Source organism: Salvelinus alpinus, chromosome 6 (assembly GCF_045679555.1).
Source record: "Salvelinus alpinus chromosome 6, SLU_Salpinus.1, whole genome shotgun sequence".
NCBI classification, from domain to species: Eukaryota; Metazoa; Chordata; class Actinopteri; order Salmoniformes; family Salmonidae; genus Salvelinus; species Salvelinus alpinus.
The window spans coordinates 7,834,917-7,906,526 of record NC_092091.1 but is presented as its reverse complement, the minus strand read 5'-3'; the positions used below and the strand labels follow the sequence as shown (position 1 = coordinate 7,906,526).

The following is a 71,610-nucleotide window of genomic DNA, read 5'->3' as shown; positions in this document are numbered from 1 at the left end:
ATGTCCTGCTCACTGCATATGTTCTCGATTGCCAACATTACTGATAATGTTTCGATCCACAATCATTTTCATCAAATCCACAGTACAGTACACACACTATACCAGTTTTCATTTGACAGAAAACTTACTTCACTTATCCTAATATGACATTTATTATGTAAAGAAAGTGTTGTAACTTTTTTCTCCACAGGGTTCAATTCAGACCGCTGCAAACGGCTGCTGTAGAATTTGTAAGTATGAAAGTGAAATATTCAAAACGGTTAACAATTTCATATCAGGATTGGAATATGATCAGATTCATGCATCATAAAACCACTGATATTCCTAATTGATAATGATTGAGAAGGAGAGCCACCTTGTAGTCAGTGGACTCAAACAGGTGCAGCTCTTTTTCATGGTCTTTCCAGACGGAACATGTATAACGGTGTGTCTCCCTCCAATACCAGGTGTGGAGAAGGACAAGGCCTGTAAAATAGGATCCATGAAGAGTTTCATCAACCACAAGAACTGCCAGTCTATTGAGGAGGTGGAGATGCCGTACTGTGAGGGATCCTGCAACACCTTCACCAAGTGAGTGTGGAAACAATGCAAATATCACAACCAAGTGGAGCCTCATAACAGCCACAACACCATGGGGAGGTTTCCACTATCCACTTTAAGCAGAGTGATGGACTGACAATCATTTGAAATGAATCTCTATTGAACATGCTTCTTAATCCAGGACTAGGTTTAATCTGTGTCTGGAACACACCCCCCATATGTGTTTGTGTTTTGTGAAACATGTCATTTGTTGAGGTGTCTTTGTCTCTTGGGGATTAGATGATCTCTTAATCTCTGTGAACACCTCTCTTTCACTCCCGTCCTCCAGGTACTCTGCGATGGCTGCGTCTCTGGACCACTCGTGCGCCTGTTGCCAGGAGTCCCGGTCCAGTAACCGCACGGTGGACCTACAGTGTCTGAATGGAGATGTGGTGCCCTACACCTACCTACACGTGGAGGAGTGTAACTGCAGACACAGCGACTGCCACAGAGCCATTAGGGTGCCTGTCCGTAAGACACGCAGCAACACGCTGGTGTAAATGGGATCCGTACTAATCCAGATGGGACGAGTCCAGCACCAATCCACTCGCTGCTTACTAAAGAAGACCCTGCTTCACATGGCTGTTATTTATCTAATCGCTTTGATTTATATGTAAAATGTAGGTTAAATGATATTTAAAATGTAGAAACTTATGCTTACTTATCTTATTAAAATGCAACCTTTCAAATACTTATGCCCGTTGTTTGTTTTCTTGTAGAAGTCCATGCACCTTGTTTAGGAAAGCTTTGTTTTATTAAGCTGTGAAACCTCTTTAGCCTTCTTCACACTGGCAGTTTTGAAGAGATTCCCCCCCAAGAAATGTTGCATACCCGATTAGAATCTGTTTATTTTCCAACAGTTTGAACAGCCAAAAAGAACATGGAAGCAGATATTTCCAGCCACATTTCAAACCACCTTCGTAGGTCATGCGACTTGTGTCTGAGCGGTCCAATCTCGCTCAATTTGACCTCAGGTTGTTTTAAGACTGTTATTTGGCATATTGCTTGCCAGCTACTTTGTTCACAGTTTGACAAGAATGTTTGGTAGCTAACTAGCTTGTGAATCGTTTACAAACAAATGACTGAATGTGCTAGAAAGCTAAACAGCTACCTAGCTAGCTAGTGGACTGCTGTGGCTAGCTAAACAGCTACCTAGCTAGCTAGTTGACTGCTGTGGCTAGCTAAACAGCTACCTAGCTAGCTAGTGGACTACTGTGGCTAGCTAAACAGCTACCTAGCTAGCTAGTTGACTGCTGTGGCTAGCTAAACAGCTACCTAGCTAGCTAGTGGACTGCTGTGGCTAGCTAAACAGCTACCTAGCTAGCTAGTTGACTGCTGTGGCTAGCTAAACAGCTACCTAGCTAGCTAGTGGACTGCTGTGGCTAGCTAAACAGCTACCTAGCTAGCTAGTTGACTGCTGTGGCTAGCTAAACAGCTACCTAGCTAGCTAGTGGACTGCTGTGGCTAGCTAAACAGCTACCTAGCTAGCTAGTTGACTGCTGTGGCTAGCTAAACAGCTACCTAGCTAGCTAGTGGACTGCTGTGGCTAGCTAAACAGCTACCTAGCTAGCTAGTGGACTACTGTGGCTAGCTAAACAGCTACCTAGCTAGCTAGTGGACTGCTGTGGCTAGCTAAACAGCTACCTAGCTAGCTAGTGGACTGCTGTGGCTAGCTAAACAGCTACCTAGCTAGCTAGTTGACTGCTGTGGCTAGCTAAACAGCTACCTAGCTAGCTAGTTGACTGTTGTGGCTAGCAAAAACCAACTTGTTTTGAAAGTTGGATAATCTTGTCCTTTGAGGCTTTAAAAGTGTTCTTACACTATGATTCTGAACATTCAAAACAACTAGGAAATGTCCATGGCAGGCAATATTGTCACCTTAGCTTGCTACATAACTTCTGAGTGATAGGAAGCATGAGCGCCACCACCAATCAGCCTACACCACTGCTCACACATTACTAAGACAACTAGCATAGCCATGTCAGCAAATGACTGCTGTCTGAATACACACATGAAGGTGATTTGGTCACTTGTAACTGTTTAGACAGTCAGTATTCCCCCAAAAATGTGAAAAACAAAACTGATCGGCGCATTAAATCCTGCAGTGTAAACAAGGCTTTAGCTCTTAGGTGGATGGCAGTTAGAGAGTCATCCCTGACATTATAATACAGAAATATATATTTGTCATACAGTACTAAAGTAGTACTATATTTACAAGAGGTTAGGATTAACCCTGCAAACAAAAATTAACATCACGATATGGTCACCTAAAGGACGGTGTCATGGTCCAAGGACAATTTTAGCACTTTCTATCATGGTCCCCTGGATGGTTTTGTCTAGTTCCCGGTTTGTTTCCCGGGCCGTCACCTGATGGTTGTTACTATTTTCTACTATTAAATAACATATGGAATCATGTAGTAACCAAAAAAGTGTTAAACAAATCAAAATATATTTTATATTTGAGATTCTTCGAAGTAGCCACCGTTTGTATTGATGACATCTTGGCATTCTCTTGGCATTCTCTCAACCCGCTTCATGAGGTAGTCACCTGGAATGCATTTCAATTAACAGGTGTGGCATGTTAAAAGTACATTTTGGGAATTTCTTTCCTTCTTAATGCGTTTGAGCCAATCAGTTGTGTTTTGACAAGGTAGGGGTGGTATACAGAAGATTGCCCTATTTGGTAAAAGACTAAGTCCATATTATGTCAAGAACAGCTCAAATAAGCAAAGAGAAATGACAGTCCATCATTTCTTTAAGACAAAACCATCAAGCGCTATGATGAAACTGGCTCTCATGAGGACCGGCACAGGAAAGGAAGACCCAGAGTTCCCTCTGCTACAGAGGATACGTTTATTAGAGTTACCAGCCTCAGAAATTGCAGCCCAAATAAATGCTTCACAGAGTTCAAGTAACAGACACATCTCCACATCAACTGTTCAGAGGAGACTGCGTGAATCAGGCCTTCGTCGTCAAATTGCTGCAAAGAAATCACTACTAAAGGACACCAATAAAAAAAGAGACTTGCTTGGGCCAAGAAACACGATCAATGGGTATTAGACTGATGGAAATCTGTCCTTTGGTCTGATGAGTCCAAATTTGAGATTTTTGGTTCCAACCTCCATGTCTTTGTGAGACGCAGAGTAGGTGGACGGATGATCTCCGCAAGTGTGGTTCCCACCGTGACGCATGGAGGAGGAGTTATGATGGCGTGGGGATGCTTTGCTGGTGACACTGTCAGTGATTTATTTAGAATTCAAGACACACTTACGCAGCATGGCTTCCACAGCATTCTGCAGCGATTCGCCATCCCATCTGGTGTGTGCTTAGCGGGACAATCATTTGTTTTTCAACAGGACAATGACCCAACACATCTCCAGGCTGTGTAAGGGCTATTTGACGAAGAAGGAGAGTGATGGAGTGCTGCATCAGATGACCTGGCCCCCACAATCACCCGACCTCAACCCAATTGAGATGGTTTGGGATGAGTTGGACCGCAGCGTGAAGGAAAAGCAGCCAACAAGTGTTGGAAAAGCATTCCAGGTGAAGCTGGTTAAGAGAATGCCAAGAGTGTGCAAAGCTCTCATCAAGGCAAAGGGTGGCTACTGTCATAACTCTCCTGTGATGATCTGAAGGATAAGGTTACAGTGGGTCTGCTCTATAGCGTGCTCTCTCTCGTAGAGGGGGAGAGCGGGAAGTCGGCTGTTTTATGGCGGTCATAAAATACGCTGCCTCGATGCTCTGTAGTGTTCGGGATTGGAATGTAAACTGTGGAACACAGAGAGACACTTGGACATCAAAAGTTGAAATAATTAAACAATATTTATATTTTTGAGAATGTGGGAGTGGTCCGTGGACACTTAAGGGAGTCATGTTGAGTGTGTTTCATTTCGTGATCTCATGATGGACAGGAAGCACACATTACTGTGTCTCTGGTTGTGTACACTTTATCAATTATGGGGTTTACATCTAAATGCTGTGAAAAGTACAGTGGGGCAAAAAAGTATTTAGTCAGCCACCAATTGTGCAAGTTCTCCCACTTAAAAAGATGAGAGGCCTGTAATTTTCATCATAGATACACTTCAACTATGACAGACAAAATTAGGAAAAAAAATCCAGAAAATCACATTGTAGGATTTTTTATGAATTTATTTGCAAATTATGGTGGAAAATAAGTATTTGGTCAATAACAAAAGTTTATCTCAATACTTTGTTATATACCCTTTGTTGGCAATGACAGAGGTCAAACGTTTTCTGTAAGTCTTCACAAGGTTTTCACACACTATTGCTGATATTTTGGCCCATTCCTCCATGCAGATCTCCTCTAGAGCAGTGATGTTTTGGGGCTGTTGCTGGGCAACACGGACTTTCAACTCCCTCCAAAGAATTTCTATGGGGTTGAGACCTGGAGACTGGCTAGGCCACTCCAGGACCTTGAAATGCTTCTTACGAAGCCACTCCTTCGTTGCCCGGGCGGTGTGTTTGGGATCATTGTCATGCTGAAAGACCCAGCCACGTTTCATCTTCAATGCCCTTGCTGATGGTAGGCTTTGTTACTTTGGTCCCAGCTCTCTGCAGGTCATTCGCTAGGTCCCCCCGTGTGATTCTGGGATTTTTGCTCACCGTTCTTGTGATCATTTTGACCCCACGGGGTGAGATCTTGCGTGGAGCCCCAGATCGAGGGAGATTATCAGTGGTCTTGTAAGTCTTCCATTTCCTAATAATTGCTCCCACAGTTGATTTCTTCAAACCAAGCTGCTTACCTATTGCAGATTCAGTCTTCCCAGCCTGGTGCAGGTCTACAATTTTGTTTCTGGTGTCCTTTAACAGCTCTTTGGTCTTGGCCATAGTGGAGTTTGGAGTGTGACTGTTTGAGGTTGTGGACAGGTGTCTTTTATACTGATAACAAGTTCAAACAGGTGCCATTAATACAGGTAACGAGTGGAGGACAGAGGAGCCTCTTAAAGAAGAAGTTACAGGTCTGTGAGAGCCAGAAACCTTGCTTGTTTGTAGGTGACCAAATACTTATTTCCCACCATAATTTGCAAATAAATTCATTAAAGATCCTACAATGTGATTTTCTGGAGAAAAAAATTCTCATTTTGTCTGTCATAGTTGAAGTGTACCAATGATGAAAATTACAGGCCTCTCTCATCTTTTTAAGTGGGAGAACTTGCACAATTGGTGGCTGACTAAATACGTTTTTGCCCCACTGTATATGATTAAATATGAAACTAGTTGTGAAAAGATTAAATGTGGTGTTAACCTTCTAAATGAGAGTATGGATTTTCATATGAAGTTTAACTGGTCAGTGGCCACGCCCCCGCGAGCCCAGCCATTACAGCAGGCATCATGGAACACCCCCTTCTTCTACTAAGTATAAAACCTCTTCTGACAAAATGTACATTAGATCAGAAAACATGAAGCGTAGCTACACGTTGCAATGGTTGGCAACTCTACAAGAGTCAAAAACGCAGGGACAAGGTACCCACGTTGAAATGGTGAAGAAATCTACAAACTAAAGAACAATTATTCAGACTGCAGACTGCAAATACTTTAGTCTGGTAAATACATCCGATACTAAGAACATTCCCAAATGGTACTCTGAAGTATGAATTCTAACAACCTACGACTTTGATCTCTGGTGGACAAACCAGAGGCTCCCTGTCGACTGACTATCCAGCAGACGGACCGGCGATTGCAGAGAGGGACAGCCAAAACATACACTCGGAAATATGTAAACTGCAATTTATTTTCGAATGAGCGGTTGTTCATGTTCAAAGTATTAGCAATTTCCATGAGTTATCAGCTATGAGTTTCCTGATCTTGAGCGCTCCCCACCCCTTTCCTTTGTCTACCAAGCCGTCATATCGGTTTCGTATGCTAGGGACTTTTTCTTTGTTTCATGTAGTAACCAATGTGTGACTATTTGTGTGTGTGTTTATGCAATTCTGTGATTAAGTTAGTTAGTAAATAAATAATTAAACCAATTTGTATATCGCTGATTCATGATTCTATGCTAGGGTTCGTGCAGATATCCAAGGGTTTGCGACGTTCAGTAATGAGACTGATGAGATCAAATTCATTAATAAGTGACTGTTTTTATAAGATATGAAAATATAGTTATATTCAGGAAATTGAAACTCTATAAACAACATGTTCCCGTGGTGCCCTGACTTCCTAGTTAATTAAAGTTCCATGATTAGTTTAATAGCGTAATTAAATTACACAGAATTGATTTGATAATATACAGTTTTCAAATAGTCAACGACACTACTTTGAAGAATCTCAAATCTCAAATATATTTTGTTTTGTTTAACACTTTTTTGGTTACTACATGATTCCATATATGTGTTATTTCATAGTTCTGATGTCTTCACTATTATTGTACTATGTAGAAAATAGTAAAAAATAAAGAGAAACCCTTGAATGAGTAGGTGTGTCCAAACTTTTGACTGGTACTGTACATGATTACATTGTGAATGTCCTCAACCGCAAGGCTCTCCAGAGGGTGGTGTTGTCTGCACAACGCATAACCGGGGGGAAAACTACCTGCCCTCCATGACACCACCCAATGTCACAGCACCCGATGTCACAGGAAGGCCAAAAAGATCATCAAGGACATCAACCACCCAAGCCACTGCCTGTTCACCCCGCTATCATCCAGAAGGCGAGGTCAGTACAAGTGCATCAAAGCAGGGACCAAGAGACTGAAAAACAGCTTCTATCTCAAGGCCATCGGACTGCTAAAGAGCCATCACTAGCTCAGAGAGGCTGCTGCCTACACTGAGACCCAATCACTGGCCACTTTAATAAATGGATCACTAGTCACTTTAAACAATGCCACTCTAAATAATAGGTTTACATATCTTACATTACTCATATCACATGAATATACTGTATCTTATACCATCTATTGAACTTTGCCTATGCCGCTCGGCCATCGCTCATCTATATACTTATATGTACATATTCTCATTCACCCCTTTAGATTTGTGTGTATTAGGTAGTTGTTGGGGAATTGTTAGATTACTAGATTACTGCACTGTCGGAACTAGAAGCACAAGCATTTCGATAACACCCTCATTGACATCTGCTAACCATGTGTATGTGACCAATAACATTTTATTTTATTTGATACACACATAAACACACCCACACACCCCAACACATACACACACACAAACAAACACACACACAGACCACTCACACACACCACATTTACCTAACTGAATAGGCCTATAAGTAAGCCTTGACGTAGCCAGAATGAGACATAGAACACTAGTCTTTCTCCTGTTTCTGTAGTGTGTCTCAGCTTGATGTACAGTACACCCCCTAGACAGGACACTAGTCTATCTCCTGTTTCTGTAGTGTGAGTCAGCTTGATGTACCAGTACACCCCCTAGACAGGACACTAGTCTATCTCCTGTTTCTGTAGTGTGAGTCAGCTTGATGTACAGTACACCCCCTAGACAGGACACTAGTCTATCTCCTGTTTCTGTAGTGTGTCTCAGCTTGATGTACAGTACACCCCCTAGACAGGACACTAGTCTATCTCCTGTTTCTGTAGTGTGTCTCAGCTGGATGTACAGTACACCCCCTAGACAGGACACTAGTCTATCTCCTGTTTCTGTAGTGTGTCTCAGCTTGATGTACAGTACACCCCCTAGACAGGACACTAGTCTATCTCCTGTTTCTGTAGTGTGTCTCAGCTTGATGTACAGTACACCCCCTAGACAGGACACTAGTCTATCTCCTGTTTCTGTAGTGTGTCTCAGCTTGATGTACAGTACACCCCCTAGACAGGACACTAGTCTATCTCCTGTTTCTGTAGTGTGTCTCAGCTTGATGTACAGTACACCCCCTAGACAGGACACTAGTCTATCTCCTGTTTCTGTAGTGTGTCTCAGCTTGATGTACCAGTACACCCCCTAGACAGGACACTAGTCTATCTCCTGTTTCTGTAGTGTGAATCAGCTTGATGTACCAGTACACCCCCTAGACAGGACACTAGTCTATCTCCTGTTTCTGTAGTGTGTCTCAGCTTGATGTACAGTACACCCCCTAGACAGGACACTAGTCTATCTCCTGTTTCTGTAGTGTGAGTCAGCTTGATGTACTAGTACACCCCCTAGACAGGACACTAGTCTATCTCCTGTTTCTGTAGTGTGAGTCAGCTTGATGTACAGTACACCCCCTAGACAGGACACTAGTCTATCTCCTGTTTCTGTAGTGTGTCTCAGCTTGATGTACAGTACACCCCCTAGACAGGACATTGGTCTATCTCCTGTTTCTTTATTGTGGGTCAGCTTGGTGTACAGTACACCCCCTAGACAGGACACTAGTCTATCTCCTGTTTCTGTAGTGTGTCTCAGCTTGATGTACAGTACACCCCCTAGACAGGACACTAGTCTATCTCCTGTTTCTGTAGTGTGTCTCAGCTTGATGTACAGTACACCCCCTAGACAGGACACTAGTCTATCTCCTGTTTCTGTAGTGTGTCTCAGCTTGATGTACAGTACACCCCCTAGACAGGACACTAGTCTATCTCCTGTTTCTGTAGTGTGTCTCAGCTTGATGTACAGTACACCCCCTAGACAGGACACTAGTCTATCTCCTGTTTCTGTAGTGTGTCTCAGCTTGATGTACCAGTACACCCCCTAGACAGGACACTAGTCTATCTCCTGTTTCTGTAGTGTGAATCAGCTTGATGTACCAGTACACCCCCTAGACAGGACACTAGTCTATCTCCTGTTTCTGTAGTGTGAGTCAGCTTGATGTACAGTACACCCCCTAGACAGGACACTAGTCTATCTCCTGTTTCTGTAGTGTGTCTCAGCTTGATGTACAGTACACCCCCTAGACAGGACACTAGTCTATCTCCTGTTTCTGTAGTGTGTCTCAGCTTGATGTACAGTACACCCCCTAGACAGGACACTAGTCTATCTCCTGTTTCTGTAGTGTGAGTCAGCTTGATGTACTAGTACACCCCCTAGACAGGACACTAGTCTATCTCCTGTTTCTGTAGTGTGTCTCAGCTTGATGTACAGTACACCCCCTAGACAGGACACTAGTCTATCTCCTGTTTCTGTAGTGTGTCTCAGCTTGATGTACAGTACACCCCCTAGACAGGACACTAGTCTATCTCCTGTTTCTGTAGTGTGAGTCAGCTTGATGTACTAGTACACCCCCTAGACAGGACACTAGTCTTTCTCCTGTTTCTGTAGTGTGTCTCAGCTTGATGTACTAGTACACCCCCTAGACAGGACACTAGTCTATCTCCTGTTTCTGTAGTGTGTCTCAGCTTGATGTACAGTACACCCCCTAGACAGGACACTAGTCTATCTCCTGTTTCTGTAGTGTGAGTCAGCTTGATGTACTAGTACACCCCCTAGACAGGACACTAGTCTTTCTCCTGTTTCTGTAGTGTGTCTCAGCTTGATGTACAGTACACCCCCTAGACAGGACACTAGTCTATCTCCTGTTTCTGTAGTGTGAGTCAGCTTGATGTACTAGTACACCCCCTAGACAGGACACTAGTCTTTCTCCTGTTTCTGTAGTGTTTCTGTAATGTTCCACTTTAGGGCTTACAGAATGTGGTTGTTTTAAATTAATTAATTTGACTGGAATTGGATTGAAGGGTGAGAACTCAATGGCAGTTACATTTTTGAAATTGACCAAAAACCTTGTTCCCACCTGGAAAGAGCTGTCTGGTAGACAAGATTAAATTGACCCCAACTCTGTTTGTGTGTCTCCCGGATGCTAGGTACTCTGCATAGAAAAACACCTTGATGTCAGGAGATGTCTACCAGTAACAGGAAGGTGGAGATGGTCAGTACCAGATTTACGTTGACAAGTTTGGCTGCCATCACACTGAGTGTGACAAGCAGAACCCTTTAGGCTAGGCCTAGAAGAATGTTGTTGAATTAACAATCTTTTGAAATGGCTGTATCAACTATCTTATTTACATTAAAGGGGATTCAAACAATAACAAATAGTTTTTTTGTTTCATTTGTTTTTGTTTATTAAAAAAAGAATGCCGCTTTAACTGCATGAAATATTTAACTAGGCAAGTCAGTTAAGAACAAATTCTTATTTACAATGATGTCATACCGGGGAACAGTGGGTTAACTGCCTTGTTCAGGGGAAGAACAACAGATTTTTACCTTGTCAGCTCAGGGATTCAACCCTGCAACCTTTCGGTTACTGGCCCAAAACTCCAACCACTAGGCTACCCATTTATCTTAATTAAGGGTAACCAAGGGTCTCTCTAATTATCTTATAGGCTACTTATAGACTACCTTCATCTCTACATTATTATAGACATGCATTCGTCTAGCTTTTCTATGCAAACATATTAAACTTAATTAAAAAGCATGAAGGCATTTTCTTTCGAGTTTTATTATTTGTTGTTTGTTGCAGGGATGTGTGACTTGTGTTGGAAATCATGGATTAAAGAACTAATTAAATTATAGCCTTATACCGAGTGGCTGCTAAAGGTCCTGATGCTTCTGTGCACGAGCATGTACTTTACAAACCGTCTCTGCTCTCTACTCCTTCAACTGTTCAGAGAACATGTTACTCTAACGAATGGTGCTTTTTTAAACAAAGTTAGATCAAAGCTGAATCAATGTCTGCAAGATCACATAGTGATAATATTGTACATTACAGAACCCAATGTAATAGCATAGTTTAACGTTACTGTAAGAAGAAAATAAACACATAAAAGATGTTAGGGTGATTGTGCAAATGGTTGCATTTTTCTCTCTTGTGGGGAAAACTAAACAGCGCGCACCACTAGGTAAAATATATTCAGATGACGTTTCAACAGATTTTTTTTTTTGAATTATCATTCATGATTGAGAGTGAGAAATGTGAGTTACAGACATAACGTAGATGTAAAGAAAGTCACACGTGCGCAGAACATGATTAGGATCTTCAGTTCTGCAGAAATGGGATCCAGGGGGGCGGGACGCGGCCGGCAAAATTATTTAACTGCGTCTATTAAAGGGGCAATCCCGCAGTTCAAACAATAACAAATGGATCCACTTTTTGGAGAAAAAAATGGAGGGATGGGGCTGGAGAAATTAAACCACTCTCAAATGCATATACAAAGTTATAGATGCAAGGACTGACCATCCATGACATCAAAAGTATAGTTGTAACTATGTTTTGAAGCTATACAGTGTTAGTTTACAAACAATAGAATAAGTTATATTTTTCAAGAATCAATGGGTATATCATCCATTTAAAAATCCGAAAATGTATGTAGCAATCGCAGATTACTCACTGATATCTGCAACATTGATTACCTATTCCAATACATTGATGTCAAAATTGCACAAGACCAAATTAGGCTACACAATATTTATGCACTCACCAACTATTTTTGATGAGCTGTTTCTATGCGGATGTTATTGAATGTAACCAACTGGCTACCTACCGGTCATTTCCAGAGATCCTCTCACTGACAGTAATCAAATAAATCTATATTTTGTTTTTGCCAATTATATTTTCATGAATGTGTCTCTGATTTCAATATGTAGCTAATATTCACCTAAATATATTGAAACTATAGATGCCATTTTTAGCCGAACATATTTTTAGACTTCGCTTGTTGTTCCATCGGAGGAATTTGAATGTTGCACAACTTGGCAGCCGTATCGATGGAGGAGCACGAAGTACAAGTGGGCACAGTTTTATCATAAATATCGCGTTTAAATAACAATTGCACTTAAATAAATTGTATGCTTCACATCGGCACAACACGGAACCAATATATCAACTGCAACAGCGTTGGAGTTTGAGGTAATTATGATTGTTTTAGCTAACGTTACATGGACTTTTCTTGACAAGTCTGTCTCCGCGGCTGAGTTAGCCAGCTCGCTACCTAGCTCGTTAGCAAGCTCAACAATCGATACTCTGTCCTGTTTTGGTGTGCTGAAATGTACATATGCTAAGCATTTTTAACTAACAGCTGGTTGTTAGTTGGGTGTATTTGCAACATAGTGTAGGGTGTCCAATTTAAAAACGCATATTTTGACCAATGGGTCAAATATGTTTATTGTGTAGATGACACTCTAAGAAAACCAACGATGCAAACATGTCTCTATCATAATCTGTTCAACAGTTTGAGTTTTTACCTTTTTGTAAAATGACTAGAATTAGGGTGACTACATCAATGGAGGCCAGAGGAAAAAGTGGTAAAAAAATCTGGAAAATTGCGTCGCGTGGTTTGGCTGGAATCTGTGCAATAATTACAGTAAGGCTACTGGCTTCCTGGCAGGCTCACTTTCCCGTTGAACTAGTCATCTTTCTAATCGAATCCGCAGGACATAAGACTATATAGAGGTCAAATAAACAGGTAGTATTTATATATTTTAGTATACGGTTTTCATAGTAAGTCGAAATTCCTGTTATTTTTCCGTAGATTACTCACAAAAACAATCCAGTCTCTGAAATGTAAACGGAGCACTGAACGTATAACTTTACCAAGCATTTTATATTTAATTCAGCTCGTGTCATGCTAATTTAGGTGTTTGCGACTCGCGGAAACAACTATGAAGACGACAACCACAAAATGGAAAATCCTCAAGTTTTTTTTACGAGCAAACCTGCATAAGAAACCTACGTCGATATAAACAGTCACGGATGTAACGTTACTAGGTTACGAAATCCGACTTTTTGGGTAAAATGCTAATGATATCTTAGAGAAAGACCCCACTGAAAGATTCAGAACATTTTAATGATGATATTTGTTATAAAATACCAAGACAAAGAGAAGTGACATTTCATCACTATAGCGTGTTTTAACACACTGGACACTACATAGTCTTAGCGCAGACTTTCTAGATCCAGAGGCGCAACATCGCGAGACCCGGGAACTCTTGCAAAACAGACCAGGCCGAGTTTTGTGAAGTCAATGAGAGAAGTTAATTCTTGTTTTCTTTCTCCCATAGTTGTTAATTTTCTCAATCTAAAAAGGCACAACCTAGATTCGAGCCAATGGCTTAAGTATCAATCAATCAAATTGACGGTACAGTTGAAACCAGGGTTCATCTGTGAAGATAACACTTCTCCAGCGTACCTGTGGTCATCGAAGGTGGGTATTTACACACTGAAGTCAGTTACGATGCCAAACTGCAGTCAGGTTAAGACCCTGGTGAGGACAACGAGCACGCAGATGAGCTTCTCTGAGACAGTTTGTGCAGATATTCTTCGATTGTGCACACCCACAGTTTAATAAACTGTCCGGGTGGCTGGTCAGACAATCCCGCAGGTGAAGAAGCCAGGTGTGGAGATCCTGGGCTGGCGTGGGTACACGTGGTCTGGGGTTGAGGCCTTTTGGACATACTGCCAAATTCTCTAAAATGACTTATGGTAGAGAAAAAACAATTAAATTCTCTGGCAATGGCTTAGGTGGATATCCCTGCAGTCAACATGCTAATTGCACGCTCCCTCAACTTGAGACAACTGTGGCATTGTTGTGTGACAAAACTACACATTTTAGACTGGCTTTTTATTGTCCCCAGCACAAGTTGCTCCTGTGTAATGATCATGCTGTTTAATCAGCTTCTTGATATGCTATACCTGTCAGGTGGATGGATTATCTTAGCAAAGGAGAAATGCTCACGAACAGGGATGTAAACAAATGTATGTACAACATTTTAGAGAAATACTCTTTTTGTGCATGTGGAACATTTCTGGGATCTTTTATTTCAGCTCAAACATGGGACCAACACTTTACATGTTGTGTTTTATATTTTTGTTCGGTGTGTATATAGCTCTTTACCTTACCACTAATACGCATATTCTACTCCTCTTCTCTCCCTCGCAGCCATGACAGCGTTGTCGGAGGAGGTGCTGCTGGTGGTGAAGAAGGTCCGACAGAGGAAGCAGGATGGAACCCTATACCTGATGGCAGAGAGGATAGCCTGGGGACCAGAGGGGAAAGACCGTTTCACCGTCAGCCACCTGTATGCTGATATACGTTGTAAGTTCAGAGTACCAGGCTACCGGCAGAACAGCTCACACAACACTTTGGCTTTGGCTCAGTCTTGTGAAAGTCTATCTGTACTGCGCTGGCTACACACCCAACATGGTTTCTGTTTTTTTTAAATTGATTTATTTCACCTTTATTTAACCAGGTAGGCTAGTTGAGAACAAGTTCTCATTTACAACTGCGGCCTGGCCAAGATAAAGCAAAGCAGTGCGACAGAAACAACAACAGAGTTACACATGGAATAAACAAACATACAGTCAATAATACAGTAGAAAAAAGTCTATATACAGTGAGTGCAAATGAGGTACGATAAGGGAGGTAAGGCAATAAATAGGCCATGGTGGCGAAATAATTACAATATACCAATTAAACACTGGAGTGATAGATGTGCAGAGGATGAATGTGCAAGTAGAGATACTGGGGTGCAAAGGAGCAAGATAATTAAATAAATACAGTATGGGGATGGGCTGTATACAGATGGGCTATGTACAGGTGCAGTGATCTGTGAGCTGCTCAGACAGCTGGTGCTTAAAGCTAGTGAGGGAGATATGATTCTCCAGCTTCAGTAATTTTTGCAGTTCGTTCCAGTCAGAGGCAGCAGGGAACAGGAAGGAACGGCGGCCGAATGAGGAATTGGCTTCGGGGGTGACAAATGAAATATACCCGCTAGAGCGTGTGCTATGGGTGGGTGCTGCTATGGTGACCAGTGAGCTAAGGCGGGCTTTACCTAGCAAAGACTTGTAGATGACCTGGAGCCAGTGGGTTTGGCAACGAGTATGAAGCGAGGGCCAGCCAACGAGAGCATACAGGTCGCAGTGGTGGGTAGTATACGGGGCTTTGGTGACAAAACGGATGGCACTGTGATAGACTGCATCCAATTTGTTGAGTAGAGTGTTTGAGGCTATTTTGTAGATGACATCGCCGAAGTCGAGGATCGGTAGGATGGTCAGTTTTACGAGGGTATGTTTGGCAGCATGAGTGGAGGATGCTTTGATTTGAAATAGGAAGCTGATTCTAGATTTAATTTTGGATTGGAGATGCTTAATGTGAGTCTGGAAGGAGAGTTTACAGTCTAACCAGACACCTAGGTATTTGTAGTTGTCCACATATTCTAAGTAAGAACCGTCCAGAGTAGTGATGCTGGACGGGCGGGCAGTGATCGGTTGAAGAGCATGCATTTAGTTTTACTAGCATTTAAGAGCAGTTGGAGGCCACGGAAGGAGAGTTGTATGGCATTGAAGCTCGTCTGGAGGTTAGTTAACAGTGTCCAAAGAAGGGCCAGAAGTATACAGAATGGTTTTGTCTGCATAGAGGTGGATCAGAGAATCACCAGCAGCAAGAGCAACATCATTGATGTATACAGAGAAGAGTCGGCCCGAGAATTTAACCCTGTGGCACCCCCATAGAGACTGCCAGAGGTCCGGACAACAGGCCCTCCGGAACCAGGCGAGGCAGTCATTTGAGATTCCAAGGCTGTTGAGTCTGCCGATAAGAATATAGTGATTGACAGAGTCGAAAGCCTTGGCCAGGTCTATGAATACAGCTGCACAGTATTGTTTCTTATCAATGGGGGTTATGATATCGTTTAGGACCTTGAGCGTGGCTGAGGTGCACCCATGACCAGCTCTGAAACCAGATTGCATAGCGGAGAAGGTACGATGGGATTTGAAATGGTCGGTAATCTGTTTGTTATCTTGGCTTTCGAAGACCTTAGAAAGGCAGGGTAGGATAAATATAGGTCTGTAGCAGTTTGGCTCTAGTGTCTTCCCACTTCGAAGAGGGGGATGATCGCGGCAGCTTTCCAATCTTTGGGAATCTCAGACGATACGAGAGGTTGAACAGGCTAGTAATAGGGGTTGCAACAATTTCGGCAGATCATTTTAGAAAGAGACGGTCCAGATTGTCTATCCCGGCTGATTTGTAGGGGTCCAGCTTTTGCAGCACTTTCAGAACATCAGCTATATTGGATTTGGGTGAAGGAGAAATGGGGGAGGCTTGGGCGAGTTGCTGTGGGGGGTACAGTGCAGTTGATCGGGGTATGGGGTAGCCAGGTAGAAAGCATGGCCAGCCATGATGATGGAAAGTACCATGTGGAAATAACATTTAAGCACAGTACTGTGAAAAAGGGGTAACGAGAGAGGTTCCTTGTTATGAATGGTTGTTTACATGATTAGTAGTAAGACCTGAGCCTTTTTTCTTTCTCCCAACCCTGTGCAGGTCAGAAGATCAGCCCAGATGGCAAGGCCAAGATTCAGCTGCAGTTGGTCCTACACACAGGGGAGAGCACCAACCTCCACTTTTCCAACGAGAGCACTGCCCTGAAAGACCGCGATGCAGCCAAGGACCTCCTACAGCAGCTGCTGCCCAAGTTCAAGAAGAGGGCAAACAAGGAACTGGAGGAGAAGAACAGGTGAGGAATAAATTACATGGATCCCCTTAACTTTCTCGGTCACTTTGAAGTATTCACCAGAAACCAAACGGAACCAAAAAGGTAGGGACTTACCTGAATTTGTCCATTTAGAAATACTTCTGTTCTCGTTGCACAACATTTTTTTGCAATGTTGTGACTAATGAATACACCCGAGATCTCCATAGTTTCAACATCACGGAAAGATTCCAGCACAATGCCACTTATACTTAACTAGATTGCAAAAGAAAATGCCAGCTAATATTTACTTTTGCTTCCTCTTAGAACGTTGTGATCGTGATTTCTGACTAGAAATATCTTATTGACTGTATCTGTGCTAAGTGAATAACCAACCGAAAGGCTGTTTGTGATGTATTGTTTTTGTCTCTAGAATGTTACAGGAAGATCCGGTGTTGTTCCAGCTGTACAAGGATCTGGTGGTGTGTCAGGTGATCAGCGCTGAGGAGTTCTGGGCCAATCGGCTGAGCATAAACAACGTGGACCACTCCCTCTCCAACAACAAGCAGGAAGTTGGCATCTCGGCAGCCTTCCTGGTGAGCTCGGCGATAATGATGGCTGTGTCCCAAATGTCACCTTATTTCCCCCATGGGTTTAACCCATAGTAGTGCACTATAAAGGGAATGTGGTGCCATTTTGGACAAAGCTTTCCCATTGTCAAACTGTCCCAGTGTCCTGTATCTGTCTGTCTTGCACATGGTGACACCAATCCAATGCTTTCAAATGTGTAGGGACTACTACAAAATTCTGGAGAAAACACAGATTTTTTTTAGGAAACAAGGGATTGTGGATGGATAGATAAAGTCTTTTGTTATTTCAGGCGGACATCCGGCCCCAGACAGATGGCTGCAACGGCCTTAGATACAACCTTACCTCTGACATTATCGAGTCAATCTTCAGAACGTACCCTGCAGGTAAGACACCTCGGGTTCTCTGTCATGGAAACCAATGGGAAGAGTTGAAAACGATGTTGTCACTTCACCTACTTGGTGGTCGACCTGTAATGATTGGTCGTGCGTGCTAGGTGGGACTTTGGGCCCTGTTGGAATACCTTTCCAATACATGCATGAATGATTAAGTTGCTTTGGATTAAAGCGTCTGCTAAATGGCATATATTTATATTATATACACTGAGTGTACAAAACATTAGGATATTCCTAATATTGAGTTGCACCCCATTTTGCACTCAGAACAGCCTCAATTCGTCAGGGCATGGACTCTACAAGGTGTCAAATGTTCCACAGGGATGCTGGCCCATGTTGACTCCAATGCTTCCCACAGTTGTGTCAAGTTGGCTGGATGTCCTTTGGATTGTTGACCATTCTTGGTACACACAGGGGAAACTGTTGAGCGACAACCCAGCAGCGTTGCAGTTCTTGACTCACTCAAACCGGTGTGCCTGGCACCTATTACCATAACCCGTTAAAAGACACTGAAATATTTTGTCTTGTCCATTCACCCACTGAATGGCACACATACACAATCCATGTCTCAATTGTCTCAAGCCTTATAAATCCTTCTTTAACCTGTCTCCTACCCTTCATCTACACTGATTTGAAGTGGATTTAACAAGTGACATCAATAAGGGATCATAGCTTTCACCTGGATTCACCTGGTCAGTCTGTCATGGAAAAAAGCAGATGTTACTGATGTTTTGTGCACTCTGTGTATGTATGTAACCTTCGAATGCAGCCTTCTTCACTTGGTTATCCCTGATCAGTAAATGATTGGATAAGGGAAGGTATCCAACCAGATCACTTGGTTATCCCTGATCAGTAAATGATTGGATAAGGGAAGGTATCCAACCAGATCACTTGGTTATCCCTGATCAGTAAATGATTGGATAAGGGAAGGTATCCAACCAGATCACTTGGTTATCCCTGATCAGTAAATGATTGGATAAGGGAAGGTATCCAACCAGATCACTTGGTTATCCCTGATCAGTAAATGATTGGATAAGGGAAGGTATCCAACCAGATCACTTGGTTATCCCTGATCAGTAAATGATTGGATAAGGGAAGGTATCCAACCAGATCACTTGGTTATCCCTGATCAGTAAATGATTGGATAAGGGAAGGTATCCAACCAGATCACTTGGTTATCCCTGATCAGTAAATGATTGGATAAGGGAAGGTATCCAACCAGATCACTTGGTTATCCCTGATCAGTAAATGATTGGATAAGGGAAGGTATCCAACCAGATCACTTGGTTATCCCTGATCAGTAAATGATTGGATAAGGGAAGGTATCCAACCAGATCAGTGATTACATAAAATAAGGAGGAAGGATGTTTGTTTTTTAATGTATTCAAACGGGGCCATGTTTTTTGCCTCACACCAGTGTCCTATATTGTCCTGTCGTTGACAAACTTAACGTTTCCTTCCCAGTGAAACAGAAGTACGGTGAGAACGTTCCTCATGACATGACAGAGAAGGAGTTCTGGACGCGGTTCTTCCAGTCCCACTACTTCCACCGAGACCGCATCAACACGGGCCTGCAGGACATCTTCTCCGAGTGTGCAAAGCAGGACGAGAAGGGTACAAACACTTCTCACTTGGAGGAGAGCAGTCAATGGGCTTATAGTCTTCTGGTTCAGAAAATAATCTTATTTTTTGTTCATAGAGATAAGGGAATGTCTACTCACTCCCTGGATTGGACTTTTTTTGTTCTTTTTTTTGTCCAGCTCCTTTTATTATATTAGTTGTGTGTGTGTAAAGCCTCTGCCATCTACACCTAAAGCATACTGCAAGAGAGTGATACCAATATAATGATGCTGTAATAATTAGTGTCAGTTTAATGCTGTGCCTTTCCATATTCTGCAGGCCTGAAGTCCATGGTGTTCCAAGGAGTGAAGAACCCAATGGTGGATCTGTTGTCACTGGAGGACAAGTCGTTAGACGAGGTGATGATACGTTATTGGGCACTTTACACCATTAGGAACCAAAAAGGGATCTACCTGAATTCGTCCAAAATAAACTCTATTTAAAATTTTAAAAAACAATTGCAACGGTTTTTGCAAATGAATACATCCCTACAATTTACAATCCAGTGTTTCTCCAAGCAGATTAGTCTCCTCAGCTTGCTCAATTTCCATATTATTTATTACAAGATTTAGTTGAGGTTTAGGGTTTAGTTAATGATTTGTCCCAAATACAAAGCTTTTCGTTTTTGAAATATTTGGGACTACTCTTTTTCTTGGCACCCATTCTGAAACTGACTGCAGCTCTTTGTTAATTGTTAGTCAATTAAGTTGCTGTGGTAGCTGACGTGTATAGTGTTGAGTCACCGGCATACATAGACACACAGGCTTTACTCAGAGCCAGTGGCAGGCCGGTCATTAGGGAAGATTTTAAAAAGTACGGGGCCCAGACAGCTGCCCTGTGGAATGCCTGACTCTACCTGGATTTTGCAGGAGAGGCTTCCATTAAAGGACACCCTCTGTGTTCTGTTAGAAAGGTAACACTGGTTCATTCTTTTTGTGCCGTTTTCACAACCCAGTTTATAATCTTGGGACGCCACAAAATCCAGGTGGTATTTTGTTGAATGTCGGAGAGGTTGTGAGCATTCATTCACCTTCTAATGCTGCCTGCCAGCTCACCCGACAATTCTTAACCTTTACCCTCCAATTCTTAACCTTTGGGCCTCCCGAGAGGTGCAGTGGTCTAAGTAGCTGTGCCACTAGAGATCATGGTTCGAGTCCAGGCTCTGTCGCGACCGGGAGACCCATGGGGCGGCGCACAATTGGCCCAGCGTCCTCCGGGTTAGGGGAGGGTTTGGCCGGCAGGGATGTCCTTGTCCCATCCGCTCTAGCAACTCCTGTGGCGGGCCGGGCGCAATGCACTCTGACACGGTCGCCAGGTGTACGGTGTTTCTTCAGACACATTGGTGCGGTAGGGTTCCGGGATAAGCGGGCGTTGTCAAGAAGCGGTGTGGTTGGATTGTGTTTCAGAGGACGCGCGCCTCTTGACCTTCGCCTCTCCCGAGTCTCATCACTGCAACTCCCGTACAGACAAGACTGTAACTACCAATTGGAAACCCTGAAAATGGGGAGAAAAAGGGGCAAAAAAAATCCCTTACCCATAAGGTGGGAAACAGTTGGTCCTCTGTTGGGAGAGCAAAGGGTTGTGGGTTTGATTCCCGCTGGGGCTACCATATGTAAAATGTATGCACATATGACCAGATGTCTTTGGATAAAAGCTTCTGCTAATGGTTTATTATATTATTCAGTATGTCCTCTCTCCAGGGTTATGGGACTAACTCCACCTTCTACGTCCAACACTAATCACTGTTCTCTCTCCAGGGTTATGGGTCTAACTCCACAGGGCCTTCTACGTCCAACACTAACAAGACAGTGAAGGAGAACAGTAACTCTGCCATAATCAAGAGGTTCAACCACCACAGTACCATGGTGCTGGCAGCAGGCTCCGGAAAGAAAGCGTGAGTTGACGATTGAGTACATTCTCAACAGTGATCATCTCTGCGTTTTCACTGCAGACCCGTGTGCTAACCTAGCGGTCTGTCTGTCTTTATAGGGATGCTCCTAACGGTCAGGCCTGTGAGACTAGCAGTACAGACGGAAACTCTAGGGATTCAGACTTCTTCCAACCACCCATTAAGAAGGTATGATAATATCTCTGTTATTGTGAAGGCAAATCATACTAGATAAAGGCTTGTTTAAGCGCTGGGCTTTTATAAATATACTGAACAAAAATATAAATGCAACATGCAACAATTTTTCTAAGATTTTACTGAGTTACAGTTATATATATAAGGAAATCAGTCAATTTAAATAAATTCATTTGGCCCTAATCTATTGATTTCACTTGACTGGGAATACAGATACCTTATTTATTTTTAAGTAGGGGCGTGGATCAGAACCACCATTTGCCTCATGCAGTGCATCATATCTCCTTCGTATAGATTGATCAGGCTGTTGATTGATCAGGCTGTTGATTGTGGCCTGTGGAATGTTGTTCTACTCTTCAATGGCTGGGCGAAGTTGATGGATATTGGTGGGAACTGGAACGTGCTGTTGTACACGTCGATCCAGAGCATCCCAAACATGCTCAATGGGTGACATGTCTGGTGAGTACGCAGGCCATGGAAGAACTGGGACATTTTCAGCTTCCAGGAATTGTGTATAGATCCTTGCGACATGGAGCCGTGCTTTATCATGCTGAAACATGAGTTGATGGTGGCAGACGAATGGCACGACAACGGGCCTCAGGATCTCGTCACGGTATCTCTGTGCATTCAAATTGGAATCAATAAAATGCAATTGTGTTCGTTGTCGTTAGCTTATGCCTGCTCATACCAAAACCCCACTGCCACCATGGGGCACTCTGTTCACAATGTTGATATCAAAAAACTGCCCCCCCGCCCCCCTCCGGTTAGACGTACTGCCCAATTCTCTAAAAAAGACATTGGAGGCGGCTTATGGTAGAGAAATTAACATGAAATTCTCTGGCAACAGCTCTGGTGGATATTCCCGCAGTCACCATGCCAATTGCACGCTCCCTCAACTTGAGACAGCTGTGGCGTTGTGTGACACAACTGCACATGTTTTTAGTGGCCTTTTATTGTCCCCAGCACAAGCTGCACTTGTGTAATGATCATGTTGTTTAATCCGCTTCTTCATATGCCACACCTGTCAAGTGGATTGATTATCTTAGCAAATGAGAAATGTAAACAAACAGGGATGTAAACAAATTTGTGCACAACATTTCAGAGAAATAAGCCTTTTTGTGCATATGGCAAATTTCTGGGATCTTATTTCAGCTCATGAAACATGGGACCAGCACTTTATGTGTTGCGTTTATATTGTTGTTCAGTATATACTGTATTTTCTAGCTGTGAAACATGGGACCAACACTTCACATGTTCTGTTTATATTTCTGTTCGGTGTACATTATGAGCATTGACACACAGTAAAACGCATTCATCACTCTGCCCATGCTGCGGCTATAGGCTCTTAACCTTTATGATGGTACAGAGAGCAATACAATGTGCTAACTTTCCAAGAAGAGTTGGCACTTTTTTTGTTATTAAAGCTGTGGTGTATTTCAGGTGAAAATACAAGATGTCATAGAGTATGAGGACCTTCATAGGGAGAATGGGAAGAAGACAGTCGCTCTGAACCTCAAGAAGTCTGACAGGTGGGTTCTATATCACTGAATGGGTGCTATGCTTTCTCTCTGGTGTGGTTTGTTCATGGACACCATACTTTGGAACTAGTGTGCTCTGGCTCGGCTCTCTGGCCCTCTGGCTCGGCTCTCTGGCCCTCTGGCTCGGCTCTCTGGCCCTCTGGCTCGGCTCTCTGGCCCTCTGGCTCGGCTCTCTGGCCCTCTGGCTCTTTTTAAATGAATGTATCTAAATTGTCGACTGTGTTCTCTCCAGGAATGGATTCCAGTCGAATTGAAGTCTGTGAATTCGGGAAGTAAATTGAAATTCCAATTCAATAATTGAAAAAAATGATTCAATGATTTCTCAATAAACTGAAAAGTAGAAGCTATTTAATTTTAAAGTTCAATTTATTTATTTTTTAAATCACTTCCTGAACTGACTGCCTTATATTCAAATTGTATTCAATTATATTGAATTATATTCAAGTCCCGAGTGGCGCAACAGTCTAAGACACTGCATCTCAGTGCTAGAGCGTCACTAAAGACATCCTGGTTCAATTCCAGGATGTGTCACAACCGGCCGTGATTGGGAGTCCCGTAGGGAGGCGCACAATTGGCCCAGCGTCGTACGGGTTTGACCGGTGTAGGCCGTCATTGTAAATAAGAATTTGTTCTTAACTGACTTGCCAAGTTAAATAAAATAATAATTGACCACAACCCTGGTTCTCTCACACTTTAGTGATGGGAAGAATGGCTCTTTTTACAGATTATTAGATTTTTTTTTTAAGCCTTTATTTAACTAGGCAAGTCAGTTAAGAACAAATTCTTATTTACAATGACGGCCTAGGAACAGTTGGTTAACTGCCTTGTTCAGGGGTGACAGATTTTTACCTTGTCAGCTCGGGGATTCGATCTAGCAATCTCTCGGTTACTGGCCCAACGCTCTAACCACTAGGCTACCTGCCGACCCCGTCGTTCAGTCCCAAAAAATTCTAAATTCGTTCATTTGAGTTAGTAATGGCTGGAGAGCATGCCAGACGCCCCCACCTGTGAACGATAAACTCAAAACTGGAGTCATGATTCTAAAAGCCTCTCGTTCACATGGTCTCCACCATAAGGGGGATTACCGGAGCTGCCATTACCGGAGCTGCCATTACCGGAGCTGCCATTATCGGACCGGAGCTGCCATTACCGGAGCTGCCATTACCGGAGCTGCCATTTGTGACTGGTTTTGGTTCTACAAAGCTGTGTCCATCATACCATTTGATAATCAATGAATTTCCTTCATTCTTGCACCATGCGATCAATGATCAGTTCTAATCATGTCTTTTTCTTCTCTGTGCTGCCTGCAAACATAATCTATTTCTCCTCACGCCAGTTGTTGGTTCGGGCCACGTCTCCGGAGCCTCTCGGCGCGTATTAATCCCGCTGTAGAATTCATTGCGGTCAGCAGGTCGAAAGAACAAATAAAATAAAAGAGTCGCAAAAAAAAAATAATTGTACGTCTCATTGCTTACTAGGTGTTCTCCAATCAATTTTGTAACTACTCCCTCTTCTAATCAGGGCTGATTGGAAAAAGCTGTTCAAAAGAGGACATTGTATTATGTCTGTACTCGCTGACGAAGGCCATGCAGCTGAAACGTCTCTTTAAAACATTTTTTTTTATATTTAACATGCCATACAATTTTTTATCATTTTTATTAATTATATGAAGAGTGACTTGGTCCTTATTCATTTTTGATAACTCATGGTAATGTTGTTAATTACCTCTCTGTTCTTGCAGGTACTCTCATGGTCCCGTGCCTCTCCTGCCCCAACAGTACACCACCAGTCAAGACATCGTCAACTCTGTCAACTGTATAAAGCATGAAATAGCCAGCTACAGGCCCTGCCTTACTCAGGTTAGATACCCCTCTGTTTCTCCATTAATCTCGGGAAACCCAGAACTAAAAACTTGCGTTATTGCGTCAGTCTCGTTTTTTTTTTAGGTTCTAGGCAGGAGAGGTTGAAAGATACTAAAGTATGTTTGTTGTTGAAATCTGTTTTTATATTTGTTCTAAAGGTCATTTTTTAACTTCTTGAGGATAGGGTGCAGAGTTTTCACTTAGGGAAAAATAGCGTGCCCAATTTCAACTTCGTACTACTCATCCCCAGAATATAAGATATGCATATTATTAGTAGATTTGGATAGAAAACACTCTGAAGTTTCTAAAACTGTTTGAATCATATCTGTAAGTATAACAGAACTTATATAGCAGTCAACCCTGAGGACTAACTTTTTTTTTTTTAAGTTCCTGTATGTTCAATGGGTTATTATGGGCAAACCAGAATTCTAATCACTATCCACGCAGTTTCTACTGCTTCCACTGGATGTCGCCATTGTATGGAAAAAGGTTAAGGTTTTTCATTAGTAAACTGAGAAAGATATTGACCCGGAAGTGGAGTGACGTCTTGTGTTTATGTATGAGAGTTGAGCAAGACTTGAAAAGTACCGTGAGTTTGTTGATATCCTGTATTGAAAACAGATTGACCCGTCTTCAATTTGATCGATTATTAACGTTTACAAATACCTTAAGTTGTATTACAAAAGTACTTTGAAATGTTTTGGCAAAGTTTAGAGGTAATTTTTTAGATATTTTGTCGTGATTTTGCGCAAATTGAACGCTGTTTTTCCTGGTACAACGGCGCCAAATAAATGGACAATTTGGATATATATGGATGGAATTAATCGAACTAAAGGACCATTTGTGATGTTTATGGGACATATTGGAGTGCCAACAAAAGAATCTCGTCAAAGGTAATGCATGTTTTATATTTTATTTCTGCGTTTTGAGTAGCGCCGGTGTAACAGTATAACTTTAGTACGTCCCCTCGCCCCGACACGGGCGCGAACCAGGGACCCTCTGCACACATCAACAACGGTCGCCCACGAAGCATCGTTACCCATCGCTCCACAAAGGCCGCGGCCCTTGCAGAGCAAGGGGAAACCCTACTTAAGTCTCAGAGCAAGTGACGTAACTGATTGAAATGCTAGTAGCGCGTACCCGCTAACTAGCTAGCCATTTCACATCCGTTACACTCACCCCCCTTTCAACCTCCTCCTTTTCCGCAGCAACCAGTGATCCGGGTCAACAGCATCAATGTAACAGTATAACTTTAAACCGTCCCCTCGCCCCGACACGGGCGCGAACCAGGGACCTTCTGCACACATCAACGGTCGCCCACGAAGCATCGTTACCCATCACTCCACAAAGGCCGCGGCCCTTGCAGAGCAAGGGGAAACCCTACTTAAGTCTCAGAGCAAGTGACGTAACTGATTGAAATTCTAGTAGCGCGTACCCCGCTAACTAGCTAGCCATTTCACATCCGTTACACTCACCCCCCTTTCAACCTCCTCCTTTTCCGCAGCAACCAGTGATCCGGGTCACAGCATCAATGTAACAGTATAACTTTACGGCGTCCCCTCGCCCCGACACGGGCGCGAACCAGGGACCCTCTGCACACATCAACAACGGTCGCCCACGAAGCATCGTTACCCATCGCTCCACAAAGGCCACGGCCCTTGCAGAGCAAGGGGAAACCCTACTTAAGTCTCAGAGCAAGTGACGTTACTGATTGAAATGCTAGTAGCGCGTACCCGCTAACTAGCTAGCCATTTCACATCCGTTACACCGGCATGGTTGAAATTGTCAACAAAGAGAGTGTAGCCTTTGTACTATCATCAGATAATAGCATCTTATGCTTTCGCCGAAAAGCCTTTTTGAAATCTGACATGTTGGCTGGATTCACAACGAGTGTAGCTTTAATTTGGTATCTTATATGTGTAATTTAATTAAGTTTGATTTTATAGATTATTTTTTTAATCTGGCGCTCTACATTTTAACAGGCTGTTGGGACGCAAGCGTCCCGCGATCCCAGAGAGGTTAACAGTCGTAATCCTCCCTTTACAGGTGATGTCCAGCAGTACAGCCAGTTCTGCCATCGCTGCCCTCTCCCCAGGGGGCGTTCTCATGCAGGCATTAGCACAGCAAGCCATTAACCGTGAGTTTACTGATGCCCGTTAGTTCAGGTTTATTTACCTAATGAATAGTTCTGTCGGCCCCGGGCCAGTCAGTCATCAACACAGATGTTCTCCTATGTTATTGCTTCTGTTTCCCTGGTTACAGAGATGGTTCCCAACGACGTTCAGGAGGAGCTGAAGCATCTGTACACGGCTGCTGGGGAGCTGCTGAGACACTTCTGGTCCTGTTTTCCTGTCAACACACCTTTCCTGGAAGAGAAGGTGACTACTGCTTGAAGGGGGCAATCTGCAGTTCAAACAATAACAAAACCTGCCCCACCACTGTTTTGATAAACAGTTGAGGAATATTGCTGGAGAAATGTAAACCACTCTCAAAGCCTTTGACCATCCATCTACTGCAACCCTCAGTCTACAATCGCGTGGGTTGTCAGTACAGCGGACGCCGAGTACCGCGTCGGTGTGCGGACCCCAAACCGATCCAAATGTAGCATGCATTGGTCAGACAATCGATTCAAACATTAGGAATTTGCCGATTTTACTAATGTTTTGTTCTTTTTTTGTGTTTTTTTTTTGTATCTTCCGAAAATGCTTAATCTTTTGTGACAACTGGTGCGTCCCCTCTCCATCGGTGTGGAACTAAGCATTTAACTGTGTTGTCATTGATCTACAAGTCATTTTGCAAGCCGATCAACCCAAGGCAATATCAGTAGCCTAATGTAAACTGTGCACAGTACTCAACATCGCATGCTTACCAATGCGAGGCAGACAACCTGATCTTACACATCTCCACTGCACCTTCAGCATTCAAAATGGACGAAAAAAGAAGGCGTGTTTTACTTAAGTAAAAGTAGCTAAGCTACCGGAGAGACAATTCATCTGGCTATAGGTTACCTGCCAAATGGGGTTTACAATAGATTTTATTTTATTTGTTCAGGTTCACCCATCGACAATCGTTTTGGTATTTTTTTGCATTAAACAATAGGTGTATATGGTCATTTTTAGATGTACATGGTAAAGTTGATCATTTTCATAATGAGGACAGCGATCACTTTGCAAGGCCTTTGGTTTCGTATGACCGAAACCAAAGGAGAAAAGATCAGTAAACTTCCAAATGGTTAAATCCATACTGTTTTGAGATGGGTGGTGAAGTCAAAGATGGGTTATAAACTCAGTGGTCAGTTTATTAGGTACACTAATCTAGTACCGTGTTGGACGTCCCCCCCCCCCCCCCCCGTTAGCCTCCAGAACAGCTTGAAATCTTTGGGGCGTGGAAACGTTGATCAATTGTTATCAAGGGACCTAACGTGTTCCAGGAAATCATTCCCCACACCGTTACACCACCAGCCTGTACTGTTGACACCAGGCAGGATGTGGCCTTGGACTCGTGCTGCCTCTGCAAATCCTGACTCTGCCATCAGCATGACACAACAGGAACTGGTATTTTGTCGCAACAGGAACTGGCATTTGTTGGACCAGGCAATGTTTTTCCTCTCATTCGTGCGGTGTTGGTGATTGCGTGTCCACTGGAGTCGCTTCTTGTTTATAGCTGGTAGGAGTGGAACCCGGTGTGGTCGTCTGCTGTAATAGACCATCCGTGACAAGGACCGTCGAGTTGTGTGTTCCCGAGATGCTGTTCTGCACACCACTGTTGTACTGCACCTTTATTTGCCTGTTTGTGGCCGGCCTTTTAGCTTGCATGATTCCTGCCATTCTCCTTCCACCTCTCTCATCAACGAGCTGTTTTTCACCCACAGGACTGCCGCTGACTGGATGTTTTGTTTGATTTGATTTGTTTGTCTCACCGTTCTCAGTAAACCCTAGACACTTTCGTGCGTGAAAAGCCCAGGAGGAACGGCCGTTTCTGAGATACTGGAACCGGGGATCAAACAACGCTCGGTCACTTAGGTCACTCGTTTTGCCCATTCCAACGTTCAATCAAACAGGAACTGGATGCCTGTCTGCCTGCTTTACATAGCAAACCACGTGACTCACTGTAGGAGCACACTATTTTTGTGTACGGGGTGGTGTACCTAATAAACTGACCCTTGAGTGCATGTATAGTCATTGGCTATGTAATAGCTAATTTATAAACTATGAATATTGATACATTTACTAGCGTAAACTTAATCTGCAAAAATGACAAGTTAATTAGTGGGTGATGGTGATTTCAGAACCAACGTGGGGGGGGGAACAGGCTACATTGTTCCCCCCCTAATCTGACAGTGGTAGTTGTCTAGTCTCCTTTATGGCCCTACTCTGGTAGTGGGGTGGTAGATGCCTAGTCTCCATTATGGCTCTAATCTGATAGTGGTAGTGGGGTGGTAGATGTCTAGTCTCCCTTATGGCTCTAATCTGATAGTGGTAGATGCCTAGTCGCCATTATGGCTCTAATATGATAGTGGTAGATGTATAGTCTCCTTTTTGGCTCAGATCAGGTGCCTACATAGTACATACATCATTTACACACAGTCTGCTCAGGCAGAACCAGCCCACCCACACACACACAGCTAGCTCATTTGGATCCAGCCCAGAGGCCCAGCTCATGAGCTCCAACTGCAGCAGATTTTAATGTAGAATGGAAAATGTATGTGTTTATGCAACAAATGTTAGCGCATCGAATCGTATCACAAAACTAAAACGTATCGGAGCCCGTGTGTCTAGATGCGTATCGTATCATCTTGAAAGAGAAAGATGCACATCTGTCGTTGGGGTCATGGGGTCAATCTATGAATTTGAGAGGGGTTTCAGTCTTACTACCCTATCTATCATCTCTATAGCAACAAGTGAAGGCTATTTTGCAGAAGAAGAAAAAACATTTTGACTGCCGCCATTGACTCTTACATGTCTTTTATCCTCTGTGTGTGTCAGGTGGTAAAGATGAGGTCCAACCTGGAGAGATTCCAGATGACCAAGCTCCGCCCCTTCCAGGAGAAAGTGCAGCGTCAATACCTGAGTACTAACGTAAGGCCCCGCCCACAGACTCATTATTTATATCGGGTAGCTAATAGTGGCCCCGCCCACAGACTCATTATTTATATCGGGTAGCTAATCGTGGCCCCGCCTAGAGACTCATTATTTATATCGGCTAGCTAATCGTGGCCCCGCCTAGAGACTCATTATTTATATCGGCTAGCTAATAGTGGCAGAGTCGGTAGGGGTCCTGTCTGGATCAGTCGGTAGGGGTCCTGTCTGGATCAGTCGGTAGGGCACGGTGCTTGCAACGTCAGGATTGTGTGTTCGATTCCCACTGGGGCCACCTGTACGCATGCATGACTAAGTCGCTTTGGATAAGTGTCTGGTAAATATTATATATAATACTATAGACTAACCTTTTCAAAGAGCACCTTGCATACTGTCTACAGAGTGTCTTTATCTGTAACCCTTGTGAGAGCTCTGGTACATTTCTTCATCCCCTCAGAATATGATGCCTTCGTTTTTAAATCTCTCCTACAGCTTACTGGTCACCTTGAGGACATGTTTCAGATGGCCTACAATAAATTCCACGCCTGGCAAACACGTCGGATGATGAGGAAAACCTGAGAGGGGAGAAACGCATGGCTTTATCAGAGAGAATGGAAAGAAGAGCAAGATGACAAAGAATGAATGAACATGGGTACAAGATGGATGGACAGACCTTATTCTACCTACCAGGCTGTTGTGACAGAGAAGAGACAGACGGCGTAGTCGCCCCCCGGGGGTGTGAGATGAAGATTCAGATGGGTGTTGCTGTTAGCCTGCTAACACCCCACAGGTCCAGCAGACACAGACTGGCACACTCACTGGGTCTCAATCACAAATTACTCTTATTAGTTTCTTTGTTTCTTTGCGTTTTCCTCCGTGAATGGGATTCATGGGAAGATGTTGGGGTCATGACTCTCCGCTATAAGGTTTGAACAAACATAGGCAAACTTTTTTTTATTTTAAATTTGTATAAAACGACCAAACTTCAGACAGGAAGTCAAAAAAGGAACTCAGGAACTGAACAGACTATGTTAAATAACAATACATTTTTATAAGCAAAAGGACTGTGTGATGTGAAGCTTAACTTAATGTGAGATGCTCTCAGTACAGAGACTGAAAGATGGAGAGCTCAGCACAGATACCACGCCCTTTCTCCAGTCCTCCCAGGCCTTTTCCCGGGAGCTGAGAACCGGGCCCAGGGAACCTGTCTGTACAGTGGAGGCTGGCTGGCAGGCAGGCAACTGAATATAGCAATACTGTAAAGACATTTGTCTACCGTATGGCTACGTCCCATAGGGCACGCTATTCCCTAGATGGTGCACAGCATTTGACAAGGGCCCTCAGAGCCCAATTGACCCTGGGTCAAAAGTAGTGCACTGTATAGGGAATAGGGTGCTATTTGAGATGGTGACTCTGCCCCCAATCACACTTTAAAACTGCACTGGTATGTAAATGTCTGTTCTGTTTCTAGCTGCACTGAAGACAAACTGTCTGGATGTTACTCAAACATTAAAGTGAAATATATTAATGTTTTTTTTTGTTTATTCTGTCTTGGACTGGTTTTTAGCTTGTTTCTTTGTGTGTTTTAGTCGTTGGTGAGGCTGCTGTATATCATCCCCTAGGATGATGTTGCCCCTAGACACTGATCTGAGGTCATATTTTCTTTTCCCCCACTATTGGTTAAGGTTAGGGGAAGCTGATCCTAGATCTGTACCTAGGGTGAAACTACACCCCAGAGCTGTGTTCAACCAGAATAATTACATGTAGTTGTTGTCTCAAATTCTTCAGAAATGCCCATCTGTCAGAATGAAGACTACAGTAGGCTCTCTATCGTAGCCTGGTTATACCAGAGTGAATGTGCTAATTGTGTTCAGTCTGGTGGTTTAACCAGGCTGTAGGCTCTCATCAGGGCCGTATTCACAAACTGAGTAGGAGTGCTGATCTAGGATCAGATGTATTATCTGAGAAAGAAGAAACCCACACACTGCTCTTGCTAGAATCGCTGCTCTTTATTAAGCTTTACGTATCCGTCAGAGCAGTGTGCGGATTTCTTTATTTTTTTCACATGTTATTCAATTGTTACCATGCACCTGCAAATAAATATAGCTCGGATGTGCGAGTGCCTTTTTGAATTTTGATTCATTATGACCTAAAAGGCAAACTGATCCTACATCAGCACTACTATTCTGGGAGGCTTTATGAATCAAGAGAAAATAAGCTCTGTAAAGCAGTGTTACTCTCATGGTGCTTTGCGTTTGGGTTAACATTTGACAGCCTCTTTGTCGTAGAGATGGAACAATATTTTTGTCTCGTGTTCTTTTTTTTAATATCATCTGGAGGAATCCAGTCTGTGCAATCATTTCATTCCTTACATCAAAATGGCAGTCGGGCTCTCGAGTGGCGTCATTACAAACCCTGGTTCGATTCCAGGCTGTATCACAACCGGCCCGTGATTGTGAGTCCCATAAGGGGTCGCACAATTGTCCCGGCGTCGTCTGGGTTTGGCCTGGGGGGGGGGGGTAGACCGTCATTGTAAATAAGAATTTGTTCTTAACTGACTTGCCTAGTTAAATTTAAAAAATACAATTCAATACATAGTACTCCAGTCATAAGTAGTGCACTATGTAGTGCTATTTAGGAAACAGCCCTATCGTCTCATGTTAGTGGGCTATTTTGGTGTGTGCTGCAGAGGATGTCTTGGGCATTTTCTCATGTTTCAATCAATAGAGGGTTGCTAATGGACTGCACCACTAACCCAACACTTGCCTATGAAGTGTGCCTGCGCCACTGAAAGTAGTGCACACTCAGAAACAAGATGCGAGGGGGGGGGTTCTATTTCCATGAACCTAAAACACTGATTTATTATGAAGGTTTACATGTATTATTATGCACAGTGAACTAATCAGCCATGTCTTATTCTACACACTGACAAACCATCACGCAGGGTTTTTATTTCATTTTTGCTGACAAACGAATGATCATGGTTACATTCATTTAATAACTCGTGGATTTAAACATGTCAAATAACATTTTTGGTACTGAACAGTCTAGTGTAGTGGGGACACACCTCCTTGAAAGACTAGTACCAGTCAATTCTGACTTTTCAGGAAGTGTCCCACCACAACCGTAGGCGGAGGAGTCGACAGTTCATTCTAGCTAGAAAGTAAACAACTAACGTTAGACACACGGCTAAGGACATGAACTGATAGTAACTGTGTATCACGAAGATTGGATCGCGATTTAAACAGCGGGACTGTAATGCCTGGTAAGTCTGTCACAAAACTAAACAAACGATTGCCTAGCCGCTAACGTTAGCTCGCTAACTTTCCCTAACCCATGCAAGCGAGACCGCTGGTTAGCTTGCTAATTAACGTTACCTATCAAACAACAATATTTGATAATGGACAATGGTCAGTCAGACACAAAGCTGACTATTCAAAACAAATAAACGTAACTTAGTTTGCGTTTTTCCACATTAGATAGCGAAGATATGCGATTTTCCATTGTATCGGGGGATTGTGGAGGCACTTTCCCACTACGCAGGGTCCCGTGATGCCCAGCCATCGTTAGGTCATTTATTCATACTACCTACCGACCCCCAAAGTTTACAAATGCCTTCAAATCAAGCCAAAACCAGTTACTTTCAGATGGCCAACTAAATTCAAGCGCTGTTGACTAAGATATACAATGTAAAGTGAACAAACCTAACTTAGTTTACACAGTTTTCAGCAGCAAGTGTTACTTTCATTATCTAACGTTAGCTGTGACAACTGGCTGCATTGTCGGAATGTGAACGTTTGTTGTCAAGTTCTTTGCAGTGAACTAGCTGTCAGATGGTGGTTCAAAGTCATTTAAAGTAAAACCCTTTAGCTTAGGTTCAGAGATTAAACTTTTTTTTGGTTTGCTGATCATACATTTTCTCAAAAGGTTTTCCCTAATATGCATTAGTGCTTTTTACAGTTACCTTTATTTTTTTTTTAACTCTTGGTAGCTGGTGGGGGAAAGTGGAGTCATGATGTTTCCATTTGAGAGGAGGATGGTGAGAGTCATATGACAGAAGGCAGCTGAGGGTTGGCTAATACTGGTAGGTCCCTATAATACTGGTAGGTCCCTATAAAATTTCCCTTTGCGGGAAAACGCAGACGGAATCCAGACAAATTAAACGGGAATTAAACAATATTCAAAAATGTATTGAACTTAGTAGGAAATAAACCATGTATTTAACTTATTGGAAAATGCATCAGTGACTCGTATTTTCCTGCAACTTTCTGAAACTGCTCAGGAATGCTCCTGTCTGTCCGTTATTACAGAGGACAATTTGGACGGGATATATATATTTTTTATTCCCCAAACTGTCCCCTGTAATTATTTCTTGTTTTTGTTTTCATAAAATTGACAGTTATGACGGAAGCCTGGAGTTGTTTCTTTTTCTAGGCGTGAAGATATTTCAATAAATCCAGGCGATAACAGGCTGCTGCTACACTGATAATTCGACCCCTTTTTTCTCCTCTCAAGTGTCTAAACCATCTTTGGTATAGTGTCGCAATAATGTTTGAATTGAGGAAGTGCGATCATAATCATTTAGTTGTTTTAGTGATCCGCAGTACTTCCTAAATGCCCCCCATCCTTCAGAGGGGTGAGCTAAACATTGCAGCTGCACTTGAGATGCGTTTTAAAGGCTATGGATGACAAATGTAAATTTATAATTTCTAAACGTTTAGGTCAGTTGTATGCTGCGTTGCGATCTATTAACAGCAAGGGTTGCATTAAATATGCGCAATATTTTTTTACTGATGCGTTTGGCAATATTCATACGCACAAAACAGAAACAAAAGCATTCACTGTGAAAGTTGATACGTGTAGGCCATTCATGTATAGTTCATGCGCAGCACTTCGTTCATTTTATCGAATCAGTTAGTTTTCTTGCTCAAACCGGCGAGCAACACCTGTCAAACTCAGACATTTCTCTCAAAACACACGGATGTCAATTCGCACGGGACTAGTATTATCAGAGGAGCTTGGAGTTCGCCCCAAAAAACTGTAGGTTATTCCGGCTGGAATTGTTACTCTCCTGCCATGTAAAAATGAATGCCATGGCAGATTCGGACGGGATTTAAATAACAGATGTGGTGTTTAGTGCTCGTGCACATAATTACATTACTCGACCTCCCTCAGTAAAACTAATCCCGGGATGGGATACATTTTACCGGGCAGGTCATTTAGTTATGTGTACGAGTACAAACCACATCCGTCATTTTAGTCCCGTCCCGAATCTGCCATGGCAGTAATTTGTACTATTATCCAAGCTCTAAAAACCCTACAATTTTTCGGCAAACTCCCAGGTCCTCTGATAGTACTTATCCCGTGCGAATCGTCATCCAAGTGTTTTTGAGGGATATTACAGAATTTAACAGATGCTGTACACAATTTGTGTAAAAACATGGGAACAAATTGATGCTTAAAACAAAGCGTTATGTAGGCAGCCTACAGATGAATGATCTGTTTTGTCACATATCTAGTGCCATACTTCTCTTTTAAAAGATGAAGTGGACGATATTGTGCCAATGAATTGATGAATTGCCAAATGCGTCAGTTAATTAAATGTCTGCATAGGTTACAGACAGTTCATGATTCTTATTGATATGCATTATTATTTTGACTTTCTCCGACATGAATGCCAATATTAGGCATGTCAAATATGTTCACGCCTAGAATAGCATCCAGGCTTCCGTTATTAACGGTCCATTTTGAATTAGGGAAAACACTTTTTATTGAACTTTTATTTCACCAGGTAGGCCAGTTGAGAACAAGTTCTCATTTACAACTGCGACCTGGCCAAGATAAATCAAAGCAGTGCGACAACAACACAAATTACAGGTACATGCTGGAGTGATAATTACATAATAATACTAGTCCCGTGTGATTAGGGTTTAGGGTTAATATCTAGCGGAATGCTGTCATGATTATTTGCATCAATTCAGTGGCCGTTTCATTTAGCAAACTGCAGTCACTTGAGCACTACAGTAACAACGCTCTCTGATTGGTGCCGCGTACAGTGTTGCCATGTTCGCGGTTTTACAAAAAATATGGGTTGCGGGTTTTTGGGCTATTTTTAAGTTGCACCGCGGCCAAAACACCAGTCTCAACGTCAACAGTGAAGAGGCGACTCCGGGATGCTGGCCTTCTAGGCAGAGTTCCTCTGTCCAGTGTCTGTGTTCTTTTGCCCATTTTAATCTTTTATTTTATTGGCCAGTCTGAGATATGGCTTTTTCTTTGCAACTCTAGAAGGCCAGCATCCCGGAGTCGCCTCTTCACTGTTGACGTTGAGCCCGCCTTATCTCAGTTCACTGATCACCATAGCAGCATGCGCTCCAGCAGGTATCTCTCACTGGTCACCCCCAAAGCCAATTCCTCTATCTACCTCATCCCCATAAATATCTATCTACCTCATCCCCATACTGTATTTATTTATTTATCTTGCTCCTTTGCACTCCAGTATCTCTACTTGCACATTAATCTTCTGCACATCTACCATTCCAGTGTTTAATTGCTATATTGTAATTACTTCGCCACCATGGCCTATTTATTGCCTTAACTCCCTTATCTTACCTCATTTACACTCACTGTATATAGACTTTTTGTTTTCTTTTTTCTACTGTATTATTGACTGTATGTTTTGTTTATTCCATGTGTAACTCTGTGTTGTTGTATGTGTCGAATTGCTATGCTTTATCTTGGCCAGGTCGCAGTTGCAAATGAGAACTTGTTCTCAACTAGCCTACCTGGTGAAATAAAAAAAATAACAAAAATAAAATGTTGGTTTGATTAGACTGTGCTAGAAAAACGTTTTCTATGGCCCCTAGACCAAGCTTTTTACAAAATCTGTTGCTCAAGTTGTGCTTCTCTCTCTCTGTGTGTGTGTGTGTGTGTGTGTGTGTGTGTGTGTGTGTGTGTGTGTGTGTGTGTGTGTGTGTGTGTGTGTGTGTGTGTGTGTGTGTGTGTGTGTGTGTGTGTGTGTGTGTGTGTGTGTGTGTGTGTGTGTGTGTGTGGTGTCTGGTACTGTGACAGCAGGAAATAAAACAATATATTCTCTCTCCCTCATTTCCTTCCCCTTCTCTCCTTCTCTATCCCATTCTCTCCTTCTCTCTAAGCTGGTCAGGACTGTAACCATGCCCATGTTACCTGTAGTGCCTGAAGTCCAGAGTCATGTGCTGGCTGAGTTTGACTGTCTGGACCCCCTGCTCTCTGCCCTCCGCCTGGACTCTGGCAGGCTTAAGGTAGGTCACGCATGCACGTTATTATTAGTTGAGAAAAGTTTACAGGTTCGACTCCAAAAATTCAATTGATTTGTTGAAGGAAGAGATATCAAGTGGATTGTAAGGTTTTTATTTAACCTTTTATTTAAGTCAGTTAAGAACAAATTCTTATTTACAATGACGGCTTACCACAACAGTGGGTTAACTGCCTTGTTCAGGGGCAGAATGACAGATTTTTACCTTGTCAGCTCGGGTATTCGATCTAGCAACCTTTCGGTTACTGGCCCAACGCTCTAACCACTAGGCTACCTGCCGCCCCTAGTGTATTGAATTTAAAAAATAAAAGTACTTTCCATCTCCTGTGAATAGTTTGTTTTAGTCTGATTAATCAGTCTGTAATACACAATTGATATACACAGCCTGGCACGTTGGAGTGCAAAATCGTGTAAATGTTCGTTACAAGCCAGAAGGTTGAATTTACATTTGAACTTATTTTACCGGTTGTCTGTGTGGTTTGTCCTTCAGCTGTTCGAAATTTGAGACAAAATATGTAGAAATATGTTTGTATTTCCGATCTTCTGTGACGTAAACACTAGCACAATATGTAAACGATAGCACAATATGTAAACGGTTGCAGGTAGCACAATATGTAAACAGATAGCACAATATGTAAATGGTATCACAATATGCAAACGGTATCACAATATGTAAACGGTATCACAATATGTAAATGGTAGCAGACAGCACAATATGTAAACGATAGCACAATATGTAAACGGTAGCACAATATGTAAACGGTAGCACAATATGTAAACGGTTGCAGGTAGCACAATATGTAAACGGATAGCAAAATATGTAAATGATAGCACAATATGTAAACGGTAGCACAATATGAAAACGGTAGCACAATATGTAAATGATAGCAGACAGCACGATATGTAAACGATAGCACGATATGTAAACGATAGCACAATATGTAAATGATAGCAGACAGCACAATATGTAAATGGTAGCATGATATATAAACGGTAGCAGACAGCACAATATGTAAACGATAGCACAATATGTAAATGGTAGCAGACAGCACAATATGTAAATGGTAGCACGATATGTAAACGGTAGCAGACAGCACAATATGTAAACGATAGCACAATATGTAAACGGTAGCACGATATGTAAACGATAGCACAATATGTAAACGGTAGCATGATATATAAACGGTAGCAGACAGCACAATATGTAAACGATAGCACAATATGTAAACGATAGCAGACAGCACGATATGTAAACGGTAGCACAATATGTAAACGATAGCAAACAGCACAATATGTAAACGATAGCACAATATGTAAATGGTAGCAGACAGCACAATATGTAAACGATAGCACAATATGTAAACGATAGCAGACAGCACGATATGTAAACGGTAGCACAATATGTAAACGATAGCAAACAGCACAATATGTAAATGGTAGCACAATATGTAAATGGTAGCACAATATGTAAATGGTAGCACAATATGTAAATGGTAGCACAATATGTAAATGCTGGCAGACAGCACAATATGTAAACGATAGCACAATATGTAAACGATAGCAGACAGCACGATATGTAAACGGTAGCACAATATGTAAATGATAGCAAACAGCACAATATGTAAACGATAGCACTATGTAAATGATAGCACAATATGTAAATGGAAGCACAATATGTAAATGGTAGCAGACAGCACAATATGTAAACGATAGCACAATATGTAAACGATAGCAGACAGCACGATATGTAAACGGTAGCACAATATGTAAACGATAGCAAACAGCACAATATGTAAACGGTAGCACAATATGTAAATGGTAGCACAATATGTAAATGGAAGCACAATATGTAAACGGTAGCAAACAGCACAATATGTAAACGATAGCACAATATGTAAATGGTAGCAGACAGCACAATATGTAAATGGTAGCAGACAGCACAATATGTAAATGGTAGCAGACAGCACGATATGTAAACGGTAGCACGATATGTAAACGGTAGCACGATATGTAAACGATAGCACAATATGTAAATGGTAGCACGATATGTAAACGGTAGCAGACAGCACAATATGTAAACGATAACACAATATGTAAACGGTAGCACAATATGTAAACGGTAGCACAATATGTAAACGGTTGCAGGTAGCACAATATGTAAACGGGTTTGCAAAATATGTAAATGATAGCACAATATGTAAACGATAACACAATATGTAAACGGTAGCACAATATGTAAACGGTAGCCCGATATGTAAACGATAGCACAATATGTAAACGGTAGCCCGATATGTAAACGGTAGCCCGATATGTAAACGGTAGCACGATATGTAAACGGTAGCCCAATATGTAAACGGTAGCACGATATGTAAACGGTAGCCCGATATGTAAACGGTAGCCCGATATGTAAACGGTAGCCCGATATGTAAACGGTAGCCCGATATGTAAACGGTAGCCCGATATGTAAACGGTAGCCCGATATGTAAACGGTAGCCCGATATGTAAACGGTAGCCCGATATGTAAACGGTAGCCCGATATGTAAACGGTAGCCCAGTGTAACCCAACCACAGACAGAAAGTTGCTCGCTGGCAGTGGCAAACTCACCGGCTCTCTAGAAGGTTGGGCGAACAATACCTTCCTGTGGATATTTTGTCTCAAATTTCGAGCAGCTGGAGGACAGACAACCGGTAGAATAAGTTTAAATGTATTTTTTTTTCTTCAACATTCTGGCTTGTAAGGAACATTTACACTCCAATGTGTCAGGCTGTATATATCAATGAATTGTTTATTGAAGCCTGATTTTAAAAACCCTCTCTTTTCTTGTCTGTCAGTGCACCTGCCTGGCAGTATCGAGGAAGTGGCTAGCTTTAGGAACATCAGCTGGAGGGCTGCACCTCATCCAGAGGGAAGGATGGAAGCAGAGGCTCATCCTCACACATAAGGTAGCGTATATAATGTTGTCGTCTTCTCCCTGGTAATACAATTCAATAATAAACGGATTGACAGGATATACGACCAGTTTGTTGTTTTGTTTAGATAGATACTGTACATACTCCTGTTTTTAAGAACATTGCACGAGCGAGCCAGAACAGCACATCTCCTGTTTCTGTAGTGTGAGGCAGCTTGATGTACCAGTACACCCCCTAGACAGGACACTAGTCTATCTCCTGTTTCTGTAGCAAGAGGCAGCTTGATGTACCAGTACACCCCCTGGACAGGACACTAGTCTATCTCCTGTTTCTGTAGCAAGAGGCAGCTTGATGTACCAGTACACCCCCTGGACAGGACACTAGTCTATCTCCTGTTTCTGTAGTGTGAGGCAGCTTGATGTACCAGTACACCCCCTGGACAGGACACTAGTCTATCGCAGGGCCTTACCCATAATCCATCTCCTTAATTCTGTGTGCCAGTTCCCATTTTTCCTGTCTTTGGTATGACTCGGCCAGGGATCAATAAGTGTACTATTTCTTCTATTCCAGGAGGGATCTATCACTCAGGTGTCATGTTGTCCACATGATGAAGACTTTATTGCTGTGGCAACAAGGTAAAAAAAATGTTTTAAAAATAACTCAAAGCATAGAAATTAAGTTTGAAGTTCACATGTTTACTTACTTTCAGTGACTTCAACTACTTCAATAAGTAAGTGTCAGGCTTTTTCAGTTTGCTTTCCTGTCTGTCTGCCTCCCAGTCTGCCTCTCTCCCTGTCTGCCTCCCTGTCTGCCTCCCAGTCTGCCTCCCAGTCTGCCTCCCAGTCTGCCTCCCAGTCTGCCTCTCTCCCAGTCTGCCTCTCTCCCAGTCTGCCTCCCAGTCTGCCTCTCTCCCTGTCTCTCTGTCTTTCTCTGCATGTTGGAAGTCAGGACCTGGTTGTAGATAAACTAGGGGTAGATTTGGGATGCAAGGTTTTCTCTCTCTGTGTGTCTCAATCACGGTCTGGTAGTCTAGGTGTTAGTACTATACTACTGTCTCTTGTCCTCTAGTCAGGGTCTGGTAGTCTAGGTGTTAATACTATCCTACTGTCTCTTGTCCTCTAGTCAGGGTCTGGTGGTCTAGGTGTTAATACTATCCTACTGTCTCTTGTCCTCTAGTCAGGGTCTGGTAGTCTAGGTGTTAATACTATACTACTGTCTCTTGTCCTCTAGTCAGGGTCTGGTAGTCTAGGTGTTAATACTATCCTACTGTCTCTTGTCCTCTAGTCAGGGTCTGGTAGTCTAGGTGTTAATACTATCCTACTGTCTCTTGTCCTCTAGTCAGGGTCTGGTAGTCTAGGTGTTAATACTATCCTACTGTCTCTTGTCCTCTAGTCAGGGTCTGGTAGTCTAGGTGTTAATACTATCCTACTGTCTCTTGTCCTCTAGTCAGGGTCTGGTAGTCTAGGTGTTAGTACTATACTACTGTCTCTTGTCCTCTAGTCAGGGTCTGGTGGTAGTCTAGGTGTTAGTACTATACTACTGTCTCTTGTCCTCTAGTCAGGGTCTGGTAGTCTAGGTGTTAGTACTATACTACTGTCTCTTGTCCTCTAGTCAGGGTCTGGTAGTCTAGGTGTTAGTACTATACTACTGTCTCTTGTCCTCTAGTCAGGGTCTGGTGGTAGTCTAGGTGTTAATACTATACTACTGTCTCTTGTCCTCTAGTCAGGGTCTGGTAGTCTAGGTGTTAATACTATACTACTGTCTCTTGTCCTCTAGTCAGGGTCTGGTAGTCTAGGTGTTAGTACTATACTACTGTCTCTTGTCCTCTAGTCAGGGTCTGGTGGTAGTTTAGGTGTTAATACTATACTACTGTCTCTTGTCCTCTAGTCAGGGTCTGGTAGTCTAGGTGTTAATACTATACTACTGTCTCTTGTCCTCTAGTCAGGGCCTGGTGGTCTAGGTGTTAATACTATACTACTGTCTCTTGTCCTCTAGTCAGGGTCTGGTAGTCTAGGTGTTAGTACTATACTACTGTCTCTTGTCCTCTAGTCAGGGTCTGGTAGTCTAGGTGTTAATACTATACTACTGTCTCTTGTCCTCTAGTCAGGGTCTGGTAGTCTAGGTGTTAATACTATACTACTGTCTCTTGTCCTCTAGTCAGGGTCTGGTAGTCTAGGTGTTAGTACTATCCTACTGTCTCTTGTCCTGTGTCTGTCTGTCTGTCTGTCTGTCTGTCTGTCTGTCTGTCTGTCTGTCTGTCTGTCTGTCTGTCTTCTCTCAGTCAGGGCCCGGTGGTGATCTGTCTGTCTGTCTGTCTTCTCTCAGTCAGGGCCCGGTGGTGATCTGTCTGTCTGTCTGTCTGTCTGTCTGTCTGTCTGTCTGTCTGTCTGTCTGTCTGTCTGTCTCTGTCTGTCTGTCTGTCTGTCTGTCTGTCTGTCTGTCTGTCTGTCTGTCTGTCTGTCTGTCTGTCTGTCTTCTCTCAGTCAGGGCCCTGTGGTGATCTGTCTGTCTGTCTGTCTGTCTGTCTGTCTTCTCTCAGTCAGGGCCCGGTGGTGATCTGTCTGTCTTCTCTCAGTCAGGGCCCGGTGGTGATCTGTCTGTCTGTCTGTCTTCTCTCAGTCAGGGCCCGGTGGTGATCTGTCTGTCTGTCTGTCTTCTCTCAGTCAGGGCCCGGTGGTGATCTGTCTGTCTGTCTGTCTTCTCTCAGTCAGGGCCCGGTGGTGATCTGTCTGTCTTCTCTCAGTCAGGGCCCGGTGGTGATCTGTCTGTCTTCTCTCAGTCAGGGCCCGGTGGTGATCTGTCTGTCTGTCTGTCTTCTCTCAGTCAGGGCCCGGTGGTGATCTGTCTGTCTGTCTGTCTGTCTGTCTGTCTTCTCTCAGTCAGGGCCCGGTGGTGATCTGTCTGTCTTCTCTCAGTCAGGGCCCGGTGGTGATCTGTCTGTCTGTCTGTCCTCTCTCAGTCAGGGCCTGGTGGTAGTGTGGGAGCTTCAGCTGGAGCGTCGTGGCAGACCAGAGAGGGTCAGTGTTTCATGGGAACACCGTGGCCAGACGGTCACCTCTCTCTGCTGGGACACTGCAGCCCTCAGGGTGTTTGCTGGGGACAAGGGGGGCAAGGTGTCCTTCCTCCGCGCTGGATCCTCCAAACTCGGAAAGGTAGTGGGAACTCACCGTTGGGTTTTATTTTGGGGAGGTGAAAGTTATATTAGCCTGGTCCCATCTCTATTTGTGCTGTCATGCCACCTCTATGGTCTTTGTCATGCCAACTCCTATGGTCTTTGTCATGCCAACTCCTATGGTCTTTGTCATGCCAACTCCTATGGTCTTTGTCATGCCAAATGTCTGGCATGAGAACACTGGTCATGGTTGGCTGTACAGCAAACATCTGGCACCAAGCTAGGAATAGCTACTGCACTTAATGAATTGATTATCAGGTACAGTTTTTTTCCCCCGTCCCCATTCCCGTGATCTATTTACAATCTCCATCTTACTTATCCTGTCTATTCCCACGATCCTTTGTTCTGTGTTGTCCAGGGCTCAGCGTTTGTGATCTTCCCCATCCAGACCATCACTACTGTGGATTCCAGGGTGGTTCAGCTGGGTTATCTGGACGGACGACTACTTGTGTCCTCTCTCAGCCGCTGCTACCTCTGTGACACGGAGAGGTGAGTGTGGGGATGTAACTGGGGGCAGTAGGCCGCCCAGATGTTACAGAAGTGTTGTGGAAGCATAGAAGAAGATATTTTTTATATATTATATATTTAATATAAAAAATAAATCATTTATTAACATTTTAATATTAGTGTGTAATATTATCTGGTCAATGTCTCAGGTTTGGTCTATAAGGTTAAAAGGTACGACCCAGTTCCTCCTCTCACGATCCACAGGGAGAAGTTCTGGCGTGTCGGTAACAAGGAGCGTGATGGGGAGTACGGAGCGTGTTTCTTCCCTCTGAGCCGTGGCGTGACTGCTGGCCAACCTCCTCTGCTGTACTGCGCCAGGCCTGGGTCTAGAGTCTGGGAGGCCAGCTTCAGTGGAGATGTCCTCAGCACGCACCAGTTTAAACAGCTGCTGGCCGTACCATCTGTACCTCTCATCAGCTACAGGTGTGTGTACGGTGGCCTTCAGGAAATATACCCTTTTGACTTATTCTACATTTTGTTGTGTTACAGCCTGAGGTCAAAATGGATTAACCTCTCTGGGATCGATCGGGACGTGAGCGTCCCACCTCGCCAACAGCCAGTGAAATTGCAGGGTGTCAAATTCAAACAACAGAAATTTCATAATTAAAATTCCTCAAACATACAAGTATTATACACCATTTTAAAAACAAACTTCTTGTTTATTATTCAGTGTCCGATTTCAAAAAGGCTTTACGGCGAAAGCACACCATGCGATTATGTTAGGTCAGCGCCTAGCCACAAAACCATACAGCCATTTTCCAAAGAAGTAGAGGTGTCACAAAAGTCAGAAATAGCCTTAAAATTAATCACAAACCTTTGATGATCTTCATCTGATGGCACTCCCAGGTCTCCATGTTAGACAATAAATGTTAGTTTTGTTCGATAAAGTTAATCTTTATGTCCAAATACCTCCTTTTTGTTTGCGCGTTTAGTCCAGTAATCCAAATGCACAAAGCGCGGGCACAAAGTCCAGACGAAAAGTCAAAAAAGTTCCATTAAAGTTCGTAGAAACATGTCAAAGGATGTATATAATCAATCTTTAGGATGTTTTTATCATAAATCTTCTCTTCAATAATATTCTCACCGGACATGATTCCAAATGTGTTATTTCATAGTTTTGATGTCTTCACTATTATTCTACAATGTAGAAAATAGTAAAAATAAAGAAAAACCCTTGAATGAGTAGGTGTTCTATAACTTTTGGACAAATAGCTAGCATTTCGGTAGCACGACTGGGTAAGACGCTTCAGGAGGGCGGTCACGTGTTTACGAGGCAGAGGTCCTGACTTCGAGCCTCTGTATGACCAGAAGGAAGCTGTACTCGCTTTAAAGCCGTGTGACGTCCTTTACACTAATTCTGTTTTTTGTTTTTTTTTATCTGCAGAAGTGAGCCCCATTACAACCCAGCCCAGAAGAGTTCCCAGTCCATAGCCTTCCCCAGACTGTTATACTTTGGGGATCAGAACCTGCTGACCTGGACAGACTCGGCTATCTATGTCTTCACTCCTCAGAGTGGCCAGGTACTGCTGTGGACCGAGGTCAAAGGTTAGTAGCAGTAGCTTTAGTTCAGCATTCTCCAATAACAACAAACTAACTACACTGGACAAAAATATAAACGCAACATGTGATGTGTTTGGTTTCATGAGCTGAAATAAAAGATACCAGAAATGTTCCATACGCACAAAAATGTTATTTCTCTCAAATGTTGTGCACAAATGTATTGACATCCCTGTTAGTGAGCATTTCTCCTTTGTCAAGATAATCCATCCACCTGACAGGTGTGGCATATCAAGAAGCTGATTAAACAGCATGATCATTACACAGATGCACCTTGTGCTGGGGGACAATAAAAGGCCACTCTAAAATGTGCAGTTTTGTCACACAACACAATGCCACAGATGTCTCAAGTTTTGAGGGAGCGTACAATTGGCATGTTGACTGCAGGAATGTCCACTGCTTCTTCACCTGTGGGATTGTCGGGGGAGGAGTGTGTGTAATGACTATTTCTGTCTGTAATAAAGCCCCATTGTGGTGAAAAGGGCATTCTGATTGGCTGGGCACCCATGGCTGCACCCCTGTCAAGTCATGTGAAATCCATAGATTAGAAATCGTTGCATGTTGCGTTTTTATAATTTAGTTCAGTATATGTTGTATTTGAGTGTACATTTCAGATCTGTGACTATTTATGTCTCTAGATGTCTCTAGATGTTTCTAGATGTTTCTCTACTACCCTTCGGTTAAAAAGCCAAAAAGATGAATTAATGATCTGAAAAGAAAATGGAGACGCTCAATTATTTTTCATTTTTCTTCTTCAGACGTGGTTGAGATAGCGGTGTACCGCAACGAGGTGTTCTGTCTCCATGGTGACGGCCGCTTGTCCCACCTCTCGCTGTTGTCTGTGGAGCGGTGTGTCGACAGGCTGCTACGCAGGGAGGCGTGGTCTCTAGCGGCCACGGTCTGTGTGATGTTCCAGCATGCAATCGCCCCCAGCAAGGTGAGACTCATATTACTGCAGGTCTCTTATGGCGCTTATAGTTCGAATCAAGAGTTAGACTCTTTATTACGTTGTATTTATTTATTTATTTTTCATTTGGTTCAGTTGGTTTCACAATGCCAAAATGTCAAACTAACAAAAAGTTCCTAAACAAAACCACATATTGGATATTGACAAAAAAAAATGCTCACGTTAAAACCATTTATGATTATCATGAAGCATCACTTGTGTGTCCCAAACTTCATATTCCTTTCGCTATTGGTCTTCCAACCACATGCAGGAGGAAACGGCCTCTCTCAGAGCCGGCCCGCCCATTAGGCATAATTAAGCCTTGATCTACCACATTCATAGACTCTAACTGCTTTAGTACCTATTGACGATAGTATCTTCCTTACAGAGGGCTTTTTGTTAAGAGCCCAGACGCGCGGTCTGAAACGTTAACACGCATCGCTTGCGGTACCGTTTTGGAAACATGGTGACTATATCTTTCATATCAGCCAGGAAATAATTAAAAAAAAAAAAAAAAATGGTTAAATTGGTACACATCTTAGGGTTAGTGTTTCCCCACACGGCCATATCTTCATGTTAAAGCGTTTACTGACAGACGGAAGACAAACGAGACCACCTGGGATAAATATCTAATCTAACCTGCTCTGAACACCTGTGTGTGAATTTAACTCAGGAAGTGTAGTTTAGTAGGATGGAGGCTCCATAGCTGTATGGATCTGTAACTGCTGTAGGGAGAAGGCAGAATGGCTGAGAGCTGCAGGGAGAAGGCAGAATGGCTGAGAGCTGCAGGGAGAAGGCAGAATGGCTGAGAGCTGCAGGGAGAAGGCAGAATGGCTGAGAGCTGCAGGGAGAAGGCAGAATGGCTGAGAGCTGCAGAGAGAAGGCAGAATGGCTGAGAGCTGCAGGGAGAAGGCAGAATGGCTGAGAGCTGCAGGGAGAAGGCAGAATGGCTGAGAGCTGCAGGGAGAAGGCAGAATGGCTGAGAGCTGCAGGGAGAAGGCAGAATGGCTGAGAGCTGCAGGGAGAAGGCAGAATGGCTGAGAGATGTAGGGAGAAGGCAGAATGGCTGAGAGCTGCAGGGAGAAGGCAGAATGGCTGAGAGCTGCAGGGAGAAGGCAGAATGGCTGAGAGATGTAGGGAGAAGGCAGAATGGCTGAGAGATGTAGGGAGAAGGCAGAATGGCTGAGAGCTGCAGGGAGAAGGCAGAATGGCATTAGCCCATGCCAATGGAGACAGCTAGTTCCACATACATGTCAGTACACACAACCAGTAGGTCACATGTCAATTCATACACACAACCAGTAGGGCACATGTCAGTACCTACACACAACCAGTAGGGCACATGTCAGTACCTACACACAACCAGTAGGTCACATGTCAGTACCTACACACAACCAGTAGGTCACATGTCAGTACCTACACACAACCAGTAGGTCACATGTCAGTACCTACACACAACCAGTAGGTCACATGTCAGTACCTACACACAACCAGTAGGTCACATGTCAGTACCTACACACAACCAGTAGGTCACATGTCAGTACCTACACACAACCAGTAGGTCACATGTCAGTACCTACACACAACCAGTAGGTCACATGTCAGTACCTACACACAACCAGTAGGTCACATGTCAGTACCTACACACAACCAGTAGGTCACATGTCGGTACCTACACACAACCAGTAGGTCACATGTCAGTACCTACACACAACCAGTAGGTCACATGTCGGTACCTACACACAACCAGTAGGTCACATGTCGGTACCTACACACAACCAGTAGGTCACATGTCGGTACCTACACACAACCAGTAGGTCACATGTCGGTACCTACACACAACCAGTAGGTCACATGTCGGTACCTACACACAACCAGTAGGTCACATGTCGGTACCTACACACAACCAGTAGGTCACATGTCGGTACCTACACACAACCAGTAGGTCACATGTCGGTACCTACACACAACCAGTAGGTCACATGTCGGTACCTACACACAACCAGTAGGTCACATGGGGGAGAGGCGTTGTGCTGTGAGGTGTTGATTTATCTGTTTTTTAAAACCATGTTTGCTGTTCACTTGCGCTATATGAGATGTAAGGGAGTTCCATGCACTCATGGCTCTGTATAATACTGTACGTTTCCTTGAATTTGTTCTGGACCTGGGGACTGTGAAAAGACCCCTGGTGGCATGTCTAGTGGGGTAAGTGTGTGTGTCAGTACTGCGTGTAAGTTGACTATGCAAACAATTTGGAATTTCCAACACATTAATGTTTCTTATAAAAACAAGAAGTGATGCAGTCAGTCTTTCCTCAACTCTTAGCCAAGAGAGACTGACATGCATAGTATTAATATCAGCCCTCTGATTACAATGAAGAGCAAGACGTGCCGCTGTGTTCTGGGCCAGCTGCAGCTTAACTAGGTCTTTCCTTGTAGCACTCGACCACACGACTGGACAATAATCAAGATAAAACCAGAGGCTGCAGGACTTGCTTTGTGTGGTGTCAAAAAAGCAGAGCATCTCTTTATTATGGCCAGACCTCTCCCCATCTTTACAACCATTGTATCTATATGTTTTGACCATGACAGTTTACAATCTAAGGTAACACCAAGTAATTTAGTTTCCTCAACTTGTTCAACAGCCACACCATTCATTACCAGCTTCAGCTGAGGTCTAGAACTTAAGGAATGATTTGTATATCCTCCGTGCTCATCTGTTTACCGTTCCCAGGCCAGGAAGTCGATTCCCATCGACCGACTGGATCACCTGAGGTCACAGCTCAGTGTGACCACTCACCTGGATCTGATTGGCCAGCTGGAGGAAGTAGTCGCCAAGCTGGAGCCTCTCGACTCCGCCTCCAGCAGTCGCAGGAGCAGCATCTCCTCTCATGTGAGTCTGTCCGGAGGTGCTGTTTGTCCCTATCAGGACACAGTAGTTCTCAACTATTAAAGGTAGTTGAAGAGATTTTATATATATTGGTGTCTCAGGATTTACAATATGTTCAGTGTAACTTAATTTGTATAGTGTCTTCATAAAGACACTTTTATAACCCATACACAACACATACATACATAACAAGCAGTGCGGGACGTAAGCCTTTATGTCCTTCTTATGAATGTGTTATGAAGTCTTTGTTGGTACCCTCAATCTATTCTTTATTCAGGAGAGCTTCAACGTCCTGGACTGTGGCATCTACCGTGTCATCAGCCGGCGAGGCAGCCAATCAGACGAGGAGACCAGCTCCCTGGTCAGCCAATCGATGCTTGAGGAGGAGCGGCTGAAGGAGTTTAGCTTCGTTCAGGAGGAGGAGCAGCAGCAGGGGGCGGAGCATGGTAAGAGACAGGTGATAGGTTCCGTTTAATAACCCACCAATACCAGCCCTGAGGAAGTTCTCTAAACAAAATGGGGGAGGGAAATAACAATGTTTTGTAGCATTTACGGTGGCGCGATTTAATTTTGTACGGGTAAGTCAAATGTGAATGAAACTACTGTATAATAAACCCTTAATAGCATTACGGAGCAGACCCTTTTTTTTCAATGTCAGACTAAAATAACATACCCAAATCTAACTGCCGGTAGCTCAGACAACTGAAGCAAAGATATGCGTATTATTGATACTATTTGAAAGGAAAACACTTTGAAGTTTGTGGAAATGTGTAATTAATGTAGGAGAATATAACACAATAGATCTGGTAAAAGATAATACAAGCGCCTCCAACAACACATAAAACATCATATAATTCTGCCCCCCCAAAATTATGACAAATGCTTTTAACTAGTGGGATAATGGGCTTTTTTAGGTGAGTGGTGCTGATGCTGCCCTGTGGTAAGCAGTGCCCACTTCGTCAAAGGCAGGGGCGTTAAATATGTTGCTTGTCCATTCCCAGCATGCCTCTCTCCAGGGTGCTGTTGGAGAGGCTCAATGTAGCAGATATAAGCTAATGGTAGAAATAATATAACACATTAGATCTGGTAAAATATAATACAAACAAAAAAACATGCGTTTTATTTTTCATTTTTTGCGTCGTCTTTGAAATGCAGGTGAAAGGCAAGACAGGGATGTGGGATTCTAGGTGTAATTTAGACGCTGTCCACAAGATGGCAGCTGTGTGTGTGCAAAGTTTCAGACTGATCCATTGAAGAATTACATCACTACACAATATTTTGTCAGCCAGGTGTACGTCACGAGTCTGCCCAAATGTCCCGAATTGGTCAATTGATACATTTTCAAGTACCATAACTACAGAGAACATACAAAAATGCTATGGTAATAAAAAAAATATATAAGTTTACACACTCCCAGGAATGTCGTACATGATAGATAATTAGCTTCCCTACAGAAAATACACTAACCTTTACACATCTAGATGGCCGGGCGGGTGTGGAGCCAGAGACAGCAGGGGGGTCAAACTGTAGAACCCAGTTCCTACATTTGAATATAAAAATGGATTTTATCAAATAAAACTACGCTACATTTTATCTCAGGATGACAAATCAGAGCAAGATTAGTGGTTTTGTGCACTTTTTTTACAGCATCGGCTGCTTGCATTCTCTCCTCTCATCCTCCCTCTCCTCTCATCCTCCCTCTCCTCTCATCCTCCATCTCTCCCTCCATCCCTTCTTCCTCCAGATCCCCAGAGCGGTGGTGGTTTGGAGGTTACTGAACCCAGCGCTAACCACCAGTTCCACCTCCCCCTGTCATTCCGCCCCAAACACTCCCGCATCGCCCTGCAGGCCGTCAGAGACAGGTGATACATCCATCTACAGAGCCTAAAGAAGCCTCTGTGACGTGATACTGAAATATATCTTTTTTTAGTCCAATGCTATGGTATATTCATTTAGCTTAGCCTTTATTTAACCAGGATGAAAATCCTTAGAGGTTAAAAACCTATTTTCTGAGGCCCGAGGTCGACTTATGAATCATCAACTGATAGCCTACACGTTCTTGATAGGAGACATGCATCATTCTTTGTGTAGAAATCTTGCGGTGGCTAGTAATGAACATAATCAATATAGATATCTCTAGTTAGTCCTTTGTGAAAATAAGTCCTTTACTAACAGGTTGTAAGTAGACTGAAAGAGAAGTGAAAGTCGTAATTTTAAATTAACTTTGCTTCAAGGTGAAACCAAAGGAAATGCAGCTGTTCTCTCTGATAGGTGGAAAAGGGAAGTAACCCTGACAACCACATTTAAATAACCGTTTTTATTCAAGACTTACATTCACTGCCTTTCGTCTACAGATACATTCGGTACGTTTCACTTCACTTACGATTTCAATTCAGATTCCACATTATCACGCTGTTTGTATTGTTTTTGACAGAGGTGGTGTTGACCGTTCCTCTGGTCTTAGTGTCTGTAGTTACATGTGACTGAGGTGGTGTTGACCGTTCCTCTGGTCTTAGTGTCTGTAGTTACATGTGACTGAGGTGGTGTTGACCGTTCCTCTGGTCTTAGTGTCTGTAGTTACATGTGACTGAGGTGGTGTTGACAGTTCCTCTGGTCTTAGTGTCTGTAGTTACATGTGTCTGAGGTGGTGTTGACAGTTCCTCTGGTCTTAGTGTCTGTAGTTACATGTGACTGAGGTGGTGTTGACCGTTCCTCTGGTCTTAGTGTCTGTAGTTACATGTGACTGAGGTGGTGTTGACAGTTCCTCTGGTCTTAGTGTCTGTAGTTACATGTGACTGAGGTGGTGTTGACAGTTCCTCTGGTCTTAGTGTCTGTAGTTACATGTGTCTGAGGTGGTGTTGACAGTTCATCTGGTCTTAGTGTCTGTAGTTACATGTGACTGAGGTGGTGTTGACCGTTCCTCTGGTCTTAGTGTCTGTAGTTACATGTGACTGAGGTGGTGTTGACCGTTCCTCTGGTCTTAGTGTCTGTAGTTACATGTGACTGAGGTGGTGTTGACCGTTCCTCTGGTCTTAGTGTCTGTAGTTACATGTGACTGAGGTGGTGTTGACCGTTCCTCTGGTCTTAGTGTCTGTAGTTACATGTGACTGAGGTGGTGTTGACCGTTCCTCTGGTCTTAGTGTCTGTAGTTACATGTGACTGAGGTGGTGTTGACAGTTCCTCTGGTCTTAGTGTCTGTAGTTACATGTGACTGAGGTGGTGTTGACCATTCCTCTGGTCTTAGTGTCTGTAGTTACATGTGACTGAGGTGGTGTTGACCGTTCCTCTGGTCTTAGTGTCTGTAGTTACATGTGACTGAGGTGGTGTTGACAGTTCCTCTGGTCTTAGTGTCTGTAGTTACATGTGACTGAGGTGGTGTTGAACGTTCCTCTGGTCTTAGTGTCTGTAGTTACATGTGACTGAGGTGGTGTTGACAGTTCCTCTGGTCTTAGTGTCTGTAGTTACATGTGACTGAGGTGGTGTAGACCGTTCCTCTGGTCTTAGTGTCTGTAGTTACATGTGACTGCGGTGGTGTAGACCGTTCCTCTGGTCTTAGTGTCTGTAGTTACATGTGACTGAGGTGGTGTTGACCGTTCCTCTGGTCTTAGTGTCTGTAGTTACATGTGACTGCGGTGGTGTAGACCGTTCCTCTGGTCTTAGTGTCTGTAGTTACATGTGACTGAGGTGGTGTAGACCGTTCCTCTGGTCTTAGTGTCTGTAGTTACATGTGACTGAGGTGGTGTTGACCGTTCCTCTGGTCTTAGTGTCTGTAGTTACATGTGACTGAGGTGGTGTTGACCGTTCCTCTGGTCTTAGTGTCTGTAGTTACATGTGACTGAGGTGGTGTTGACAGTTCCTCTGGTCTTAGTGTCTGTAGTTACATGTGTCTGAGGTGGTGTTGACCGTTCCTCTGGTCTTAGTGTCTGTAGTTACATGTGACTGAGGTGGTGTTGACAGTTCCTCTGGTCTTAGTGTCTGTAGTTACATGTGTCTGAGGTGGTGTTGACCGTTCCTCTGGTCTTAGTGTCTGTAGTTACATGTGACTGAGGTGGTGTTGACCGTTCCTCTGGTCTTAGTGTCTGTAATTACATGTGACTGAGGTGGTGTTGACCGTTCCTCTGGTCTTAGTGTCTGTAGTTACATGTGACTGAGGTGGTGTTGACAGTTCCTCTGGTCTTAGTGTCTGTAGTTACATGTGACTGAGGTGGTGTTGACAGTTCCTCTGGTCTTAGTGTCTGTAGTTACATGTGACTGAGGTGGTGTTGACAGTTCCTCTGGTCTTAGTGTCTGTAGTTACATGTGACTGAGGTGGTGTTGACAGTTCCTCTGGTCTTAGTGTCTGTAGTTACATGTGACTGAGGTGGTGTTGACAGTTCCTCTGGTCTTAGTGTCTGTAGTTACATGTGACTGAGGTGGTGTTGACCGTTCCTCTGGTCTTAGTGTCTGTAGTTACATGTGACTGAGGTGGTGTTGACAGTTCCTCTGGTCTTAGTGTCTGTAGTTACATGTGACTGAGGTGGTGTTGACCGTTCCTCTGGTCTTAGTGTCTGTAGTTACATGTGACTGAGGTGGTGTTGACCGTTCCTCTGGTCTTGGTGTCTGTAGTTACATGTGACTGAGGTGGTGTTGACCGTTCCTCTGGTCTTGCTGTCTGTAGTTACATGTGACTGAGGTGGTGTTGACAGTTCCTCTGGTCTTAGTGTCTGTAGTTACATGTGACTGAGGTGGTGTTGACCGTTCCTCTGGTCTTGGTGTCTGTAGTTACATGTGACTGAGGTGGTGTTGACAGTTCCTCTGGTCTTAGTGTCTGTAGTTACATGTGACTGAGGTGGTGTTGACCGTTCCTCTGGTCTTGGTGTCTGTAGTTACATGTGACTGAGGTGGTGTTGACCGTTCCTCTGGTCTTGGTGTCTGTAGTTACATGTGACTGAGGTGGTGTTGACAGTTCCTCTGGTCTTAGTGTCTGTAGTTACATGTGACTGAGGTGGTGTTGACCGTTCCTCTGGTCTTGGTGTCTGTAGTTACATGTGACTGAGGTGGTGTTGACAGTTCCTCTGGTCTTAGTGTCTGTAGTTACATGTGACTGAGGTGGTGTTGACCGTTCCTCTGGTCTTGTTGTCTGTAGTTACATGTGACTGAGGTGGTGTTGACTGTTCCTCTGGTCTTAGTGTCTGTAGTTACATGTGACTGTGTCACTGACTGTACCAGGGTTTATTTTTCTAAAGTGTTGCCATGTCTTGGTGGTCAGGTAACGTCAAGATGTTTTTATTTTTTAAATTTAACTAGGCAAGTCAGTTAAGAACAAATTCTTATTTACAATGACGGCCTACCAAAAGGCAAAAGGCCTCCTACGGGGGGACGAGGGCTGTGATTAAAAATAAAAAATATAGGACACACATCACGACAAGAGAGACACCACAACACTACATAGAGAGAGACCTAAGATAACAACATAGCAAGGCAGCAACACATGACAACAACATGGTAGAAACACAACATGGCAGCAGCACAACATGGTAGCAACACCACATGACAACAACATGGTAGCAACACCACATGACAACAACATGGTAGCAACACCACATGACAACAACATGGTAGCAACACCACATGACAACAACATGGTAGCAACACCACATGACAACACAACATGGTAGCAACAACACATGACAACAACATGGTAGCAACACAACATGGCAGCAGCACAACACGGTGGAACCACAAAACATGGTACCTACATTATTGGGCACAGACAACAGCTCAAAGGGCAAGAAGGTAGAGACACTTTAAACTGTCGTATGATTTCGTCTGTTTATTCATTACTTACAGTCTACAGATGTGTCCTGTAGGAAAGATAAAGATGTATATATACACTGCTCAAAAAAATAAAGGGAACACTTAAACAACACAATGTAACTCCAAGTCAATCACATTTCTGTGAAATCAAACTGTCCACTTAGGAAGCAACACTGATTGACAATAAATTTCACATGCTGTTGTGCAAATGGAATAGACAAAAGGTGGAAATTATAGGCAATTAGCAAGACACCCCCAAAAAAGGAGTGATTCTGCAGGTGGTGACCACAGACCACTTCTCAGTTCCTATGCTTCCTGGCTGATGTTTTGGTCACTTTTGAATGCTGGCGGTGCTCTCACTCTAGTGGTAGCATGAGACGGAGTCTACAACCCACACAAGTGGCTCAGGTAGTGCAGTTCATCCATGATGGCACATCAATGCGAGCTGTGGCAAAAAGGTTTGCTGTGTCTGTCAGCGTAGTGTCCAGAGCATGGAGGCGCTACCAGGAGACAGGCCAGTACATCAGGAGACGTGGAGGAGGCCGTAGGAGGGCAACAACCCAGCAGCAGGACTGCTACCTCCGCCTTTGTGCAAGGAGGTGCACTGCCAGCGCCCTGCAAAATGACCTCCAGCAGGCCACAAATGTGCATGTGTCTGCTCAAACGGTCAGAAACAGACTCCATGAGGGTGGTATGAGGGCCCGACGTCCACAGGTGGGGGTTGTGCTTACAGCCCAACACCGTGCAGGACGTTTGGCATTTGCCAGAGAACACCAAGATTGGCAAATTCGCCACTGGCGCCCTGTGCTCTTCACAGATGAAAGCAGGTTCACACTGAGCACATGAGCACATGTGACAGAGTCTGGAGACGCCGTGGAGAACGTTCTGCTGCCTGCAACATCCTCCAGCATGACCGGTTTGGCGATGGGTCAGTCATGGTGTGGGGTGGCATTTCTTTGTGGGGCCGCACAGCCCTCCATGTGCTCGCGAGAGGTAGCCTGACTGCCATTAGGTACCGAGATGAGATCCTCAGACCCCTTGTGAGACCATATGCTGACACATGCACATTTGTGGCCTGCTGGAGGTCATTTTGCAGGGCTCTGGCAGTGCACCTCCTTGCACAAAGGCGGAGGTAGCGGTCCTGCTGCTGGGTTGTTGCCCTCCTACGGCCTCCTCCACGTCTCCTGATGTACTAGCCTGTCTCCTGGTAGCGCCTCCATGCTCTGGACACTACGCTGACAGACACAGCAAACCTTTTTGCCACAGCTCGCATTGATGTGCCATCCTGGATGAACTGCACTACCTGAGCCACTTGTGTGGGTTGTAGACTCCGTCTCATGCTACCACTAGAGTGAGAGCACCGCCAGCATTCAAAAGTGACCAAAACATCAGCCAGGAAGCATAGGAACTGAGAAGTGGTCTGTGGTCACCACCTGCAGAATCACTCCTTTTTTGGGGGTGTCTTGCTAATTGCCTATAATTTCCACCTTTTGTCTATTCCATTTGCACAACAGCATGTGAAATTTATTGTCAATCAGTGTTGCTTCCTAAGTGGACAGTTTGATTTCACAGAAGTGTGATTGACTTGGAGTTACATTGTGTTGTTTAAGTGTTCCCTTTATTTTTTTGAGCAGTGTATTTTTTTCTTCTGAAATGTTTACTGGGTCTGTGTTATAAGTGACTCCGTAGATAAGCCACTACTTTAGACAAGAGGACAGTGGCATTTCAGAGTGGGCTGGTGTCACAGCAGAGCTTTCTACTACAGCCTGGATTCTAACTGTCCTACGTGTCTTTTCCTCAGTGTCTCCAGTTTTGTGAAGAAGACTACTGAGAAGATCAACACTCTCCAGATGAACTCTGACCTTTGGCCACGTCCCCCTGACCCGAAGGACGGGGGTCAAGGACATGTGGAGGCCGTAGCTACCACCGTACCGTTCCCAGAGGACGTTGACCACGAGTGAGTTGAGATATTGGCTTGCTTTTTTCCCTTCTTGTACTGATCTCTACTATTGGTTCTATAGTCTATATTCTATAGTCTATTGGTTCTATATTCTATAGTCTATTGGTTCTATAGTCTATTGGTTCTATAGTCTATATTCTATATTCTATAGTCTATTGGTTCTATATTCTATAGTCTATTGGTTCTATAGTCTGTATTCTATAGTCTGTCTTGGACAGCTTTAGCGATCTCCGTTCAGTAGGAAGCTGTATTAATTTTCAAAACAAAGAAATGGACCTGCTGCCAGACCAAATGATTGTCTTCCCTTCCCTATCCTCCCTTGTATTGTGTTTTACCCAGGGAGTGTCTGGACCAAGGAAATGCAGAGACTGATCTACAGGACCTGATAACAGCTACAGAGAAAGGACTGTGAGTACAGAGCAACACTACAACCCTGTTTATTATCCGTGACTGTACAGGACATGGTAACCTTCTAGGACATGGTAACCCTAGATAAATACCCCTCTAGGACATGGTAACCTTCTAGGACATGGTAACCCTAGACACATAGCCCTCTATGACATGTTAACCCTAGACTCATACCCCTCTATGACATGGTAACCCTAGACTCATACCCCTCTAGGACATGGTAACCCTAGACTCATACCCCTCTATGACATGTTAACCCTAGACTCATACCCCTCTAGGACATGGTAACCCTAGACTCATACCCCTCTAGGACATGGTAACCCTAGATACATATCCCTCTAGGACATGGTAACCCTAGACTCATACCCCTCTAGGACATGGTAACCCTAGACTCATACCCCTCTAGGACATGGTAACCCTAGATACATACCCCTCTAGGACATGGTAACCCTAGACTCATACCCCTCTAGGACATGGTAACCCTAGATACATAGCCCTCTAGGACATGGTAACCCTAGATACATACCCCTTTAGGACATGGTAACCCTAGACACATAGCCCTCTAGGACATGGTAACCCTAGATACATACCCATCTAGGACATGGTAACCCTATACCCCTCTAGGACATGGTAACCCTATAGCCCTCTAGGACATGGTAACCCTATAGCCCTCTAGGACATGGTAACCCTAGACACATAACCCTCTTGGACGGCAGGAAGCCTAGTGGTTAGAGCGTTGGACCAGTAACCGAACGGTTGCTAGATCGAATCCCCGTGTTGACAAGGTAAAAATCAAACTGTCGTTCTGCCCCTGAACAAGGCAGTTAAACCCAATGTTCCCCGGGTTGTCCGTCGTTGTAAATAAGAACTTGTTCTTAACTGACTTGCCTGAATTGCCAAATCAAAGATGTATAGCTAATCTGATTTATATGACTTTTATTGTTCCCATCTTAGCTCTCAGATCCAGGATCCCTTGGTTCTGTTGGACCCAGCCTGTCTAATAGAAACTCTACAGGAGTGGATTCCTGTGTTGGAGAGGGTTCTAGGTCCTGAGCCGGATCTAGGTCTGGGAAAGCAGAGTCCAGCTGGTGAGGGTCACCCCGGTGTGAAGGAGACGGAAGATGCTGCAAACAACTGTCCAGAGAATGTTCAGTCTGAGATCCCCTCGAGCTCTCCTGAGGAACTGACAAAGGACGGCCAGGAGGAAGGGAGGACAGGAGACGATTCCCCACAGCAAAATGGAGGACAAGAGGACCAGAGGGAGGCTCAGGACCACCACAGACCTGACAAGGCCTCCGCTGAAGAGAACCTGAGGGTGTGGTCCCCCAAACCTCTCCCCCCAGACCTCCAGGCTCACCTTACCCAGCTGGCCACTCTGTACCTGGAGCTGGACTATTTTGGGGACCCTGTTGTCCAGAAAGAGAGGGGTGTAGTAGGGGTCAATGCATTCTTGAGACGGTTCTTCTTCCTTCTGGACCAGGAGCGGGTGAGGAGGATGTGTCTACTCGGCTACGGGGACCAGCCTGAGGTCCACACCTCCTTCATGGAGGCCATGCTAGGTGTGTACCATGGACAGTTTCTATGAAACACACACACACGTTCACTATTAAAAGGGCTTTTCTCCCCTGCCAGAGCTAACCCAGTCCAGTAAGGTGGTAGAGGTGATCCAGAAAGGAGACCTGCTCAAATCTCTACGCTGTCTCAGAGAACTACAACCCTGGAGCGCTCCGATGCTCCTCGCTCACCTGCACAGGTAGATAAGCCCTCCTCCCCTCTCTCTCCTCCCTCCCATCTCTACTTTCTCCTCCCTCCCTCCTCCCCTCTCTCTCCTCCCTCCCCTCTCTACTTTCTCCTCCCTCCCTCCTCCCCTCCCCTCTCTCTCCTCCCTCCCCTCTCTACTTTCTCCTCTCTCTCCCTCCTCTCTCTTCTCCCTCCCCTCTCTACTTTATCCTCCCTCCCATCTCTACTCTCTCCCCTCTTTCCCTCTCCTCCCTCCTCCCCTCTCCCGCCTCTCTCCTCACTTCTCCCATCCCTCCTCTCTCCCAGTCAACCGCAGCTTCACCTAGCTTTAACAGTCAACCACTAGCTTTAACAGTCAACCACTAGCTTTAACAGTCAACCACTAGCTTCGACAGTCAACCACTAGCTTTAACAGTCAACCACTAGCTTTAACAGTCAACCACTAGCTTTAAGTCAACCACTAGCTTTAACAGTCAACCACTAGCTTTAACAGTCAACCACTAGCTTTAACAGTCAACCACTAGCTTTAACAGTCAACCACTAGCTTTAACAGTCAACCACTAGCTTTAACAGTCAACCACTAGCTTTGACAGTCAACCACTAGCTTTAACAGTCAACCACTAGCTTTGACAGTCAACCACTAGCTTTAACAGTCAACCACTAGCTTTGACAGTCAACCACTAGCTTTAACAGTCAACCACTAGCTTTGACAGTCAACCACTAGCTTTAACAGTCAACCACTAGCTTTGACAGTCAACCACTAGCTTTAACAGTCAACCACTAGCTTTGACAGTCAACCACTAGCTTTGACAGTCAACCACTAGCTTTAACAGTCAACCACTAGCTTTAACAGTCAACCACTAGCTTTGACAGTCAACCACTAGCTTTGACAGTCAACCACTAGCTTTAACAGTCAACCACTAGCTTTAACAGTCAACCACTAGCTTTAACAGTCAACCACTAGCTTTAACAGTCAACCACTAGCTTTAACAGTCAACCACTAGCTTTAACAGTCAACCACTAGCTTTAACAGTCAACCACTAGCTTTGACAGGCAACCACTAGCTTTGACAGTCAACCACTAGCTTCACCTCACTTGTGTCAACCACAGCTTCGCCTTTAAAAGTCAACCGCAGCTTCACCTCACTTGTGTCAACCACAGCTTCACCTTTAAAAGTCAACCGCAGCTTCAAATCACTTACCAGTCAACCGCAGCTTCAAATCACTTACCAGTCAACCGCAGCTTCAAATCACTTCACCAGTCAACCGCAGCTTCAAATCACTTACCAGTCAACCGCAGCTTCAAATCACTTCACCAGTCAACCGCAGCTTCAAATCACTTAACCAGTCAACCGCAGCTTCAAATCACTTTACCAGTCAACCGCAGCTTCAAATCACTTTACCAGTCAACCGCAGCTTCAAATCACTTTACCAGTCAACCGCAGCTTCAAATCACTTTACCAGTCAACCGCAGCTTCAAATCACTTTACCAGTCCACCACAGCTTCACCTATTTTTTAACAGTCAACCACAGCTTCAACAGTCCACCACAGCTTCACCTATTTTTAACAGTCAACCACAGCTTCACCTCACTTGACAGTCCACCACAGCTTCACCTATTTTTAACAGTCCACCACAGCTTCACCTCGCTTTGACAGTCAACCATTAGCTTTAACAGTCAACCGCAGCTTCACCTAGCTTTAGCAGTCCACCACAGCTTCACCTCGCTTTGACAGTCAACCATTAGCTTTAACAGTCAATCACAGCTTCACCTAGCTTTAACAGTCCACCACAGCTTCACCTCGCTTTGACAGTCAACCATTAGCTTTAACAGTCAATCGCAGCTTCACCTAGCTTTAACAGTCCACCACAGCTTCACCTCGCTTTGACAGTCAACCATTAGCTTTAACAGTCAACCGCAGCTTCACCTAGCTTTAGCAGTCAACCACAGCTTCACCTCACTTAATAGTCAACCACAGCTTCACCTCGCTTTGACAGTCAACCACAGCTTCACCTCACTTAATAGTCAACCACAGCTTCACCTAGCTTTATTAGTCGACCACAGCATCGCCTAGCTTCGACAGTCGACCACAGCATCGCCTAGCTTCGACAGTCGACCACAGCCTCGCTTCGACAGTTGACCACAGCCTCGCTTCGACAGTTGACCACAGCCTCGCTTCGACAGTTGACCACAGCCTCGCTTCGACAGTCGACCACAGCATCGCCTAGCTTCGACAGTCGACCACAGCCTCGCTTCGACAGTTGACCACAGCTTCGCCTCGCTTCGACAGTTGACCACAGCTTCGCCTCGCTTCGACAGTCGACCACAGCTTCGCCTCGCTTCGACAGTCGACCACAGCTTCGCCTAGCTTCGACAGTCGACCACAGCTTCGCCTAGCTTCGACAGTCGACCACAGCCTCGCTTCGACAGTCGACCACAGCTTCGCCTCGCTTCGACAGTCGACCACAGCTTCGCCTAGCTTCGACAGTCGACCACAGCCTCGCTTCGACAGTCGACCACAGCTTCGCCTCGCTTCGACAGTCGACCACAGCTTCGCCTCGCTTCGACAGTCGACCACAGCTTCGCCTCGCTTCGACAGTCGACCACAGCTTCGCCTCGCTTCGACAGTCGACCACAGCTTCGCCTCGCTTCATCTAGAAATCTGGTGACTTAACCCTCCTGTTGTGTTCGTTTCATGTAAATAATTCTGTGTTCGCTGTCCATAATGACCGCCCCATTATAGCTGATTATAAATCCATAATAATCCATATATTATTACCTAATGTTGTGTTAGATCTTTTTATCAACTTAAGTTCTTGTGAACATTACAAGTTTTGAACTTCTATTTGCTATTTATGGCCTGTAGGCCTCATTGACCTGATCTCATACAACTGTTTTTTGAGTAAAAAAAAGCACAATGTATGGATTATTTTGACTATCAAATACTCAGATGAAACATATTGTGCTATTTATCACAGACTACTTTGTGTCAAAGTTTAACAAAGACTCTCCTCACCAGTGTCATGATCAAAGATATGATCAAGAGCCTCACATACAGTATATCGTTTGGTCATTGTGCTGCCACAGAATGAACTGTGATCAAGTCCTCAAAAAAGCTTTATATACCAGAGCTGCGAGAAGAGTTCTATATATTATTGAAACAATGTTGTGATTGTTTGTGAGAATGCCAACAGGTGTGGTTCCCGTGGGGGAAAGATTCTATTGGGGAAAGGTTCCCGTGGGGGTTGCCATGGAAGCCAAGAAGGGGAGTGAGGTGTGTGTGTGTGTGTGTGTGTGTGTGTGTGTGTGTGTGTGTGTGTGTGTGTGTGTGTGTGCTCAAACACATATGCATGTGGGGATCTGGGAGAGGAAGTGTGTCCATCTGATGAATGGGCATGTGCCTGAACTCAATTTTATACACTAATTGTAGTCTCACCCATTCATTTCTAATGACCGGTCATTTTTGACCGGGAACACCACAGGTGTACAAAAGTGAAATAAAACACCCAAAATGTCATGAAAATCATCCATATTTATTTTGTTTATTCAGATGCCCTGTGTGGACAAAGTCATGAAACCTTATGACAATCAGATTAAATGAACTACATTTTTCAGAGAGAAAATGTGTAAATCGGTCCAATTCGACCGAAACACAGCAGGAGGGTTAAGTCACCTGAGCATCATAATGTCTGTCTCACTCGTCTGTAGCTCATGATAACGTTCTCTAAATCTCCTTCCTCTCCTCTTTTTGTGTAGGTTGTATGAGAAGCATGGAGAGTTAGCAGTTCGCTCCTTCATCCAGTTCTACCCTACAATCCTCCCCTCTGACATCACAGCCATGGCCAAACATAGCCACTTCCTGGCTTACCTAGACAACCTTGTCCAATCATGGGCCGAGGAACAAAGGTAGGTTTACACTAAACCATGAAGTACAATGTTTTTATAGATCTTTCTCTCCATTTTTAAAGAGTTAATGAATGTATGTCGTGGAAAATTAACCTTTGTGAACTGTTCCTAAGATCTGTGGTTCGTCATGTAAGTTGAGAGGGGTGTATCTTGGCTATAAAAGATCTTTGTATTTTTCTGTAGTCACTCTCAGTGGTTCTTTATAGATAGTGAATTGTTGAAAGTCAAAGGCTAAAGCTTAAAGCTTATTAAAGATGTAGTTTAAGTATAACTCTGACTGGTGTGTAGTTTGTAACTCTCCTCATTTGGTAATACAGGAAAATGCCACCACATGTATCACAGCCCTCAATATGAATACATCTAGGTCGTGTTCATTAGGGTACACAACGGAAAACATTTTATAACGTTTTGCAACAGAAACTACTCAAATCCAGTTTATCCCTCTGTGCTTCAGTACATTCTTCTATTTGGTACCTAATGAACACCATGCTGTTCTGTTTCTCTCCCTTAGACTGTCGTTCCTTGGGTCCCTCCTCCAACCAGAGACTCTGCGACAGGATTGGCTGGAGCTGGCCCTTACCCACGATGCACCTCAAAAGAGCGACACACTGACCACAGACGGACAACCGAGATGGCACTCCCATTTCTTCAGCTGGGGTTATGGTCGTCTCCTGTCCCTCCTGATCCGCCTTCCAGCTGACCTGGCCTCCAAACAGAAGATGTCTGAGACATGCAGGAGCCACGGGTAAAGACCATTTTTTATATATATATATATATATATATATATATATATATATATATATATATATATATATACAACGTTAGGTATTTTTAAACGTTAATAATTGATCAATTTGAAGACGGGATGATATGTGTTCAATACAAAAAGAAAACAAACTGACGCAACTTTTTTCGTAACGTGCCTCTCAAAAGATTTACTTCATGTGACCCTCATTTACGATAGCCCTATTTCTTCATTACACAAAGGAATAACCTCAACCGATTTCCAAGGACTGGTGACATCCAGTGGAAGCGGTAGGAACTGCAAGCAAGTCCCTTAGAAATCTGGTGTCTCTAAGAAAACTCATTGAAAAGACAGTGACATCAAAAAAAAATTTTTTTTATTTGTCCTCAGGGTTTTGCCTGCTACATAAGTTCTGTTATTCTCACAGACATGATTCAAACAGTTTTAGAAACTAGTGTTTTAGAAACTACTCTAAACAGAGTGTTTTCTATCCAAATCTACTAATAATATGCATATCTTATATTCTGGGGATGAGTAGCAGGCAGTTGAATTTTGGCATGCTATTTATCCGAAAGTGAAAATGCTGCCCCCTACCCACAAGAAGTTAAGATATGAAAGTCAGTCAATCTGGAAAATTTTAAGAACTTTTAAAGTTTCACCAAGCGCTATGATGAAAATGGCACTCATGAGGACGGCCACAGGAAAGGATGACCCAGAGTTACCGCTGCTGCAGAGGTATTTCATTAGATTTACAGCGGGTAAATTGCAACCCAAATAAATGCTTCACAGAGTTCAAGTAACAGACACATCTCAACATCAACTGTTCAGAGTAGACTGTGTGAATCAGGCCTTCATGGACGAATTTCTGCAAAGAAACCACTTCTAAAGGACACCAATAAGAATATGGGTCTCGCTTGGGCCAAGATTCATGAGAAATGGACATTAGACCGGTAGAAATCTGTCCTTTGGTCTGATGAGCCCAAATTGGAGATTTTTGGTTCCAACCGCCGTGTATTTGTGAGACGCAGAATAGGTGAACGGATGATCTCTCCATGTATGGTTCCCACCGTGAAGCATGGAGGAGGAAGTGTGATGATGTGGGGGTGCTTTGCTGGTGATTTATTTAGAATTATCGGCTCTTAACCAACCGTGCTATTTTGTTTGTTTTTTCACATTGTTCGTAACTCGTTTTGCACATAATGTTGCTGCTACCGTCTCTTATGACCGAAAATAGTTTCTGGACATCAGAACTGGGATTATTCACCTCAAATTGGACAAGGAGTTCTTCTTCAATGAGTCGGACGCTTCGTCTTTGGGATCTGAACACCTCAAACTTAGATTTGTCTGTCCATAACACTTTTTTCCAATCTTCCTCTGTCCAATGTCTGTGTTCTTTTGCCTATCTTAATCTTTTATTTTTATTGGCCAGTCTGAGAGATGGCTTTTTCTTTGCTACTCTGCCTAGAAGGCCAGCATCCCGGAGTTGCCTCTTCACTGTTGACATTGAGGCTGGTGTTTTGCGGGTACTATTTAATGAAGCTGCCAGTTGAGGACTTGTGAGGCGTTTGTTTCTCAAACAAGACACTCTAATGTACTTGTCCTCTTGCTCAGTTGTGCACCGGGGCCTCCCACTCTTTCTATTCTGGTTAGAGCCAGTTTGCGCTGTTCTGTGAAGGGAGTAGTACACAGCGTTGTATGAGATCTTTAGTTTCTTGGCAATTTCTCGCATGGAATAGCCTTCATTTCTCAGAACAAGAATTGACTGATGAGTTTCAGAATAAAGGTATTTGTTTCTGGCCATTTTGAGCCTGTAATTGAACCCACAAATGCTGATGCTCCAGATACTCAACTAGTCTAAAGAAGGACAGTTTTATTGCTTCTTTAATCAGAACAACAGTTGTCAGCTGTGCTAACATAATTGCAAAATAGTTTTCTAATGATCAATTAGCCTTTTAAAATGATAAACTTGGATTAGCTAACACAACGTGCCATTGGAACACAGGAGTGATGGTTGCTGATAATGGGCCTCTGTACACCTATGTAGATATTCCATAAAAAAATCAGCAGTTTCCAGCTACAATAGTCATTTACAACATTAACAATGTCTACACTGTATTTCTGATCAATTTGATGATATTTCAATGGACAAAAAAGCTGCTTTTCTGTCAAGGACATTTCGAAGTGACCCCAAACTTTTGCACGTGTGTATGTGTGTGTGATTTATACTGATCATGGGTGAAGAGACATTACTTGATTTCTGCCAGAAGGGGGCGATATCATGCCACCATTTAATGCAGGCTAATGTTTTTCCATGTGTAGCTGTGTTGTTAGGACTGTTATAATGACTGTGTTCTCTGTGCAGGTACTGGACTGGCTATGTGTACCTGTGCTGTGAGCTCCAGCGTCGTACAGAGGCTTTCTCTACCATCTGTAGACTGGATGACATGAGTCTGCTGGAGGAACCCAGTGGTAATGACTCTCATAGTAATCATTTGAATTAAGAAGGGATTAGCCTCTCAATGTACTACTACTACGGTTTAGTAAATATTTGGTCTACATGATCACAACCCTGAATGCTCTTATTTCTCTCTCTCTCTATATATATATGTGTCTTTAATTAACTCTCTCCTGGTGTGATTCTCAGGCATGGTGCCTCAGACCATGGATGAGTGGAAGATGCTTCTCCAGCTGTCTCAGCAGTGTAGTAACAGCAGACCGACTGACCATATCCCAACCCCGGCTCTCACCCCCTCCCCGGCTCCTACACCCTCCCCGGCTTCTACCCCCTCCCTGGCTCCTACCCCCTCCCTGGCTCCTACCCCCTCCCCGGCTCCTACCCCCTCCCCGGCTCCTACCCCCTCCCCGGCTCTCACCCCCTCCTCGGCTCCTACCCCCTCCTCGGCTCCCACCCCCTCCTCGGCTCCCACCCCCTCCTCGGCTCCCACCCCCTCCCCGGCTCCCACCCCCTCCCCGGCTCCTACCCCCTCCCCGGCTCCTACCCCCTCCCCGGCTCCCACCCCCTCCTCGGCTCCCACCCCCTCCTCGGCTCCCACCCCCTCCTCGGCTCCCACCCCCTCCCTGGCTCCTACCCCCTCCATGGCTCCTACCCTCTCCCTGGCCCTAGCCTCCAACGGGACCAGCCCCAGCCTGACCAACGGTGGCTCTGCAGCTGACCATATCCAGACAGAGGTGACTCCAGAGAACCTGGTCTTGCGTCTGGCCCGGGCTGTGGGCCCCGACCGGGCCCTTGGGGCCCTACAGGAGGTGGGGATGCAGTCGGACATGGAGCTGGGGCCACACTCCACCCTGGTCTGTGAGCTGCTCCGTGTGGCTGAGAAGAGACAGAGGTGGGTGATGGTTGATACCAGGGACTATGATACCCGGGACTGTGATACCAGATAGCAGGGACTATGATACCAGGGACTATGATACCAAGGACTATGATACCAGGGACTATGATACCAGATGCCAGGGACTATACCAGGGACTGTGATACCAGGGACTATGCTACCAGATACCAGGGGCTGGGATACCAGATGCCAGGGACTATACCAGGGACTGTGATAACAGATACCAGGAACGGTGATACCAGGGAATATGATACCAGGGACTATGATACCAGATACTGTGATACCAGGGACGATGATACCAGATACCAGGGACTATGATACCAGATACCAGGGACTATGATACCAGATACCAGGGACTGTGATACCAGGGACTATGATACCAGATACCAGGGACTATGATACCAGGGACTATGATACCAGATACCAGGGACTGTGATACCAGATACCAGGGACTATGATACCAGATACCAGGGACTATGATACCAGATACCAGGGACGATGATACCAGGGACTATGATACCAGATACCAGGGACTGTGATACCAGGGACTATGATACCAGATACCAGGGACTATGATACCAGGAACGATGATAACAGATACCAGGAACGGTGATACCAGGGAATATGATACCAGATACCAGGGACTGTGATACCAGATACCAGGGACTATGATACCAGATACTGTGATACCAGGGACTATGATACCAGATACCAGGGACTATGATACCAGATACCAGGGACTGTGATACCAGGGACTATGATACCAGATACCAGGGACTATGATACCAGATACCAGGGACTGTGATACCAGATACCAGGGACTGTGATATCAGGGACTGTGATACCAGGGATGATGATAACAGATACCAGGGACTATGATACCATATATCAGGGACTGGGATATCAGGGACTATGATACCATATATCAGGGACTATGATACAAGATACCAGGGACTGTGCTACCAGGGACTGTGCTACCAGGGACTGTGATACCAGGGACTATGATACAAGATACCAGGGACGATGATACCAGGGACTGTGATACCATATACCAGGGACGATGATACATGATACCAGGGACGATGATACCAGGGACTATGATCAGCTAGTTAAAAAAACAATGTCATTGATTGATATCATTACAATCATCCCCTAGACAACACAAGGTTATACAAATAGGGCCGTAGACAACACAAGGTTATACAAATAGGGCCGTAGACAACACAAGGTTATACAAATAGGGCCGTAGACAACACAAGGTTATACAAAAACCACACATGATACTAATGTTCCTGTCTTTCTCCTGTCTACCCCAGGGCTCTGATCCAGACCATGCTGGAGCGCTGTGATCGCTTCCTCTGGTCCCAGCATGCTTAGCGAGACAACACCAACCAACGCGCCAAGCGGGTCCTCAACCAACGCCATTCAGAACAACTATTACGGACAACTGCTATGGGGAGCAATGTTGGGGTCAATTCCATTTCCAATTCAGGCAGTTAAACGGAAATTTAAATTCCAGTTATCCACATTCAAAAAGCAATTTAATTGACTGAATTGAAATGCAATTGACCCCTGATCTGATCCAGAGCCGATCTGATCCGAAACAAGTTAAATTACCCTTAATGTGACCACAATGCTTACTAACTACTTTTTAAACTGGGCTATAATCATTTATGTTGTACCGTTCATGACTACTTTTTAAACTGGGCCATAATAATTTATGTTACACCATTCTAGAATGCGACTCTGGTTGACCTGGTACAGTAAAGACAGACGACTGTATTTAAGTTGTTATATTTTATAGTTGCCAAAAACCCTGCCTTACCGAAGAAATATGGGATTAATCTTATGAATTATCTGAAAGTATTGTTTTTGAATTGTAAGGTCCTCGGATGCTTTTTCAATCCTGATGATGGTATATCTGACTTTTGTTATTAACGACGATTTCCCCCTTGGGTCAAACTACTGCGAAATGGTTATAAAGCACCTGAAATGAATTGTTTTGAAGACAATTGTGAAAATATAATTTTATTGAAATGCTCTAATCTATTAATATAATATTTAATGTGAATAATAAAATATATGATGATGATCTGATCCCACTGACTGTTATTATTACAAATCAAACTTTATTTAAAGAATGCTTAAAAATGGGAGAAAGGCTTACTACCTCCCAGGATAAATGGATGTTTTCATGTTGCCGTGTGTGGAAGAAGTGAACGACACATGCCAGAGTGTGTCTCTTGTGCAAGCGGGTGAAGTTGTTGTGTTGGTAGTACTGTCATTAGAGATAGTATTAATAACACTGGAATGAAATGAGCCTTTGTTTTCTCGTGAAACGGTGCGTGATATATACACACCTGGAACATCAAAGAGATAACAACTAGGAGGAACGAGGGAGAGAGAAAGTACAGAAACGTTGTTGTATCTTGAAGTCCTTATAAAAGAGACTAAAAATTTACATTAAAAAAAATAATCTCAAAAATAAAACATTACATTTTCAATTGAACAAATTTGATTGACCTCAAAAAATGAGCTCGATCTTCCAAAAACAGTCCTCATGTTATCTCTCCTTCTCCTCCGGTCCTTCGCATAATCCTCTCCACTCACTCATCTCCTATCTCCTCCGGTCCTTTCTTGCCCACCTGGTCGTGTCATTGGAAGCCGCTGGCTTAGTGACAATCAGATTCAAAGGTTTCGACATTTGGGCAGAGCCACTGAAGACACTGACACCCAGTGTTTAGAACAGACAGATAGACGGGCGAACAGATAGACGGGACTTTTTTTTATTGAAAACTGTGGAATAATATGGACGATGTCACCGTTACATTCCATGCTGTTTATCCTGATCGGAATTACAGCTGCCTTTTTTTTGTTGAAAGAGTCAAATCAGCACCTAGCATTGTTGCTTTCTGATTCTTTGCGGTGGGATTCATAGCTATTACATGTAGATGAATAAGAAATCTACTGGTCCGTTGAGTTGAGTCGTTCTCTAAGACACGTGTCCTTCATACCACATTAATGAATTAATGAATCTAGGGGGGGGGGGGGGGGGAGATTTGTATAGCCTCTAATGAACACGTGTCTCTGGAGTTGTGCCTTCCTCATCTGACAGATCTGTAGGCTTCTGTTTAATCTAGAGATTATCATCCAAATACTGGTGCTTGAGGAAACGTTTTAAGAGGATGGTTTTAAATACAGGCATCTTTAACATAATGCTCCCTAATGTCGGTGTTCTTCATGACATAAAGAAACTCCATTCTATGGATTGTAAATGCTTTTTTTTTTTTTTTTTTTTTTACATACTGTAGATGAATTCTAGCTATTGACTCAATAGACAAAATGGTTGAATGCTGAGAAGATTCTATCCGCTCTCGGATTGCAATAAGAGTTCAAATGGTTCTGGTCAACAAGACTCGACAGAGAGTCCTTTGATGTTGAAGGGTTGTCACCAGACACACTGATAAGTGGATTCTGGACATTCCTAGTGACCACACACACACACACACACACACACACACACACACACACACACACACACACACACACACACACACACACACACACACACACACACACACACACACACACACACACACACACACACACACAAAACCTGTTGACTGTGCTGCCAGAGTATAAAAAGAGTCAACTTCACCTGCTTTTAAGGAAGACATGCCACACACACACACCTGTTGATTAAAACTCAAGATGCTTAGCAGCGCCCTTTAAGGTACATATTATTAATTCGGCCCTCATAAACATGTATTTAGGTTATTAAGTCTGTATGGTACTAAATGACACAGCCGTTTCAAACACCAGCACCTTCAAATGAACACTGGTTGATGCCTAATTCTGACCTGCTTCTTTTGGAGACCTGCTTCACTAACAGATAGATGGACATGCCACCCATGGTAAGGATTCCTCTTTTTTATATGACGTCACCTTCTACCTTATTTACCTTCTTTCCATTCCAATGTTATAAGGCAATATAAATGGATGTGACAGTAGACTACCTCTATGTTGAAAGACAAACAATTTAGTGTACATTTTGTTTACTTTCTGCTCACTTTATTGCATTAGTGAGCCCTCAAATGATACTTTAGCCTAATTTGCTACATTGGGCATCTGCCTTTTTTGCTATTATTTTCCATTGGACAAAAGATGTAACCCACAAATGTTGGCTTAGGTTTTTTTTGCCAAACTAACAATGTCTTACTGTATTTAAATTAATTGATTTCAACTTACTTATGTTTTAATTCAATTAATTCAATTAAGGCAGTAGACTACCTCTATGTTGATCTGAAAGTAGACTACCTCTATG

The 71,610-nt window shown here is 43.8% G+C and overlaps 3 protein-coding genes across 9 annotated transcripts in view; all 3 read left to right on the top strand.

Annotated features, from left to right (window-relative positions):
• LOC139577962 (mucin-2-like) overlaps nucleotides 1–1,079 on the top strand; it is a 34,536-nt gene extending 33,457 nt beyond the window's left edge. Inside the window, exons 41-43 of the mRNA XM_071405083.1 lie at nucleotides 191–230; nucleotides 447–570; nucleotides 869–1,079. Of these exons, the coding sequence (XP_071261184.1) occupies nucleotides 191–230; nucleotides 447–570; nucleotides 869–1,079 (375 nt within the window). The remainder of the gene's footprint in view (nucleotides 1–190; nucleotides 231–446; nucleotides 571–868) is intronic.
• Nucleotides 1,080–12,206: 11,127 nt separating this feature from the next.
• Nucleotides 12,207–31,638, top strand: gtf2h1 (general transcription factor IIH, polypeptide 1). Of its 3 annotated transcripts, XM_071405229.1 has the most exons (15): nucleotides 12,207–12,387; nucleotides 14,417–14,572; nucleotides 16,799–16,991; nucleotides 17,380–17,542; nucleotides 17,827–17,920; nucleotides 19,394–19,543; nucleotides 19,829–19,908; nucleotides 21,307–21,443; nucleotides 21,539–21,626; nucleotides 23,073–23,161; nucleotides 24,912–25,029; nucleotides 27,079–27,169; nucleotides 27,295–27,410; nucleotides 30,018–30,110; nucleotides 30,603–31,638. In XM_071405229.1, the coding sequence occupies exons 2-15, from the start codon at nucleotides 14,419–14,421 to the stop codon at nucleotides 30,687–30,689; spliced, it is 1,653 nt and encodes a 550-aa protein (XP_071261330.1). In that variant the 5' UTR covers nucleotides 12,207–12,387; nucleotides 14,417–14,418; the 3' UTR covers nucleotides 30,690–31,638. The 3 variants fall into 3 exon arrangements, with proteins under 3 accessions (XP_071261330.1, XP_071261331.1, XP_071261332.1); XM_071405230.1 differs by lacking the exons at nucleotides 27,079–27,169; nucleotides 27,295–27,410 and having other exon boundaries at nucleotides 12,210–12,387; XM_071405231.1 differs by lacking the exons at nucleotides 24,912–25,029; nucleotides 27,079–27,169; nucleotides 27,295–27,410; nucleotides 30,018–30,110; nucleotides 30,603–31,638 and adding an exon at nucleotides 24,247–24,561 and having other exon boundaries at nucleotides 12,210–12,387.
• A 1,575-nt stretch (nucleotides 31,639–33,213) lies between these two features.
• On the top strand, nucleotides 33,214–69,378 carry hps5 (HPS5 biogenesis of lysosomal organelles complex 2 subunit 2). 5 transcript variants are annotated; one of them, XM_071405224.1, is made up of 22 exons: nucleotides 33,214–33,375; nucleotides 36,396–36,488; nucleotides 37,262–37,387; nucleotides 40,234–40,344; nucleotides 40,882–40,946; nucleotides 43,271–43,463; nucleotides 43,842–43,972; nucleotides 44,195–44,413; nucleotides 45,375–45,535; nucleotides 46,306–46,484; nucleotides 49,227–49,385; nucleotides 49,660–49,828; nucleotides 51,127–51,244; nucleotides 56,980–57,135; nucleotides 57,478–57,546; nucleotides 58,501–59,105; nucleotides 59,179–59,299; nucleotides 63,042–63,191; nucleotides 63,703–63,936; nucleotides 66,299–66,405; nucleotides 66,581–67,283; nucleotides 68,603–69,378. In XM_071405224.1, exons 3-22 carry the CDS (start codon nucleotides 37,280–37,282, stop codon nucleotides 68,661–68,663), a joined length of 3,819 nt encoding a protein of 1,272 aa, XP_071261325.1. In that variant the 5' UTR covers nucleotides 33,214–33,375; nucleotides 36,396–36,488; nucleotides 37,262–37,279; the 3' UTR covers nucleotides 68,664–69,378. The 5 variants fall into 5 exon arrangements, with proteins under 5 accessions (XP_071261325.1, XP_071261326.1, XP_071261327.1 ...); XM_071405225.1 differs by lacking the exon at nucleotides 36,396–36,488 and adding an exon at nucleotides 34,102–34,194; XM_071405226.1 differs by lacking the exon at nucleotides 36,396–36,488 and having other exon boundaries at nucleotides 37,270–37,387.
• Nucleotides 69,379–71,610: the final 2,232 nt, after the last annotated feature.

Excerpts from the sequence above, each read along its gene's own strand:
- gtf2h1 (XM_071405229.1), top strand. The coding sequence starts at position 14,419 with ATGACAGCGTTGTCGGAGGAGGTGCTGCTGGTGGTGAAGAAGGTCCGA. Across the intron at positions 14,573-16,798 it reads CCTGTATGCTGATATACGTT|GTCAGAAGATCAGCCCAGAT; the intron begins GTAAGTTCAGAG and ends AACCCTGTGCAG. Across the intron at positions 16,992-17,379 it reads GAACTGGAGGAGAAGAACAG|AATGTTACAGGAAGATCCGG; the intron begins GTGAGGAATAAA and ends TTTTGTCTCTAG.
- hps5 (XM_071405226.1), top strand. The coding sequence starts at position 37,280 with ATGCCCATGTTACCTGTAGTGCCTGAAGTCCAGAGTCATGTGCTGGCT. Across the intron at positions 57,547-58,500 it reads ACAGCTACAGAGAAAGGACT|CTCTCAGATCCAGGATCCCT; the intron begins GTGAGTACAGAG and ends TTCCCATCTTAG. Across the intron at positions 63,937-66,298 it reads GAGACATGCAGGAGCCACGG|GTACTGGACTGGCTATGTGT; the intron begins GTAAAGACCATT and ends TTCTCTGTGCAG.